General features: G+C 42.3%; 3 protein-coding genes across 3 annotated transcripts in view; all 3 read right to left on the bottom strand.

Annotated features, from left to right (window-relative positions):
* Positions 1-21,553: 21,553 nt before the first annotated feature.
* irf8 (interferon regulatory factor 8) lies at positions 21,554-29,045 on the bottom strand. The gene is made up of 9 exons (XM_083759449.1): positions 28,949-29,045; positions 28,309-28,485; positions 27,492-27,681; positions 26,094-26,179; positions 25,688-25,796; positions 23,854-23,901; positions 23,007-23,411; positions 22,065-22,180; positions 21,554-21,805 (listed from the first exon to the last, which is right to left on the bottom strand). The coding sequence occupies exons 1-9, from the start codon at positions 28,949-28,951 to the stop codon at positions 21,605-21,607; spliced, it is 1,335 nt and encodes a 444-aa protein (XP_083615575.1). The 5' UTR covers positions 28,952-29,045; the 3' UTR covers positions 21,554-21,604.
* A 2,206-nt stretch (positions 29,046-31,251) lies between these two features.
* Positions 31,252-51,323, bottom strand: dusp22a (dual specificity phosphatase 22a). The gene is made up of 7 exons (XM_083759669.1): positions 51,033-51,323; positions 48,041-48,074; positions 47,327-47,409; positions 46,238-46,287; positions 40,517-40,591; positions 39,849-40,020; positions 31,252-32,377 (listed from the first exon to the last, which is right to left on the bottom strand). The coding sequence occupies exons 1-7, from the start codon at positions 51,051-51,053 to the stop codon at positions 32,180-32,182; spliced, it is 633 nt and encodes a 210-aa protein (XP_083615795.1). The 5' UTR covers positions 51,054-51,323; the 3' UTR covers positions 31,252-32,179.
* A 6,727-nt stretch (positions 51,324-58,050) lies between these two features.
* cnsta (consortin, connexin sorting protein a) overlaps positions 58,051-72,089 on the bottom strand; it is a 16,002-nt gene continuing 1,963 nt past the window's right edge. The window contains exons 2-12 of the mRNA XM_083760068.1: positions 70,393-70,707; positions 69,372-70,069; positions 67,956-67,986; positions 67,150-67,236; positions 66,968-67,049; positions 66,532-66,553; positions 66,155-66,233; positions 62,971-63,398; positions 62,348-62,485; positions 62,073-62,223; positions 58,051-61,717 (exon numbers count right to left, since the gene is read on the bottom strand). Coding sequence (XP_083616194.1) covers positions 61,521-61,717; positions 62,073-62,223; positions 62,348-62,485; positions 62,971-63,398; positions 66,155-66,233; positions 66,532-66,553; positions 66,968-67,049; positions 67,150-67,236; positions 67,956-67,986; positions 69,372-70,069; positions 70,393-70,681 — 2,202 coding nt within the window. The 5' untranslated portion in view covers positions 70,682-70,707 and the 3' untranslated portion in view covers positions 58,051-61,520. The remainder of the gene's footprint in view (positions 61,718-62,072; positions 62,224-62,347; positions 62,486-62,970; positions 63,399-66,154; positions 66,234-66,531; positions 66,554-66,967; positions 67,050-67,149; positions 67,237-67,955; positions 67,987-69,371; positions 70,070-70,392; positions 70,708-72,089) is intronic.

Below are 72,089 nucleotides of genomic sequence, written 5' to 3'. Positions count from 1 at the left end.
TTACTAATGTTGCTATAGAGGGAAGTCTGGAGCTCTCTGGTGGCTGTTGCCCCCGTGACCCGACTACGGATAAGCGGTTGAAGATGCATGGACATGCATGCACAATGTAAAGCCTCTGAGATGTATAGTGGAGTAGAAGTAAAAGTAGGAAATTGGAAACACTCAAGTAAAGTACCAAAAACTTTGGAACGAGTATTAACGGAGTAAAACTAACAAACAAACAGAAGAATCACCATGCAAGTTTGTAGAAGTCACTTGTCACTCACCAAAATGTTTATAACGTGTTAAATTGAAATACTGCTGTCAACTCTCAAAAGTATAAAGCGTCTCCTATATGGATGTATAACTATCTCTGACAGAAAATGTCAGATAGTCTCACAAGATAGTATTGCTCAAAGTGTCAATGTAACACAGCTATGTTTACACCTTTATTGTATTGTTGTAATCTTGATTGTTTTGCTTTGGCAATGTAAACGTATGTTTTCTCATGCCAATAAAGCTCCTTTGAATTGGAGAGAGAGAGAGAGAGAGAGAGAGAGAGAGAGATCAACCAGAATGTGGGATGGTGTGGCGAGGGCGAGAGGAGAAGGCTGGGTGGAGGTTATAGGGTTGAAGGTTATAGCATACATGGAGGAGCTGACCTATACTAATGATGGATGAACAGGACAGGAGAGAAGATGGAGGGAATGAATGGGGTGGGGGGTCTTCCGCTTTAAAGTGGTCTTAATAAGTCCTCCAACCTTCTCCTTATTGAGGAGGGAGTCCCTCCCTACTAGGCACACACAAACACATGCATGGGAACATGTGCGTGAGGAACGAATATACCTAAATATGCAAGACAGAGCTTTATTTTATTTCCACCGCTCAAATATGTACGACTCATGGACTGGGTTAACCCATTCTGACCGGGCACCCATTTTGGTGTTGGCATCATGTTATGCTTTTAAAAATAGCAGATCTACAAGCTCATATCGCGCCACCGAGTGGCGCGATACGAGCTTGTAGGTCTGCTATTTTTTGAAAAATCGAAGAACGACTGACATTTTTTTAATCTGATCTCAGGTCAGAATGGGTTCATCAGACCACTGTGGTCCTGCATCCATGCACGCGGGGTCAAGACAGAGTGGGCCGACGTTCCCCGGGGGTCCAGGTATCACGGGCTGGCATCAGCCACAGCCCAAAAAGCTCATCCCCTGAAACTGCTGTTTTTTTTATCACCGGAAATGGTGTGTGCTGGTGGAATGAGCGCCATGCCTATACACAGGATCCCACAACACAGCTGTATACTGAGATGCTCTCGCTGATGCCGAGCAGGTCACATTAGTGGTCGTAAAAAAAAAAAAAGCTTCGTCGGAAAGACGTGTTTGAGCGACTTGTTGTAACTCATGGGTGACTTTGTGGGTATGTGCCTGTCTGTCAGTGTATAGTGTACATGTGCGTCCATACGTACGTACATGTGTGTGTGTGTGTGTGTGTGTGTGTGCGTGCGTGCGTGCGTGCGTGTGTGTGTGTGTGTGTGTGTGTGCGTGCGTGTGGTCTTGCAGAAAATGATAGATGTGTGGAGGGAAGAGAGGGGCCAGTAAACAGTGAGCTGTGTGTGTAGGGGGTCCGGGTATACAGACTAAAGCCAGAGCTGTCAGGATCCCAGACAGAGATACAGAGATAGATCCCATACCCTCCCCAATCCATCCCCCCCCCCCACTGACACACTATACTGTCTGTGTATAGACCTTAACGCGTCACCCACCTTCCCAGGGACGTCGTGCACACAAGGGGGGCTTCAGCCCCCATGCCCTTTTACCCGTCTGTAAAACAACTGCCCTCTCCAGACCACACACACATTAATGCAGCATTTACTATGGTGGAAGAAATGCAACAAAAATGCCACTCCTTTTCCACTCCTTTCCTGAAGGAACTTGGAAAACGCAGCATTTTGCGTTGATCAAATTTGTATAGAAATCCAATGTCGTATATATACGCCACATCTCCACTAGCTAAAGAGTGCCGGGTTGCGCCCCGAAGATAGCTGATCTACAAGCTCTCACGCGTCGCAGCGCGACGCGTTGAGAGCTTGTAGATCTGCTATCTTCGTCCAAAAGTGTGCCCTCTTACACTCTCTGCACGTCCCTGCACGTTCCCACCTATACCTACACCAGCCTGACTTTACAATGCAGGCCAACCAAGATGTGCTATACGTGGAAGGCTCGGCCAAACTGTCTTATATATATAGCTTGAGTTTCCGCACCGTATCAATGAGGGAATTAAGACACGTTTATTACAGCCTCCATGACGTGAAATGAACTCCTCTGTAACTTTAGTTTCGGTTTCAGCCCGAGGCGATTTACTGTATATATACCAGACAGACTGGGTTCCATAGCACTCTGAGGAGGAAGGTCTTCCCGTTTTGTTGTGTGGCGTGAGTGCGTGCGTTGGCGTATACGTGCGTGCATGCGTGTGTGCGTGGTGCTTGTGTGTGTGTGTGTGTGTGCGTGCGTGCCTGTGTGTGTGTGTGTGTGTGTGTGTGTGTGTGTGTGCGTGTGTGAAGGTGGAAGTCACCTCTCGGCTGACCCTCTCCGTGCCCAGGGGTCAATCATTGTTCAGGAGGATGCAGACACCCTGGGCTGATGGATGGCCATTCAGGCCAGTTTCCCTGAGGTTTCAGTTAGAACTCGGGAAGCCGTAACTCACCCCCTGGGAGAGAGTCTGAGCGCGGCCCCAGGTCGGTCCTCCTCCTCCTCCTCCTCCCTCCTCCTTCATGCCGCTCTCCTCCTCTCTGCACTCACTTTAAGTCATGAATCCAGGATGCGACGGCGAAGCTCTGAGAGCTCAAGCTGCCTTTGGCTGGGATATGGACGAGGTGGAGTAAATCTTACCATGGCTACAGCTGTCCCCTCTCCAACTGCTATACAGTCAGTGTTAGTGCGGTGTGTCGAGGGCTTGTGTTGTTTACAGTACACCCATAAACCAAGGTTTTACTGTTGCACGGACACACGCACGCACATGCGCACGCGCGCACACACTTAGCAAAGTGATTGATTAAAAAAATATATATATATATCAATCATCTCAGACTGAGGTTATCATGAGGTGCACATTACAAATTGTCCCCACTTGATCCGAAATGTATCTGTATGATATGATATGATATGATATAGTACTTATTGTCAGTTCACACTGAAATTTGTCTTGCGACACAGCAGCCAAGTATGCAGAAACACATATACAAAACACAAATAACAAGACAATTTACATACATAAAGACATGAGCAATATCCACCGCTTAGAATCTAGATTATCCTGTGGCTACTACATCTCCTGATTAAGCCTCAAGGGTCGACTGGTAGACAAAGGACCTCTTTATCGAGAGAGAGAGAGAGAGAGAGAGAGAGAGAGAGAGAGAGAGAGAGACACTAAATGCTACATCATCATGTTTAGGTTAATTGGTGAACACACCTTCAAGGTCAGGCTTGCAGGAGTCTCTGTTTGTTCCTGTTTGGAAGGGGGTATAGCTATTATCCTCGGTTTTCAAGATTAAGTTATTACTGTATTTAGGCACACTCCTGCTCAGTGTGTATAATCTGTGTGTTTAAAACTTGTGTTTCTCGACATCTTGTAACTGAAAACCCCATGACATTACAGTACGTGACATGAGCATAAAATCCCCACAACCACAGAGACGCACTATAGTCTCACATCCCCTAAAGTTTGAGGGGAAACTCTCACATCAAAAACCTCAAAACAAATGCTCGGAAAATAAAGTTCACTGCTGAATTCGTCGCAGTGCAGTCTGCAGTGGACATCGTGCGGTCCCGTATAGCGCTGTAAACAGTGGCGTGCACAGATAGACACTAGGGGGTGCTAGAGCACCCCTGCCCTTTTGGCAATTTTGCTCTTCAAAAAAAACGTTTTTTTTTTTTTTTCTTAATTTGTAGTGTGTGACCATGTGATATTGATCAAATCTTGATAAAAAAACGCGTCTACTATATTATTTAGGCCCCCACAATCTAAAGCTATGTTTCTATGTCAAGTGGTTCTTCGATAAAAAAATAAATAGCAGACCTACAAGCTCGTAGCGCGCCACTCGGTGGCGCGCTATGAGCTTGTAGATCTGCTATTTTTCAATAGCTAAAGCACCCCAAAATGCGCTGCACAAGGTGCCCTTTTTTCACTTGAGCACCTGCCCCTCTAAATGTCTGTGCACGCCACTGCTGTAAAGCAAGCAGGCCGCACACGTTGGGTACTCCGCCGGGCGCTATATACACTTCGACATCGGATATACCGACGGCGAGCGGTGTGTGCATTATTAGTCTCATCCGCAAACGGCTACATTGTGACATCATAGGTCACTTGGTAACCTAAATGGGACCAGTGACCAAGACTGATGATTCCTTTGCTCACTGCATGCCATCACCCCCCCCCCCCCCCCCCCCCCCCCCCCCTCTCTCTCTCTCTCTGTCTGCCAAGTATTCAATTAGAGTCCGTGAGTAATTGGGTGTAGATGAGGTATAGAGATCATCTTAGGCTGGATGTGGAAAGTCTTAGAAATGTACATGTAGTGACTGTGTGTGCGTGCGTGCGTGCGTGCGTCCATGAGAGAGAGAGAGAGTGAGTTCCCTGTCGTGTCTGTGACTTAGTCTGAAAGAGAGTTTCTAAACACACGCCGCGTAAACAGAGAGAGAGAGAGAGAGAGAGAGACACGCAGACATCTCTGGATCTCTCTGAGGTTCCTCCGCCATCTGGCTCTGTGGCTCATTAATTATACCAATGTTAATACAAAAAAAAAGAAGCACAGCAAGAAGAAAGCCAGGGGTCTCAGGGCCCATAAAACCTTGCATGTTTAGTGACTATATAGTAAGCAAAGAAATAAAGACATATATTTCTTTGTGAAGGATTGCATTCCCAAAATGCTCTGACTACAGTACAGTACATCCATGTTGGGGGGAAGGAATTCTTCTTGCGAGCTGAACTTCATCATCAGTCAATATTTCAAAGACACACATGCGGTCACACAGATGATTCTGTCGTTGTGCAACCATTTTGTAACCGGAGGTCTTTATACTGTAGGTGACTCACAGTGTGCTTCAGGCTCCGGCCACGCGTCATTTCCTTAGAGCAGGTGTATTTTGTCAAATTAACAGTCATCTAAGTGTTGTTTTCGTCGACTAAAACGAAGACGGAGAATGTTCGTCGACTACCTTTTTCTACTGACGAACACAAAATGGAAACTAAATGAAGACTAAGCTATGATGACTAAAACTAAGACTAAATATACTGACAATTTCGTCAAACAAATAAAAAGTAGACTAAAATGTTAGGAAGGGACTATAGTAGAAAATAGACGATTTACAAGCTCACAACGTGTCGCAGCGCAACGCATTGTGGGCTTGTAGATCGTCTATTTTCAGCAAGTGAATAAAACGGTCGACGGCATCAAGGCCCGCCAAAATGCATTTTGTTCGACTAAATCAACTGTAGATGTAACTAAATCTAAAATTGACTAACTAAAATCTAAAATCTTATGATTTTGTCGATTAAAACTAGACTAACACTAAAAGATTCCAGGTGACTAAAATGTGACTAAAACTAATTTAAAACTATTCAAGAGTCTATGACTAAAACTAAAATCAAAATTTGCTGCCAAAAACAACACTGCAGTCATCACATTTTGAAATGAAGCATTTATCTTGTCTTTACACTTATCTATACCAACAGGCTCCATCACAGAAGTGATGATAAGTCATTTTACACTTGGTTGCATGCTGAAAATAGCAGATCTACAAGCTCACAACTTGTGAGCTTGTGCATCGGCTATATTTTCAGCAAGTAAATTACGTCATTACGATGGCATCAAGGCCCGCCAAAATACATTTTAGTCGACTAAATCAACTGTAGATGTAGTCGACTAAAATCTTATGATATTTAGTCGACTACAACTATAGACTAACACTAAAAGATTCCATGTGACTGAAACTAAATGAAAGCTGTTCAAGAGACTTATGACTAAAACTGAATTATAAATTTGCTGCCAAAAACAACACTGACACCAACAACCTCTAATTCTTCCTGTTTGTGCTTCCTGTGTGATTACTGTTAATTGTTGGAATAACAGTGAGGCTGACTAACACTGTACTACTACATAAGAGCTGTATGTATGCAATACCGACAAATTAATTGTAGACACACGTGCCCTTTTGCAGGAGCCTACTGTACGTCCCAACGGGTAGTTTTCCTTTAGTCATTTCTACATACAGTATGAATCATATAGTGCCATTAAACTGATAAGAACTCCATCAGGGCGCCTGATGGAGGGGAAAGGAACTGGTCGGAATAACGTGTCCCTTCCACGCGCTACGTCCGGCCGGGGAAAAGAAAAGAAGCAGCTTGGACTCCTCATGCATAGAAGGAGGCATGAGGTCAGTCCGCTGCCCCCCCAGGTTGGCAGAGGAAGTGTAGCGCCCAGGATTACATTAGATAATTGGCACTGGGTGAAAAAGAAAAACTGGGTTACAAAATCGTGGGATAAAATTTAAAGAGAAAAAAAAGAAGATATTTGTAATTGTAGCAGTGACGTGTGGAATTGAACTGTCGGGGGCTCCTATCCTATCTGGGTTTTAAATGTAGCAGAAACAGCAAACAAACAATTTAGTCACATATAGATCTGGAGGAGATATAGCATCCGTTTGGCCTGAAGGAATCGTTTTGGAAAATGAGGGAAAGGAATGGTTTGTAGCATGCGTCAAGAAGATGTACCAAAGATATCACATAGAGCAAAAGGAGGATCATTTCTGACAAAGGTACAGTAGAGTATAGAGATACCATGTACTGTATGCCATCCAGTATTTATCATGGAACTACAACATGAAGTATGCCTAGGTTTTACAGATTAGAAAGTAATTAAATTCAAAGAAAAATAAAACATTCAAATGGAAATGTTTTATTCCCACTTTTTTGTAATGGATTTCTAAACGAAATATTTGTTCAACACAAAATACTGTGTTCAAGGTTCAGTAGACTTCGGAAAAAAATGGCATTTGCATTTCTTTCACCGTGGTAAAATGCTGCGTCTGTGGTCTGGAGAGGTGCAGTTGTTTTACAGACGGATAAAAGGGCAGGGGCTGAAGCCCCCTTTGATGTCTAATCCCTGAGGCCTATCCACACTTTTCCTGGGCTGCAGTGTGTGTGCTCCAGTTCCTGTCGATTTGATCCAATGAAAGCCAATGAAACTGGTCAGATGACCAATGATATCCAATGAAATCAACAGGAACTAGAGCACACACAGCCCAGGGAAAGTGTGGATACCGGGTCACATGTAGGTGCAGTATTTGGGTGGGAGGACACAGCAGGTATAGTCGAGAGCCCAAGACGTTCTTACCAGACAGAGACAGAACCAAGTACTTCAGAGAATCACAGCTATACAGAAATGACACTGGAAATGTCAAACTGCAACTTCCGTAAATTCAACCAAAACAGCAATATCGACTGGACTTATACTTTACTTCTTGTTGTGTTATTGCTCTTCCTATGCCTTGTTTTAACTTGATTGTTTATATTGTTGTCCATTGTACGTACGTCACCTTACTTACATCCATCCCCATAGGGCAGTGGTTCCCAAAGTGGGGTCCGGGGACCCCCGCAGGGGTCCCTGAGTGAGTTCCAGAGGGTCCCCAGCTAAATGATAGTTTGGAACAAATTTGTGTATTTCCATTTGTATACACTCTCAGAGTTAAATTAACATTGATTTTACAATATTAATTGGGGGTCCCAGAGATAGAAATGCCATTAAATGGGGGTCCGTAGACTAATGCATGTCAAACTGGGGGTCCCTGAAATTAAACGGGTTGAGAATCACTGCTAGAGCCGTAAACATATTCTCTTATGGGATGGCATATCTTTTCAAATGGGGGTGTGCAGGCTAATTAGTGTCAATTTGGGGGTCCTTGACATGAAAAGGTTAGAGAACCATCTCCGTAGGATCACTCCCTTCTTACCCTATACCTATGAATTATACAATGTACCAAAAATTGACGTTACAATAACAATATCGCATACTTCTCATGATGTCATCATTTATTAGCTCTGTATTGATTTGATTGATTGATTGATTGATTGAAGTATTTATTAACAGTTTGCATGCAGAATTACAGTGCATTTCAAGCACAACTCAATACAAAAAACTGTTAACTGTGAGTGGATGACCCAATAAAGCATTACACTTAAGAGGGTCCACCTTGTTCAATTCATCATAACATTTACAGACATACAAAATATATAGTTCAGTCACTTCAGTGGTTTTGAACCCTTTTCATAGGTCCATTATTTATTCTTCATTTGAGCCACGGACCACCCTTTGATGACATTTAACCTCGCAGACCCAAAAATAAAAAAAATATTTTGTTGACTTTGGTACCATATAGGAGAGATAGGCAAACGATCAAAATAACAATGCTCTAATTGTGTAGACAGTAAACTTCTTGTACATTAAGTAATGCAGATGTTTAAAAATCATTTTACCATTTATCCGTCAATTAGCTGCACGGGGACCATCTGGAACGCACTCAAGGACCACCCTGGTGGTCCACGGACCACTGGTTGAAAACCACTATAATAGTTGATTATCTTTGGCTGGCTATGTTGAGTGAGCCACTCAGCCACTAGAGGGCAATATAGTAGCATAAATCAGTGGTTTTCAAACCTTCCTTGTATCAAGGCCCATTTGATGAGATTCAGCCTCTCGGACCCAAAACTTTGAATATTTTGTTGTTGAATAAGATTCTGTCCACAATTACATGTATGTATTGATGTTGGTACAATAGGAGATAACACAATTCTTCTACATTCTCGTACTCTAATTAAGTAATGGAGTAATTCCATTTGGTTTCATATTTACACTGTCAACAGTTAGAGATCTCTAGGGGTCCATTTGGTTACCATCTCTCCATCATCATTTAGCTGCATGGGGACCATTGGAACCCCCTCAAGGACCACTGGTTGAGAACCATGTGGCATAAATAGATGCTGAGTCTCTTGGCTTGCCCAATAGGCCTAATAGTACAGTATCCAGTATAGTACAGTATACTGTACTATTACAGTATACTGTAATAGTACAGTATACTGTAATAGTACAGTATACAGAGGCCTGCTTTTCACTGACTATTATGACCAGTATCAGTAGTAGAGGCAGATTCTATACTGCAGCAGACTGCAACTGAAGTCAGAGTATGTCTTTCATCATTGAGAGTTATTTTTCTCTTTATAAGTCTTTGATTGATTGATTGATTGATTGATTGATTGATTGATTGATTGATTGATTGATTGATTGATTGATTGATTGATTGAAGTATGTATTAACAGTTTGCAGAATTACAGTAGCCTACATTTCAAGCACAACTCAATACAAAAAAAACTGTTAACTGTGAGTGGACAACCCAATAAAGCACTAGACTTGTTTACAAGAGGGTCCACCTTGTTCAATTCATCATAACATTTAGAGACATACAAATATACATGTTCTATATACTGTAGCAAAAAAACAGGAAATTATCATGATAAAGGAGGTAAAAAAGGGGAAAGATTCCGATTTTACGGGGGCCAGTTTCAAATTGCAGCGGTCCGTATAGGTGCCCTTTGAGAGCGGTTTTGAAGGAGTCGAGGGATTCGCATGTCTTAATGACCGTTGGTAGGGCGTTCCACATTTTGGTGGCATCAGATCGTCAGGTAGTTTCCATTCCGTGGCTTTGAACAGTCTCGTAACCTTTTATACTGCCCTCAATTACATAAGCAGGATTTTCCCCTATTCACGCTCTGCTGCCAATAATGCACCGATCTACCGTGTTCACCATCGTGGTTAGCCAGCCATAGGCGATGTGCTCCACTGCCTTTCCTTTCCCTCTACGCTGTGGTACAACGCTGCATGCAAATGAGCCCACAGAAATACACCGACTAGTATGGGTCCCCTCCAGTGTTGTTTTTGGCAGCACATTTTTATTTTAGTTTTAGTCATATAGTCTTTTGAATAGTTTTCACTTAGTTTTAGTCACATTTTAGTCGCCTAAAATGTTTTAGTGTTAGTCTAGTTTTAGTCGACTAAATATCATACGATTTTAGTCGACTAAATCTACAGTTGATTTAGTCGAACAAAATGTGTTTTGGCGGGCCTTGATGCCGTCGTAATGACAGTTTTTTTCACTTGCTGAAAATAGCTGATATACAAGCCCACAACGCGTCACAGCGTGACGCGTTGTGGGCTTGTAGATCAGCTATTTTCAGCATCCAACCAAGTATAAAACTAGAACTGCACTCTGTCGAGTGCATACTTGCTTGTTGCACACTAGTAGGCCAGTTATGGCCTACTAGTGCGCAAGCAGAGCACGCAAGTACTTTCGACCGCTACAAACTGTCAAATCTCAGTAATGACTACTTGTGCCTGATACGGCAGTGGTGCCAGAATGAAACAATGGTAATTGTTTTTTATACACTTCAGAAACATAATGTTGTAATGAATACGTAAGTGACGACTTTGGATGGTGACGTATATGTCAATCAGTGCCTCCCAAGACTAAAACATATCGGCATTACGTCACCATCGAAAACCAATTACACTCTGGCATTGGGTCCTTTAATCCACATATTTCTTACGTCATCATTGAGAGCTATACATATATACTATGTATATACAGTATATATGTCATTTGTAAGTTGATTAGCGGTATTCTGTGGTTACTTTGCGCCGTACGCAGTCCCAGCCAACCCGCCACTTTTGATGCGTATGCACCGTCCCAGCAAACTGTGCCTGATATGGCAGGGGTGCCAGATTACATACATGTATACACAGGAGCATTACCTTTAATCCTCCCAACACTAAAACATATCGTCATTACGTCACCATCAAAAACCAATTACACTCTGGCATTGGGTCCTTTAATCCACATATTTCTTGCGTCATCATTGAGAGCTAGTTATACACACCATGTAATCTGGTCCCAGCAAATCAGGCACAATTTGCTGGGACGGTGCATACGCATCAAAAGTGGCGGGTTGGCTGGGACAGTGCATGCGAGCCGGGCGAAACTATTACTCTACTTGCGCAAGTAATGACTTATACGGATCTCTTGTCCACTAGTCCCTTCCTAACATTTTCGTCTAGTTTTTATTTGTTGACGAAATTGTCAATATATTTTGTCTTAGTTTTAGTCATGTGGCTTAGTTTTCATTTTGTTTCCATTTAGTTTTCGTCAGTGAAAAAAGGTAGTCGACGAACATTCTTCGATCAACACACTGCATGGTCCCCTCAAGCTCATTGCTGTTTTTAAGCATCTGCACATCAACCAAAAACATTATCAAAATATAATATGGTATTTTCTATTCTGAAATACAATACAATAAAATAAATGTCCTCCTGGAGAACATTATATCAGTGGTTCACAAAACCTGCACTCTTAACCCATTCTGACCGGGCACCCATTTTGGTGTCAGCATCATGTTATGCTTTAGCTATTTAAAAATAGCAGATCTACAAGCTCATATCGCGCCACCGAGTGGCGCGATACGAGCTTGTAGGTCTGCTATTTTTGAAAAATCGAAGAGCGACTGACATTTCTAGAATCTGATCTCAGGTCAGAATGGGTTAATAAAACTCCCCACCATAAAAGGACACACATGATCAGACACACAGGTCTCAATTAGCACTTTAACCACACTTTAAGCACATTTTAACCAACAGTAACCACACAAAACCGAGCATCAATATTCTGGGGTGGAAAAAAACGTTGCAGATGTTGTTGACAGCTTTAATTATTTAAGTTGTTAAGTAGAAAAATGTCTCTTAAAGTTTTACTGTACCACACATTTGAAAATGTTCAGTAGTTTTGAAAATGGAAAACTGTAATGCATTTGTTTTGTATGTGTATTGCAAATTAGTAGCCTGGCTAATAAGCCAGACTCGAATCACACTGGCAATTTTTCTTTTTCCAACGGCTGATTCGCGTCTGGCTTAGCCAGGCTAGCAAATTAGTACTTTCAGTTTCAGATACATATTTCAGGACATATACAGGACATGTATCAGAAATACTGGCCATCCCTGGCCATCCGATTCTGTATAGTAAACCCAAGATGAAGTCTCACAAAACAAGACTCCAGGATGATTTCAATTGCATATACAGAATATTCCATCCCAGTCATGTGAAGGGATGTTGACTATAGTGTGTACTATACTACCAGTACCAGAGCACTTTCTACAACAAGTGTGTACTATTACTATATACTATACTGCCAGAGTACTTTCTACAACCAGCATGTGGCCGTCAGACAGCTGAGGACATGCATGCTGGTCTCCTTCAGCCAGCAGCACGAACCATTTTCTTAGACCGCAGCTTTAAATATTCTCCATCATCCTCCGCAGGCAGCACCTGCAGTGTTCTGGACAAACGTGTGCCTTAATTCTCCTCAGAAAGAGGTTGTGTAATGAAGGTGTGGGCCCGTCGCCCGTGGATGGAGAAACAGTGGTTTTTTAACCGCAGAGCAGCTCTTCCTCAATCATAAATAAACCAACGGATTCGTATGAAAATCAACCGATAGATCTAAATCACCTGTAGGCTAACATAACGGGGGGGGGGGGGGGTGTCAGTTGTAGTGTCAGTGGTGGGGGAAAAAGTACTCCATTGTTTTTTCTAAGTAAAAGTATTAACCCATTCTGACCTGAGATCAGATTCTAAAAATGTCGTTCTTTGATTTTTTTCAAAAATAGCAGACCTACAAGCTCGTATCGCGCCACTCGGTGGCGCGATATGAGCTTGTAGATCTGCTATTTTTCAATAGCTAAAGCATAACATGATGCCAACACCAAAATGGGTGCCCAGTCAGAATGGGTTAATGCTGCAGTGTAGATGTACTCTGTTACAAGTAAACGTCCCGGAATTCAAAATGTACTTGAGTAAAAGTACAAAATGATCAGGGGGGGGGGGGGCACTGGCCTATAGTGGTCCAGGTGCATTATGCCACATTATTGAGACTGAGTTGTGTTCTGGACTCCAATTCAACCACTCAGGAGACAGGAAGACAGGATAATGACAATGTATAGATTAGATATATAATATAAATACATATAAATACATAAATACTCTTATCGTATAAATAGGTAGATATGTATCTATGAGGATATATATAATATAAACTATACTTCGATCGGCAGCCAAACAAACAGTCCAGAACAAAGTGGTGACGAGATCCAGGCAGATATAGCCAGGTCTGGAGGATGAGAGGAACAAATTAGCAAAACAGCTAACACTGCAGCTAAAACACACAAAAAGCTGTACTTGCCAGGCGTTTCTATGGGGAGATCTGGCGAGGAGTGGAGGGAAGGCAGGGTTCTTGAAGACTCTGGTGATCATGGTAGAATGGAAACAGGTGTGCAGTGCCACACCCAGGCAGCTCGTCAGAGGGGGAGGGGAACACAGAGGTAGACCTGACTATAGGTGGAAGAGTGGTGATGGCGCAGTGGGTTGTGCCCAGGACCACCAGAAGTGGAAGGTTGGGGTGGAGGGTTCGAACCTGGGTTTGAAACCGTAACATGCATAACATTGCTGTCGGGAGGAATCCTCCTAACTCCATTTTTGGCATAAATCAGTGCTATTGAACACCCTTTAACGGTAGCTGGAGTGGAGGAGGGTAAGACAGACAGGTGGTAGCTGGGGTGGAGGGTGAGACAGGTGGTAGCTGGGGTGGAGGAGGGTAAGACAGACAGGTGGTAGCTGGGGTGGAGGGTGAGACACGTGGTAGCTGGGGTGGAGGAGGGAGAGACAGACAGGTGGTCGCTGGGGTGGAGGAGGGTTAGACAGACAGGTGGTAGCTGGGGTGGAGGGTGAGACACGTGGTAGCTGGGATGGAGGAGGGAGAGACAGACAGGTGGTAGCTGGGGTGGAGGAGGGTGAGACAGACAGGTGGTAGCTGGGGTGGAGGAGGGTGAGACAGACAGGTGGTAGCTGGGGTGGAGGAGGGTGAGACAGACAGGTGGTAGCTGGGGTGGAGGAGGGTGAGACAGACAGGTGGTAGCTGGGGTGGAGGAGGGTGAGACAGACCAGAGCACAGCAGTATATCAGAGTACAGCAGCAAGCAAGCAGGATGAGCAGTGTAAACTTCCAGTTTAACACACACACACACACACACACACACACACACACACACACACACACACACACACACATACAGCAACAGCAATGAGCATTAAACTGTGTGAGTGCGATCCCCTGATATCAGTCTTGGTGTGTGTGGGTCATGGTCTAATAATTAAGTCATCACCGTAGCCCCCTGGGACAAGCACCCCACCTCCATCCACCCCTCCACCCGTTGGCACGCATCCCCTCTATGCATAAGTTTTGCTTTCACCAGAATACGAAACAGAACAAGAGGCACACTATATATATAGTTGACCTCTATCTCTATAGTATTCAGCAGCTAGTCTAGCTGGACTGACCTGCACCGTCTAAGATATTACACCTTGTTAATCCTCAGAGTACCTCATGGATATTGTCGTCTTACTGACGCAAGATGTTGTTTCACGTGAGAACTCACGTGACTCTCTTCTCACACGATGCCGATTGTGTTTATTTAGCTGTGTTTACAAATAATCTTGAAGCCCCCAAAACCCACAGTACACGCATCTTTTCCACAGTATATAGAGTTGTATGTCGCCTTGTTCCTCTTTTCAGTTGTTTTGGAGAAGTGGCACGCTGTGTTGGATCATCTTCCTGCGCTCCTTCCTGTGTGCGAGCTGTCCAGAGAGCCAGATCTGGCAGTCAGCGATCGGGTCACTATAAGGATGACCTGAGTGACCCGAGTCGGGTCGGTTTGGGCTCCTCTAAGTCTGTGGTTTTCAACCCTTTTCATATCAAGGTCTATTATTTATTGGGTATTTGAGCCACGGACCAACATTTGGTGAGATTTAGCCTCGCAGACCCATTTGAGCCACGGACAACCATTTGATTTAGCCTCTCAGACCCATTTGAGCCACGTCGGACAACCATTTGATTTAGCCTCTCAGACCCTAAACTAAAGAATATTTTGTTGTCGGATAAGATTTTGTCCACTAAGGCGCTGGCCTTATAGTGGTCCAGGTGCCACATAACATTGCTGTTGGGAGGAATCCTCCTACGTAACTCAATTTTTGAGGTTTTTGAATTTTTTTTGCATAAATCAGTGCTATTGAACACCCTTTAACGTGTGTTGTTTCAAAGTATTCAATAGTAGGCCTACATGCTTTTAGTAAATTACAGAAATATCAATTTTAGTGAAAATAATACAAGCTTGTATAGATTCACTATTCCCATGATACCGGCAGTTGAAAAGTAGGCCTACAACATTTTGTCGTTGAGTTGTAGGTCAGTGAAAGTCATAATTATAAAAGATTAAAGACAAACTCAAGTAAGTACCCTACCTGCAAACATATACAGTAAATCTACTTCGTTACTGTCAACCACTGGGCTATTTTCCCGAAAAATCTTTGGGAACTATTCTTTGGGAATATTTTTGAAACATTTTAACAACACAAATCTTGTATTTTCAGATACAAAATAATATAAATTAATTTGGGGGTCCTTGACATAATCTTTTGTAATAAATATCAGGAAGGAAGCCCAAACAAGAAACATTTGAGAAACAATTAGCCCTATGTGTGTGTGTGTGTGTGTGTGTGTGTGTGTGTGTGTGTGTGTGTGTGTGTGTGTGTGTGTGTGTGTGTGTGTGTGCGTGCGTGCGTGCGTGCGTGCGTGCGTGCGTGCGTGCGTGCGTGCGTGCGTGCGTGCGTGCGTGCGTGCGTGCGTGCGTGCGTGTGTGTGTGTGTGTGTGTGTCTGATTTTGAAATCCCATTGAGATACAATCTGATCTCTTTTACAAGGGAGCCCTCTTGTAACATACACAAATAAAACATAAACCCACAACATAAACTTCAAATCAGTTTAAAGTTTATGAAATGATACGACGTAAAACTCTCGTCTGACTGAAGACGACACTTCCACAGACGGGGGTGCGTGGGTGGGGTCGTGTGGGGTGGGGGGGGGAGCTTCGGCTTTCACATCCACACAGGTATGGTGGAGGAGGGGGCTTTGACAGGAGGGCCACCAACTGATACTAATTAGAGGATATGATCCTTGATCACTGGCTAGTGGCGTGCGTGCGTGGGTGCGTGCGTGGGTGCGTGCGTGCGTGCGTGCGTGCGTGCGTGCGTGCGTGCGTGGGTGCGTGCGTGGGTGCGTGCGTACGTACATACGTGCGTGCGTGCGTGCATGCCTGCGTGCATGTACTTCCAGTGTATATTTGTAGTGGTGGTTAGGTGGCTATTGGCCCTGGGTCAGAGGATGTGGGTTCCCTGTCCACCTGTCTTTCCACCGAAAGTGTTCTCAGTCGTCTGCCAGTTCCTCTCCGGGGGCCTATTCTCAGCTCACCCATATGTCACTTCTAAAACCGGCTCCTCCCCAGAGACACCAACAACAACCAATGCATGGTTTTGCACAACATCAAACCTTTAAGGTAAATCACAACCTTTCACCCTATATGTTATATCCGTGTATGTGCATTGGCCTCCATGTGATGCTCCATATGATGCTCAACATGAAGATGAATTGGTTGTATGTATCCGATTCCACAGCAATAAGCATCCTTGACCTTGGGTGCCCCGGCAGCAAAGTATAGGTGGCTGTGAACAGGGAAGAGGGGAACTTATCCATACTATTATATCTATGCCTTCACAAGCTTCATGGTTATCGCCCCCGGCCATCATTAATACTCTGAAACTCATGTTTCATCAGGCCACTGAGGAAAGCCGACCTGAGTGAGGCTTTCACCATGAGGCCTACAGAGGTCTAGTGGAGACCATTTCGCTCCTATGCCACCAAAATGTGGAACGCCCTACCAACAGTCATTAAGACATGCAAATCACTTGACTCCATCAAAACTGCTCCCAAAGGGCACCTATCTTTTGAAAATAGCAGATCTACAAGCTCACTGACACATCACAACGCATTGTGAGCTTGTAGATCTGCTATTTTCAAATGGCTGAAATGTATATAGGGCTGAAGTTGTGTAATGTTTTGTAATAATAATCCAAATCTATACACTGTAACTATAGTAACTAAAGCTTTCAAATGTAATAAACGTAGTGCAGGATAAAAGTACAACATTTGGATCCGACGATGTAGTGGAGTAGAACTTAAGTAAAAGTATTGTATGAAGTTGGAAATACTCAAGTAAAGTAGCCTACAAATGACTCAACATTGTACTTAAGTAAATGCTAGTTAGTTACTTTACAGTTTACACCACTGTAGCTTAGATAGATATCATTGAGAGAGCATCAGAAGAAACAGGAAGCACTTTCCCAAGACTTTCTGCCCATCAGCTGATCTCAGACTACTGGCTAGAGACGCTCAGTCTGGAATGAAACGGCCTTCCTCCTGTTAATCCTCTCTGACACACTGTGACAACACGGTGACAGCACATACCCCCGCCACGCACGCACGCACGCACGCACGCACGCACGCACGCACGCACGCACGCACCATGTATTTATGTCGACACAAAGGAGATGCAGATAAGGACACAAATATTATAGGTGCAGTAGAGTTACATTTACAAAAATCATGTCAAGTAACAGCGTCTCTGCCATATAATAAACTTTATTTATATAGCACCTTTCAGAACAAAGTTCCAAAGTGCTGTACAGTACAAGGTAAAAAATAAAAAAATAAAACAACATAATAATAGCAAGTCACAATCAAGAGCAGTTTAAAAACGAGAAACACAAAGGGAAAAGAAGACAAAATAGCAGCAGTTGAAAATTTACAATCTCCTATAGAAATGGTAAAAAAACATTCTGTGTAGAGGTGAGTTTTTAAAAGTGACTTAAACACAGTCTACAGATGGTGCTAACCTTACATGCACCGGTAGAGCATTCCATAGTCTGGTGACAAGGTTCGTCCTAGGGACCTCAAGTAGGGCCTTATCCGATGGCTGCGTTCAGATTTAGGTGGGGACAGCATTTCGAGGATGTAGGTAGGGGCCAGTCCATTTAGGGCTTTATGTAAAGAGTAAAATGTTGAAGTCGCATCTGGCGCTCACAGGCAGCCAGTGCAGATATATATATATATATATATATATATATGACGGCTGCTAATTATAGCGGAGACACCACAATACTTTGCCAGCATTTTTGCCTCCTTTTTGGGACACGAGCTCTTATACTGTACAGTACAGGCACCGGGAATGTCTTCTTCTGAACACTGGAACCGCCCGTCTGGTAAATCACAAAGCAAAATCAGTCTGGATTCCAGGATAGCTTTGTACTGAAGACTTCTCATGAACTATACTTTTGTTAGGTCCTAATGTATAAGACCAAAATGCAAATATTATAAATAGGCCTCCATATGACAAGGGACATGGAATGTCAGTGCATGAGTTTGCAGCAAACTTCAGAAAGTATGTGTCTTGAGTTGTATTGACAACAGAAGAGTCAGCAAACACAGAACATCAAACCTTTAACCTCAATCTTCAACTGAATCCTTCAACGCTTTTGATTTACATGTTACTCTTGTTATTTCCTCTTTATCAGAGGTGGGTATAGTAGCCTATAAACTGTACTCAAGTGAATGTTACTTGAAAATAATATAGTAACTCAAGTAAGTCTCTTTGAAACTAAAATATCTTGCATTTAATAACATCCATCCATCCATCATCAACCGCTTATCCGTAGTCGGGTCGTGGGGGCAACAGCTCCACTGGGGGATCCCGAGGCGTTCCAAGGCCAGTGAGTGGATGTAATCCCTCCATCTCATCCTTGGTCTGACCAGGGATCTCCTCCCAAATGGGACGTGCCTCGAGGACCTCTCCATAGGCATCCTAACCAGGTGCCCGAACCACCTAAGCTGGCTCCTTTCCAGGCGAAGAAGCAGCGACTGAACTTCTCACCCTTATATCTCTAAGGGAGATGCCATGCCACCCGTCGAAGAAAACTCATTTCCGCCCTCTTGTATTAGCACCTTATTCTTTCAGTCATGACCCACATGTTATGACCATACAGTAGGTGAGAGTAGGAACTAAGATTGCTCGGTAGACAGAGAGCTTTGCCTTAATAACACTTGGGGAAAATAAAAGTTATGTGGAATGTAGCTAAATCATTTGAAAGTTTTACATTTACTCCTTTTTATTTGTTCCCAAATATAAAGGAGTAAAGTAAAATTTTCCTTAAATATACTTTGGTGAAAGTAAAAAGCATGTTGCATTAAAACCAACTTCTTGCGAGCACTATTATTCAAAAGTTACGCAAGTAAATGTAACTGAGTAAATGTACCATATTATATACTCCTTTACAACCCACCTCTGCCCTTCATTTTAATTTCCTTGAAGTGATGGCATTTCTGCAAAAGGGGAAATAAAATGGCTTGGAAACAATGCGGCAGGCATGTGGAACAGCTCTGTGTGATGGTGCAAGCAGCAGTGTCTGTCGCCATGTCTCTGATGGTTTGTCGTGTGGGTAGCCCCAGACGCCACAGAGTTGCGACATGCTGGCGGCCACACTCACTCCAGACACAGGGGACTGACTCGCATGCACAGCCCGTCTCCCCCTTCTCCATACACAGATAAAAAATAGCAGATCTACAAGCTCATATCGCGCCACCGAGTGGCGCGATACGAGCTTGTAGGTCTGCTATTTTTGAAAAATCGAAGAGCAACTGACATTTTTAGAATCTGATCTCAGGTCAGGTGCTAATGCAACTCTGAAGGTGGGGAAATGTACCCGTAAGGGTATATTAGAACAAAGTGGAAACGTACAGCTGTATCGGTGACAGCAATCATTTTTATGATTTTATGATGCACACACACACACACACACACACACACACACACACACACACACACACACACACACACACACACACACACACACACACTAAAGTGTGTGTATATGTTTATGTACTCTTTGATGAATTGAACAATGTGGACCCTGTTGTAAACAAGTGTAATGCTTAATTGGGTCGTCCACTCACAGTTGACAGTCTTTGTATTGAGTTTGTGCTTAAAATGTACTGTAAATTCTACAAACTGTTAATAAATATTTCAATCAATCAATCAAAACGTTACGTACGTACATAAACATATACACTGTACTGTACACTCAGTATGTAGGCTACAACATTATGCATACAACACAGCAATGAAAGTAGACAACTACTGTCTTCACTATTGGAGGAAGTGAGTGTTTCTCTGTGTGTGTGTGTGTGTGTGTGTGTGTGTGTGTGTGTGTGTGTGTGTGTGTGTGTGCGTGCGTGCGTGCGTGCGTGCGTGTGTGTGTGTGTGTGTGTGTGTGTGTGTGTGTGTGTGTGTATATATAATCATGTGATTTTACAGATGTGGAATGAGTGACAGGGTGAATTCTCCCTCTCAATGTGTGTGTGTGTGTGTGTGTGTGTGTGTGTGTGTGTGTGTGTGTGTGTGTGTGTGTGTGTGCGCGTGCGCGGGCGTGCGCCTCTTAATTTCCAAGAGTCTTTGTTCTTCCCCATTTCTGTGCTTTCTCTGTTAATATCGTACTCATGAACGCCAGGGATGTCCAGGAGTTTCCCTGCAATTAAAGGTTCCAAGGATCCTTCTTTTGGTTTCATAGAATAGTTTCATTATTGCCACCGAACTCAATAACTCACATTCATTGTTAACGTCAACAGTGAGAGTTCCTCCGAAAGTGACTTTAAAGACATGAGCACATTTGCACTTTGTACTATTTTAGATTACACTTGTTTGCTTTAGTTTGCATTGACAAGTACACCCTCAACTGTGAAGTTTGAAGCCACTGTGTGCTTTTTATAAAGATTATATGGATTGCTTGTGGTTCAATCGTAAAAAAGTGTGTTGATTATGATATTCTTAAACTACATTTCTGTCCAAATATTCTGTGCATTGACTCCATTGACTGGAGTACAGTGGAGTTGCAAATCGTAATTTTGCTGCAATGGCAATGAAATAATTGAATTGAAATGAAATGAAGAAATACATTTACGAGACCGCTAGAAATCTAGAAGATTTATTTAATCCAGATAGTCAAAAAGAAGCAAAGTAAGATGAAGTGAAACAGTGGCAGTTCATCCCAGATAGTAAAACCTATCTGGTAATGTTTATAACCATGTGAATGATACCATTTTTAAAAACACATCCGTCAAAGACGAAAACAGAATGTAAATATTCACAATTAATTCCCCTTTGCCTAAATCTAAAAAAAACAAACAACAACTGTACATGTACATGTCCTATTCTTTGTGCTACATTTTACTCTGGAGCTTTAACCCATTCTGAACGGGCACCCATTTTGGTGTCAGCATCATGTTATGCTTTAGCTATTGAAAAATAGCAGATCTACAAGCTCATATCGCGCCACCGAGTGGCGCGATACGAGCTTGTAGGTCTGCTATTTTTGAAAAATCGAAGAGCGACTGACATTTCTAGAATCTGATCTCAGGTCAGAATGGGTTAATAAAACTCCCCACCATAAAAGGACACACATGATCAGACACACAAGTCTCAATTTAGCACTACAGTATATATATATACACGTTCCTGTCCCGTTCTGGCAGACTCAGGCAGTGATGGGCATGTTGTCTCTGTAGCAGCCCGTCCTCTGGGGGGCGCTGTAGCTACACAGGTCCTGGTAGATGTGGGCCATCTGGTCGTTCACCATCTCATCGGAGATGTCCATGGTGGGGCTGTTGTTGCAGTAGGGCTGAGACCGCTGCAGGTTCACCGTCTCCAGCAGCTGCTGACAGTTCACGGCGGTGATCTGGATCACGTTGGCCAAAAAAGCTTTGCGGTGAGTTAGGGCATTAAGCAACTAGTCGACTAGTTTACTAGGCAACTAGTCAACTAGTAAAAATTGACTAGGAGTGAATGCCCTATGGCGAGTTAGTTCAGGAAGAAAAGTGTCACAGCAGACAGCATTCATAGCAACGCATTGAAAACACATTAGATCATGATATTGTGGCAGGAAACTTATTGTGACAGTAGTACTGACAATGATCATCAATATAGGCCGGTGTTACCTGGACGATGATTAGTTTGGTCTTGGCAGAGGTGACGTCATGGAGTTCCTCTCCGAAACACAGCGTGACAGTGGGGTCAGGGGCAGCGAACTGGCCCTCCTGGTACAGCTGCAGAGCTGGGGGGGGGAAAAGAAATGTGCATCCAAAGCTGTTTACTCTGCTCAGCTGCACAGGCACGAATGTTTGTTCTTATCGTGAACTCTCAAAAGCCTCAAATTAATCTAGAGCACTGATTCTCAAAGTGGGGTCTGCGGTTATACCCGCAGGGGTCCTTGAGGGGGATCCAGAGGGTCCCCCAGCAAAAAATGAAAAGAACAGTCCACTGGCAAACACATCAATTTGCCATCTTGGCCATGTTTGATACATCTATTCTAGAGGGTATTTTGACAAGAAAATATGTGGGACATCAATAGCTCTGGTCCATAGCCATCTGAAAAAAGAAAATCCCTTTCTGGCCAAAAAGTACCGTTTATACGTGTGGGAAAGTAGGCTTTCTAATGACACAACCCACCTTTGTTTTGGTGAGTAGTAGCAAAAACGTTCTTTTTATTTACGCTAAAAAGAGGAGAGGCCGGTCTGATTTCGATTTAAGATTTAACCTATTCTGAACGGGCACCCATTTTGGTGTCAGCATCATGTCGTGCTTTAGCTATTTAAAAATAGCAGATCTACAAGCTCATATCGTGCCACCGAGTGGCGCGATACGAGCTTGTAGGTCTGCTATTTTTGAAAAATCGAAGAGCGACTGACAGTTTTAGAATCTGATCTCAGGTCAGAATGGGTTCATCAGACCAGTGTGTGTCCGGCAGAAACCTCGTATGAATCTGATCTCAGGTCAGAATGGGTTAAAACCGAAAGTCCCATAGCCTTATACCGCAGGGCAGAACCGTAGAAGCATTAGAAGGCTATGGACCAGAGCTATAGGACATCAAGAGGCCTCACCATGAAGGAACCTGCGCGTGTCGAAGATCTGGACGACGGCGTCCCTCTCCAGTTTGCTGGGCACGTTGCTGTAATGGGTGCCTGCTGCTGGCGCTTCGCCCAGGCCGCTCCAGAACACGCGGCTCTGGCACAGCCTCTTGATGAAGATGCCCTCCTGGTTGGCGCGGACCAGCACGCCCCTCTCCAGGTGTCCCAGGAGCTTGCGCGTGACGTGCCGCTGGCGCTCGTACTCGATGAGCTCGGCGGCGGGGAAGTGGACACTCTGCATGCTGTCCGAGCTGTAGGGGGCGCTGCCGCGCATGTAATGGGAGGCCGGGGAGATCCGGCACCCGTCCGGGTGCGAGGCCATCGCAGTGTGCATGAGCTTTCCACTGTAGTAAAAACTGATCATCATCTGGGAGAAGGCTGGAATATAAACAGAATGTACTGCAGTTATTTTAATGTATTTTTTATTGTATTGTTCTCACACTGTTATTAGTCTCTAACTACAAGTCTTCCACTGTTTCACTACGATGTTGCCACAGCTGTATTGTAAATGCGACAAACAACAAAAAACAATTTGTATGCATCATTATTAACCCATTCTGACCTGAGATCAGATTCTAGAAATGTCAGTCGCTCTTCGATTTTTCAAAAATAGCAGACCTACAAGCTCGTATCGCGCCACTCGGTGGCGCGATATGAGCTTGTAGATCTGCTATTTTTCAATAGCTAAAGCATAACATGATGCTGACACCAAAATGGGTGCCCGTTCAGAATGGGTTAATGCTAAATAAGGATATACGGCAGATATCGATGAAGATATTAATGTGAATGTTCTACTATACGGCACAATATGGGTGAATACCTGAATTCAATGAGGTCACCGGTGAAGGGTCGTGATGGACTGGGAAAGCTGTGAAACACAGAGAAAATAGATAAGAGTATAATCCGGAGCTGCTCTCTTCATGTAAAGTGTCATGAGACGTCCTATTGTGATTAGTCACTAAATATAATTGACTTGACACAGTCCATTAAGACCTGAGGCCGGTGCTACAAATACAACAAAATACAAATTCACTTTCAAGATTTTTCAAAAGAATTGTCAATTCAAAAATATTTTATTTTATAATATACATGGTCTTTAGTTCAATGTTTGTTTTGTAAACGCCGTTGACAATGAAGGGAAAATGTATCGTCTCTTTATTGTTAATGGCGTTTAATGTTTGTGTTGGCACCGTTTGTTTAACATTACCATAACATTAACATTACCATTACATAATATATTAGCGGCCCTCACTTCACACGGTGTGATTTTTAGATTTGTGTTTGGCTTTTCTGCCTTTAGTATCAAGTGACGATGGACAGGAAAGAGGGAGAGACATGCAGAAAAGGTCGTCGTAAATGGGACTCGAACACGCGACGCCCTGTCAGGCCAGAGCCTATATATGTGGCATGCATGCACCTGGACCGCTAGGCCAGCGGGCGCCCCGCTTTCCTGGTTTTAACCCATTCTGACCTGAGATCAGATTCATACGAGGTTTCCGCCGGACACACACTGGTCTGATGAACCCATTCTGACCTGAGATCAGATTCTAAAAATGTCAGTCGCTCTTCGATTTTTCAAAAATAGCAGACCTACAAGCTCGTATCGCGCCACTCGGTGGCGCGATATGAGCTTGTAGATCTGCTATTTTTAAATAGCTAAAGCATAACATGATGTTATGAAGTAGGCTAGCCATTCAAATGATCCTGCGTGATCAAGAGAAACCTCCAACCACATTGTCACATCATTATTGTGCTACATCATCAGAAAATGAACGTCTTGGCCAAGAAATAATTCTCATAGTCAGCAAAGTGCTACAGGATATTAGGCAATTCCTCCTTTTCGGAAATTCAGTAAACAACCTGTATTTAGCAGCCACAGCTGCAGGGTCATCTCATTGAGCCATATTGCTGTTATTTTTAACCACTTTAAACTCTATACACTATAGCCGGTCCTTTCTCCCTCTTCACCAAATCTCGTCTCAGAGAAATAGCCGATCTACAAACTCAACGCATCGCAACGCGATTCGTTATGATCCGTTACTGCAATTGCTATTTCTTGTAGATGGTCGGCAAATTTCACTGAACATTCGCCACCAGAATAGGAGACATCTAGGAGTAGGATTTAAAGTTCAGTTTGTTCACACAAAAAAAGGAACCAACATTGTCTTATCTGAGAACAGGGACGGTGATGAAGTCCCCACATCAGAGGGCAACAATACACAAGCTTTAATGTTAACAGCAGTGGTGAAAAGTAACTAAGTACATTTACTGTACTTAGTCAAAGTAAAATGTTGTGGTATTTGTACTTTACTGGAGTATTTCCAATTTCCAGTACTTTTACTTCTACTCCACTACATCTCAGAGGCAAATATTGTACTTTTACTCCACTCCACTACTGTATTTGAAAGTTTTAGTATAGTTGTAGATTTTGATTATTTAGAAAACATACTTCAGCCCTATATACATTTTGACCATTTGAAAATAGTCGATCTGCAAGTTCACAATGCGTTGTGAGCTTATAGAAAACATGAAATGGGATGAGTAGTTCTGTATTGCATTGACATTTTTTACGTAACAAGTACTTTTCCCACCACTGCTTAATGTTAACAGCTAAGTGGAATCAGAGGTGAGAGAAGAGGCAGCTGCTTCCTTACCGCCAACGGTGTTCTGGGGCCAGTACTCTGGACTGGGTTGGATGCCACAACCTTCCTCCTGTGGCGACTGACTTCTCTTCATCATGGGTATATAATCATCACTGGATGTCTGCATTGGAAAGCAACATTATGTATTAGTATAATTCTACAAGAACAAAAAGGCATGTTCAATCGGTGATACGTTGAAAATGAAAATAAGACAATAATAACTATAATAATAGTTTATAATAATATATGTGTGTGTGTGTGTGTGTGTGTGTGTGTGTGTGTGTGTGTGTGTGTGTGTGTGTGTGTGTGTGTGTGTGTGTGTGTGTGTGTGTGTGTGTGTGTGTGTGTGTGTGTGTGTGTGTGTGTGTGTGTGTGTGTTTTATTAATTAACAAGGTCAAAGGGAAGCAACAATCTCACCTCCACCATCCCTTCAGAGCTGCAGCAGTCCATGTCAGTGGTGTCCCCACAGCTGGCTGCCATGGTCATGCCTGTACCTTTACCAGCTAAACACCAGAGAAAAGCTATTTAGTTTAGTCAATGTGGAGACCAAAAAACAATGTTCCACTATTTAGTTGTCAATGTGGAGACCAAAAAACGATGTTCCACTATTTAGTTGTCAATGTGGAGACCAAAAAACAATGTTCCACTATTTAGTTGTCAATGTGGAGACCAATTGGTTCCAATATACGCACGGCTGGAATGCCAGTGCTGATGGCAGCCAGGTGATGGCAGAACACTTCGTGCCACTTGATGTCTTTTTCTTTTTTTTTATGAATACTTTTATTGAGATTTTCACTGAAAGACATCCCAGGATCAGGTAGACACAGTAATAGTCATGATCACAGATCATATTCCTTGGTTAATATGACAGATTTAAAGTATAAGTACAACATAAGATCTGAGGTCTTTTGTTTGCATGTAATACTGTAGGTACAGAGATAAATAATAAAGTGACTATGTGACTGAACACCCAGAGCCCCTCCCAAAAAGTAAAGGAAATATATATTTTCTCCGCTTCATTTTTTATCATAATCCTATATCGTCTGTCGGGTGGAAACCTCAAATGTCCAAAACTGCTACTTTTCAGGATTCAAATGCAAAAGTGTCCGATCTACGAGCGTCGAGCTCCAAACGCGGATGTGGATCTGCTAAGGTTGATGCTTTTGTGTGACGCTGTGATCAAGAATAGGGAGTTAATTTATGAAGAAAAAAAACACACAAAAAGTTCAAATATGGAGAATATGTTTCTGCCCAAAATGCTCAAATAGAATTTTGTATTTGTAAGTTGTAACTCTGAAAGTGTAACACATGTAAACAAATCTGTAAGTGTATGTAGACCACTTATGCCCAAAAAGAGCCACAGTGTTGTTTTCGTCGACTAAAACTAAGACGAAGAATGTTCGTCGGCTACAGTTTTCCACTGAGGAAAACGAAATAAAAATGAAGCTATGATGACTAAAACTAAGACTAAATATGCTGACAATTTCGTCAACAAATAAAAACTAGACTAAAATGTTAGGAAGGGACTAGTGGTTGCATGCTGAAAATAGCAGATCTACCAGCTCACAACGCGTCGCGAGCTTGTAGATCGGCTATTTTCAGCAAGTGTAAAATCAGCAATTACGACGGCCTCAAGGTGCGCAAAAATAAATAAATAAATCAACTGTAGATTTAGTCGACTAAAATCTAATGACATTTAGTCGACTAAAACTTAACAACTAAAACATTCCGGGTGACTAAAATCGTAAAATGTGACTAAAACTGAATGAAAACCGTAAATTTGCTGCCAAAAAAAAACCAACACTGAAAACTCACACAGGATTTTCTGCTCCTCCTCGGGAACGATCCGGTAAACCTTGTAGGGCTCAGAGATGTCCAGCTGGGACCTCTCCGTCACCTCCTCGAAGTCCGGGCTTTTATTGAGCGCACAGCGTAGCCTGGTCTTCCATGTTGCCGGCTCGGCCTTGTCCCCCTCCTTAAACTTGCCTTTAAACACAGCCCACGCCTGTTGAAGAAGGACAAATCCGACGTTTAGCAAACCGGTTCATAAAAGTAAAGAGTGTATAGGCCCAGCTAGTGGCCCAGGGCCTAGCGGTCCGGGCACCATAGGCTCCTAATGCAGCCTGGACTGACGTGGGTTCGAGTCCAGATTCCTGACGAATCTCACTGTAAGTCACTCCCCGTGTCTCTCTCTCTCTCTCTCTCTCTCGTTTCCTGTCTGTCTCCACTTACTCTATCTATCAAGGAAGGCAAAAGACCCCCACCCCAAAAAAAAGAGTAATGGGTGTAGTTGAGGTTAGAGCCGCGACCACTGCATTCGATTTGTGGAAAGGCCATTGAGGGGAATAGTATGGAAAATAATGTTGCATTTAGTTTGAAAGAGAAAAGAAAGAATCATGCAAATGAAGCAATATGAGAGAAAAAAAGGCTCAGTATTTAAAAAAATGGAATGAAAACATGTCTCAGGTCCTATACAGTAGTTATTGTAAAACGGTGTCAATATCAGTGACAATAGTATAGGATACAAAATAACTAATAAAATGAGGTGAGCCTTTGGCTCTAGTCTATATGAATGATCATAGAATAACAGCTGCTTTATGACCTGCTCTGTTTGGCATCCACACAGCCCTACCTTAAAGATGGACGCGTCAACTTCTTGGTTGTAGTCCTGCTTCCCGGCGTGTTTCCACGGGATGCGGAACATGGTGAGGGTGTCATCCTCCCACGTGAGCCCCGAGTACCCCCCGCTGTGGATCTGCTCGATCAGCCACTGCTTCAGCCGCCGACCTCCCGTGTTCGACATGGACATCTTTGACATTATAAAAAAGGTTATAGAATCATTAGGTCACAGGTAAAACGGTGGATCCCTCTTGTAAACAAGTAGCCTATAGGCTATAATGCTTTATGGTGTCGTCCACTCACAGTTAACAGTTTTTGTATTGAGTTATTGTGCTTGAAATGTACTGTAATTCTGCAAAGTATAAACTGTTAATAAATACTTCAATCAATCCATAAAAACCTCTAGCCTAAATAAACTCATAAAATGAACTTAATAATAGGCTATAAATCATCACATGACACGGCATTGTATTATTTTTTAAGACTCGTGAGTTTCAATCAAAGCAATCGTATAATAAATCAAATTTAACCACAACCAATTGCTAGTTGCGACATGATGAGCGTTAAATTAAGATTCGTTTTATTCTTATTGTTATAACATCAAGCAGACACATCATCAGACAGATATCAAAACAAATACATTTAATACTAACCATAATAGCCTATGTATGATGAGCAGGTCTTGAGCCGGTATCCGCGGTGTTTATATCCTTAAAGACAGACAGATAATAAACACTGCACTTCTTTACTTGTCATAAAGTGACTTTTACAACAACTCTCCTCTCCATTGATGAAGCATGGCTGGAAGGTGATTGGGCAAACGTCTGGCCAATCAGGTAAACGCCCAGATTGACAGGCCAGCCCCCTTCCGGGGTGTCGTTCCATAGTTTAAGCATAGGCATTTACAAGAAATCACGTTTTAGGTTAATTGAATGAACTGAAGGTGTGTGCGTCACAGTGTGGGTGTGTGTGTGTGTGTGTGTGTGTGTGTGTGTGTGTGTGTGTGTGTGTGTGTGTGTGTGTGTGTGTGTGTGTGTGTGTGTGTGTGTGTGTGTGTGTCTGTGTGTGTGTGTCTGTGTGTGTGTGTGTGTGTGTGTTCCTAAAAACTTACGCAATCACACATACTCTGCCACTGGCCCTAACCCTTATTATATCTTTGATATCTCACTTTAATTTTCAGCATTTGAACCGCATGTCTCATATTAATCATTATTAATTTCTGACTGTTTTGGTAGAGTGCCCCTTTTCCAATTTAGATGTCCTGAAAGACCTGACCTGACCTTAACAAAATGGGTCAAAGTGTTGTACATTAATTGTTGTAATAGAGCTCATTTTTGTCAATAGAAATCATCCTAAATAAATCAGGGGTATTTTATTTATTTGAGAGAGACATGTTGAAGAATGGAGACATCTTCATATGACAGCATTATATGGAGATTTATATTCTAATCTAGGCCTATTATTCTTAAATAAAAAAGACAAATAATACATATACTCAATTGCATATTGCCATTGTAGTTAGCTACAAGTAAACATGGCAGAAAATAAAACATTTGCAGTACTATTTGGAGAGACACATTTTTATATGAACATAATAGATAGTCACCTGCAATTGATATTATGGAAATAAATTATGTAAGATATATTTCCATAAATTAAATTTCAGTCACCTGAAATTGAAATTATGGAAATAAATAATGTAGAATATATTACAAATAAGTATATTTTCAAAAGAAAGTGTATATTCAAAAGCATGGCCACCATAAAGCAGTGAAAAGGCATTGATAACTATACGCTGAGTATCCTAAATGTGCTGTGAGAAGGATGGGCACTTATAAGCTTTTAGCTTATATCCTAGATGCCTTTTGATCACCTTCCCGTGGCCGTTTCTTTCTCTGCTGATGTAAAATTTGTACTGTATTGATTCTGTGAAGATGTTCAAATATAACTAAACTAAACTATACGTCTTCACGGGGACCAGGTATATTTTCTCCCAGAATTCCTGCCACCAACCCAATTTAATCATTTCCATTAAATACTTTTTTTTTGTGAACTACAAAATATTTAAATTTATTCAGGTTGCATTATAGTTGCGAATTCTGTTGCTCCTCGGAAATGTCTTGTTCTGTGACAAAAATCCAAGTTACATCACTGTCTTATATCTAAAATATTGTCTCCTGTACTGCAACAGAATCAGTGGTCAGACTAAAATAATGATGTCAAAAAGAAAATGATAAAATAAATCCTTAATTTTTTACAAAATGTAGATTATTAATTTTTCTATTATGAATACATTACATTATTTATTACATCAGAATCTGGTCATCACAAGGGAACATTATAGACATTAATGAGACAAAATAACCATATAAGGCCATTACAGTTGTGCGGTTATATGAGCAGAACAAAGTCAGTGGAGAATGTTAAGAACTCCCTCCTTCCATTGTCATGATGTAGTAGGTCATGTCTGTGGTCATTTCTACAAGTAAAGCTATGCAACAGTGGACACCTTTTACAGACCACAGATCCACTGACAACACAGGCTTTGCTGTTGCACCATATCAGCCCTTGTGAAATCTCACAAATCTGAGTGGCGCTCAAATGACGTGCTGGGATTCTGTCCCTGTGCCAATTTCTCTTTAACTTGATTAATGTTTTAATTAATTGGTGCTCAAGCAATGTTCAAGTTGTGGAAAAAAAGGTATATATACTGTATATTCCACACTGGCGCCTTCTCCTCTGACATATGTTTCAGAGAAAAGTGGGCACTGTGAAGTCACATGCGCTCTTCTGTCTGTATAAGATTTGAAGTAAATCTGTGTCTATGCTTACTTGTGTGTGATGATGATAGGGATTTGGCACGAAGCCAGTCAGCTTTTCATGATTTATTTACAGTAGGCCTTACACATAGCAGTAAAAAAAAAATCTCCTAATGACACAATGAATCTTTGGTTATATGAATGTATTTATTAGCATTCACATCTTTTTGGCAATCAAAAGTGTGCAATTTCTTCAGAAAAGCAAATACATATATATACTGTGAGATGAAAACATCTATATATAAAATAATTGTACCAGTGAATTTAACGCAATTTACCAACAGGTGTTTCAGTGAAATCAGGAAGACTTTAGACTTTGAACTGCAGAGATGCATCATGTGGGATACATCTGTTAATGACACGTGTATTATTTATCATGTATAAAATGTGTGAAAAAAAGTAAGGCATAAGTGAGCACATTGTTCCTACTGTGGATGTGATCAGACCAGTAGGGAGACATTGGACATAATACTTCTGGAGCCCAATTCTAACTCTACACATACCGTACACACGGTTAAATACACTGACGTTTCTACTGTGCAAGAAAGCTCTGAACAGAAGCAAATAACCTTAAAGAAGGATTTAAAGTGAATCTCGCCAATTCAGACCTTTTACAAAAGGTTTTAATTAAACCATTCTGGGCGGGATCCCTTTTTGGTGTTTTAGGCATTATGTTACACTTTAGCTATTGAAAAATAGCAGATCTACAAGCTCGCTACGAGCTTGTAGATCTTGCTATTTTTGAAAAACCGTGAAAATGTGTCACAAATCTCTGAATATATATTCTCTCAGAGCGAACTCTCTCTCTCTTTGCTTCTGGGGGGGGTCCCTGGAACAACATGTTCAGATGGGGGTCAGTGGCCAATTTCATATACATTTTGGAGTACTTGATATGAAATAGTTTGAGCACCACTGATATACTGTGGAAACATAGGTTTTTCAGAAAACTGTCATGATTTCAGAAGACATTTTCTTAAATTTCGACGTCAGGCCCTATTATGGGTTAATTAATTAGGACCTATTTGAAATACAGAATAATGTTGGCAGGACTAATGAACCTGTAGCTCAACTCTCGCCCTCAGGCTCATCGGGTAAGGTATCTTCAAGGCTCTTGGGTCTGGACCAGGACCGGACCTCTCTCCTGAGGCTCTCCTGTTGCAGCTGCTCTGCGTACAGGCTCAGTAGGGCTGCTACCTGCTCCTGGTCCTTACATGTGAGGGTAAGTGTCCCGTGAGGGTACGTGTCCCGTAGCCATGCTCTGTACTGAGGACAAGAACATAACACAGAAATAAATCCATTATCCAGTTTATTTTTAAGATTATTTTTTTTTGCGGCTTACGCCTTTATTGATTTTTTAAGGGATAGAAAGTAGGCTGACAGGAAACGGGAGAGAGATGGGGGGATGACATGCGGTAAAGGCCGTGTCGGGTCCGGGAGTCGAACCCGCGGCACACTGCGACTGGATTACCAGTCCGGTGCCCAGACCGTTACGCTACGGCCTGGGCCCATTATCCAGTTTATTGAGCTTTTTTTTTAACTAAATAAAACATTTTTGCCAATGGATACTTCGGAATGTTTCATCCATCCCCACATTATACAGAAAAAAAACAACATGTATGTGAAAATGTAAATGAGTTGAACACAGACTCCAAATCTTAGCTACTTGTTTATCATTCACCTAAAAGTTAGAGCTGAAATCAGTGTGTAAATATGAAAAGAGTGCATGCAATACTAAGTAGTCCTACGTTTAGTTCTTCCTCAGTTACCACTGTTAAATCACATGGGCTGATCGTGTAAGGCCCGGTACTCGTTCAGTTAACATTTCGAGATTAATCCCTTGCTTCATTTGTCATGTTAAATCCAAAGAAAAATTAATTAACCACAACAGTTAAAATTGCTTTATGTACCGGGTACCTAGTTTTAAGGTGTTTCTTCTTCGGGTCAGTGAAAAAAAGATCCAGGAAGTGAGATGTTATGCAACACATCAGAAAACAATGCAGATATTTCTCAACTCTTAAGATTAGATTAGATTAGATTTTTTTTTTTTTTTATCTCAGAGGGATGTTAGTTTCCACAGCCTGTTCAAACAAACAAACAAACACAGTAAAAGACAAAAGATAAAGATAGGATAATCTCCAAAAGAACCTAACCTTTAATGCTGCTATGGCCACCGCAGAGTGGACAAAACACTTGCTAAAGCGACATTTTTCAGATCTCAAAGTTCTATATCTCTGCCCAGATGGCATCATTGTGAAGTGTTGATTCATTATGTGTATATGGCGAATAAGAACTTAGTTTAGAGGCAGTACAGTATGTGCGATACTGCCGGTAAGTTTGGTTTTGTTGGAGAACTGATGAGTTACTTTGATTTTGCCATTTTGTAGACGTGCGTGTACAGTATGCTGTTCTGAAAGATCATCAGAGGAATTGATGTGTGCCTGCTTGCAGCAAGTTTGTTTACATCAGTGGTTTTCAAGCATTCCTTTTGAGGACCCCTAGTTTGATACATTAGGAACCCCCATTTGTTACAATTTGTAACAATATGGGACCCAAATGTACCTGTAAAAGAGAGAGAACAAATGGAACCAAATGGACACGCATTTGCTTATTTGTAAACTCATTTATAGACCCATAAGGGTCTATATTTGGTTCCTAACTATCAATCATTTAGCTGGTAGAGGGGAATCCCTGAAACCTTGAAGGACCCCTGGGGAGAAACACTGGTTTACATTATGTTACTATGCCGCTAACTAAAGTTCGAGGAAACCAGTGATAATCTATTCTGTCCAGGCACGCTTGTCGACACACAAGGCCATCAGTTCAGTGCTTTAATGAATTGCATAATGGTTGGCTTCAGAATAGCTGTATAAACAGAATAAACTGTATATGCCCCTGAAGCTCACGGTATTCGAATCATGCAATGAACTCTGGGTTGGGCCTCTGGCCAGAGGTTGAACACAAAATAACAAAATAATTCCAAATAAAAGTAAAAAACGGGCATGTGAACTAAACTAAATTGAAAACAAATATATCAAACCAGAGCTTACATTCCAAGTAGGTATTATGTTTTATCTTTTTAATATTAAATATAGATGCAGGTGGAGTAAATGCTAGTATTAAAGTAAGTCTAAGTTAAATTAAAGGTAGTGAATTTGTTAAAAGGTTAAAGGTGTATATTCTGATAGTCGCTAAAGAGTGTTTGTTCAGGAACAGGGGCCTCCCCATCTAAAGAGTGTTTGTTCAGGAACAGCCCCCCCCCATCTAAAGAGTGTTTGTTCAGGAACACCCCCCCCCCCATCTAAAGAGTGTTTGTTCAGGAACAGGGGCCTCCCCATCTAAAGAGTGTTTGTTCAGGAACAGCCCCCCCCCCATCTAAAGAGTGTTTGTTCAGGAACAGGGGCCTCCCCATCTAAAGAGTGTTTGTTCAGGAAGAGGGGCCTCCCCATCTAAAGAGTGTTTGTTCAGGAACAGGGGCCTCCCCATCTAAAGAGTGTTTGTTCAGGAACAGGGGCCTCCCCATCTAAAGAGTGTTTGTTCAGGAACAGGGGCCTCCCCATCTAAAGAGTGTTTGTTCAGGAACAGGGCCCCCCCCCATCTAAAGAGTGTTTGTTCAGGAACAGGGGCCTCCCCATCTAAAGAGTGTTTGTTCAGGAACAGGGGCCTCCCCATCTAAAGAGTGTTTGTTCAGGAACAGCCCCCCCCCCATCTAAAGAGTGTTTGTTCAGGAACAGGGCCCCCCCCATCTAAAGAGTGTTTGTTCAGGAAGAGGGGCCTCCCCATCTAAAGAGTGTTTGTTCAGGAACAGGGGCCTCCCCATCTAAAGAGTGTTTGTTCAGGAACAGGGGCCTCCCCATCTAAAGAGTGTTTGTTCAGGAACAGGGGCCTCCCCATCTAAAGAGTGTTTGTTCAGGAACAGGGGCCTCCCCATCTAAAGAGTGTTTGTTCAGGAACAGGGGCCTCCCCATCTAAAGAGTGTTTGTTCAGGAACAGGGGCCTCCCCATCTAAAGAGTGTTTGTTCAGGAACAGGGGCCTCCCCATCTAAAGAGTGTTTGTTCAGGAACAGCCCCCCCCATCTAAAGAGTGTTTGTTCAGGAACAGCCCCCCCCCCATCTAAAGAGTGTTTGTTCAGGAACAGGGGCCTCCCCATCTAAAGAGTGTTTGTTCAGGAACAGGGGCCTCCCCATCTAAAGAGTGTTTGTTCAGGAACAGGGCCCCCCCATCTAAAGAGTGTTTGTTCAGGAACAGGGGCCTCCCCATCTAAAGAGTGTTTGTTCAAGAACAGGGCCCCCCCATCTAAAGAGTGTTTGTTCAGGAACAGGGCCCCCCCCCCCATCTAAAGAGTGTTTGTTCAGGAACAGGGGCCTCCCCATCAGGAACAGGGGCCTCCCCATCTCACTTACTTTAGTGAACAGAAAACATTTTTTTTGTTGGTACGCGGTAATTTCATGGAGAGAATACATTTATCAGCTTTAATATTAGCGTTCCACTTCAATTTTGTCTGCACATTTATTTGGGCTGAGCTTCAAACAAAGGGAAAGCTCGCCCAGATGTCTCTCAGGCCAATTGCCAGAGATGTGGCCTGTGAGTCTTATGAACAGCCTACACATCCTCCGTTCCGAAGAAATTCGTGCTCGCAGGAATTTCTCCTCCCCTGCCTTATTTACGGGAAAGGTCCACATGTGTTTGGTATGTGGACATTTCCACATTCCACATGGAGAATCTGTAATTGTACTGGTGACGAGATGTAGCTAGCTGCAGGGTGCATACCACATGGGCTCTAATGCCCGACAGTGAGTCCCGCCTTGTTTTCAGGTTGTCAATTTCATCCAATCGGGAGAGAGAACTCGTACAAGATACAGCATAAACAAGTGAAATTGTAAGTGAACGGAAAAAGAGCAGACAAAATTGGAACTGGAACACTATACAATTTTAAGATGAAACTATTATTGAAACTATTTTTAGTATTAAACGAAAATGATATTAACTAATTAACAAAAGAGCTGATAAATTATCTTTCATGTTCGTTTGTTCGTACGTCTAAAGCTGAAATGAGCTAAAGAGCTGGAGAGTGGGTCACACCTGTTCCTGAACAAACACTCAGGTGTCTGACATGCTGTGTATGTGTGCACAATATATCAGTGATCACTGATTATTCTTATGAGAATATAGAGCGTAACAAAACAAAATCACTAACACTTAAGCACAACACTCACTCATGTGCCAGTATCACTATTTCTATCATCACTATTATCACTATTTCAGCTGACATTCAAAGTGGGTTTGTACAGTATTACGTTCTTACTTCTTATCTTCTTATTCTTTGGGATCTGTACATGAGGGGTTCATATGACTATTATGTCATATCACTGTGTATCCTTAGCCTTCAGCTTCAGGGGGGGGTTGTGAGCTCAGTGTCAAATCTGTGTCATGCCTGCACAACATTGTTCTGGAGCATTACGTGAGCAAAGCCGCACTGCAAAATGCAATACGATATCGTTGCAATAAATGCTATTCTTTTTCATTACAGCTGTATTTACTATAGAAGCCACTGATTTTGTTTGTTCTGTTGATGATTATGATGATTATCATCATGATTGTTGTTATTATTTGGCATTAGTTGTGTTAGTTTAATAGATTATTGGTTCATTAGATTAGATTATTTGTGGGCCTCTCAACGGCCTAATTGATTGTGAGCATAGGGTATACAGTACGTAGGCCTGGGTGGACTAGCGGATTCTAATGCCATCAATGCATTGAAAGGGAGTAAGGGACAAAATCACACTTAATCAAGAGCATTCAATGCTTCAGTAGACGGCTAGACGCATGCATGTACTGTACTGACCTACCGCAACCGTCTCCAGTGCGAAACATCATATTGTGACGTGTTGGAGAATTTCAGTATAGGCTGCAATCTGCAAATCTAACCCTAATCTCAGTCATTCATTCCTCCGTTCTAAATAGTAGCCTACATTTACTCTCCGATTAATATTAACGAGCTTCGGTTAACGGTAATGAAACACATTCAAAATGGTCATCCAATAATCAACCAATAACCAACCATCCAATAATGTTTGACATTTACTTTTTTACTTTGGAATATCTAATGTGTTCCACTGGAAGGCTCCGGAAGGACCACTAATATTGTCTAGCAGCTAGACAATTAGTTGGTAGACACTTATTTCTAACACTCAAAATAATGTAATAAGAACAGCAAACGCTTATCTAAGTTTGTATTATAATATATACAATATTGAAAAGTTACAAAGCACAACAAATGAATCCAGACCTTGAATAGCCCACACTTTCAGACTAAGGCAGGTATGGGAAAAGTATAACTAAAAGAAACCGCACTTCCACTTAAATCCTCGAAATCAGTACCAGATCACCAACAGATCTTGTGTCGCAAGGTGCTGACAGTAGAGTTAAACACGTGATGTCCATTACCAAGCTGATGCAATCCCAGCAAACCCCTAGAGTTCCCCATTCTCCGCTCAGACATGCTGGAGACCGCTCTACAGGCCTTCCTGCCCTAACAGACTGCTTCAGCCCATTAGCCTGAGGCCGTTTCTACTAATGATTTCTAAATCAGCGCTGTGAGCTTGTATATCTGCTATTTTTGAGCAGCCATCTCTTTTTCATGTTATGTGTATATGTATATGTATCTATGTGTTTATGTGAGTGCAATACTTCTGATAACTCAAAGACATTTCATTACCCTGAACTACTTGAACTTTTACAGTATTTCTAAAACGAGGTAGACAAACCTTCATGCCCAGATTTTCCAAGTGAAATCTGGGCAACCTGTGGTCTTGCAGGAGTCCACAATCAAATGAGCAGCATGTCGTATAATTCAGTTATTACAATTATGATATAATATGACATGAATGACTATTTTCTATCTATCAATCTATCCAGCTCAAATCCAATTATATGATATTTATAAATGTTTATATAAACCAAAACATATTTCTATATCAGTGTCCCTAGGACAGAACATTTAAAAATGTGTTTCCAAATCGGGTATTTTTTTTTATTTCATACAGAAGGATGGTCTTCCTGATGTCTTTGTCACACCTCCAACGGTGCCATGGAGGACTATGCATGGCAGGGGCTAAGCCTGACCGCATACCAGAAAGGTAAGTTTTGCTGCATCAGCCGGGGACCACCATTCATGGATGTTTCGCCCCTTACCCAGAACATCTCCTGGTAGCGGGGCAGTGAACAGGGACGTCTCCCTGACACCCCCTGCAGCGCAACTTATTTTGATGCCCCCCCCCCCCCCCCCCCCCACGTCCTTGAGCAGGCGTGACGTGGAGTTACCAACAAAGCCTCTAGCTCCCACCTCCACCGGGTACGTCCTTGCACTCCATCAAACAAATTGTAGATATACAGGTACTGTACCGAGGTTTGTGTCTGAGAAAAACGCCTTGAGCTAAAAACCTGTTCTGACATGGGTACCATACCATTCCACAAGCAATTACTGTAAATGACAACATATGCCTGCTCTACAAAAAATGAAAATGAAAGTAGACAAAGCAAAAGTATGCGAGTATGACCGGAAACAAATAAATATCTCCCTGGAATATTAACTCACAATGATGAGGAAGGGAGCTGTCTGACTCACAATGATGTTATGTTTGAGAATATCTGATGAAAATCACACAGTCTGCAAACACTTCCGTGGCCCAGGGGGATTTAAGGACAAATGTGGACTTGTGTTTGAGAATATCAACCACAAAAACGAATATTGGAAGAAAGGGACAATTCAAGTTTTGTTGAACATAACCCGATTACTTATGATCATAAAATTACTCTACACAGAAAAATGCTGATTCCTGTACTGATTACATTTCTGTTTGACTGTACCCTGTACCGATTACATTTCTGCCAATACAGTAGTCAAACAATCAATCAAAACAAGTGTGGGCTCGAGTGGCTCTCTTCTCGATGATGTATTGAATTTGACCCACCTGACATCACAGCCCCCCCCCCCCCCCTCCCTCTGTCTTCCTATTGGTTAACCCACATGAGGGTCACAGCCAAGAGGGCAAACAGACCCTGGAATAAATAAAGAACATTAACGATAATAACAATAGTGGACTGGCTACTCGAGCCCACAATTAACATTCATTCTAGGGATTGGATCAGATTAATTGGCCATTAACTACCTAGCTAGGTATATGTGTATTTTATGTGCATGATGCATCGTGAGTGTACCTCTTTGAGACTTTTTTTTTATGTTTTTTTATGGCTTTCGCCTTTTGATATGTTTTAACCCATTCTGAACGGGCACCCATTTTGGTGTCGGCATCATGTTATGCTTTAGCTATTTAAAAATAGCAGATCTACAAGCTCATATCGCGCCACCGAGTGGCGCGATACGAGCTTGTAGGTCTGCTATTTTTTGAAAAATCGAAGAGCGACTGACATTTTTTAGAATCTGATCTCGGGTCAGAATGGGTTAATCAGACCAGTGTGTGTCCGGCGGAAACCTCGTATGAATCTGATCTCAGGTCAGAATGGGTTAACTACCTAGCTAGGTGTATGTGTATTTTATGTGCATGATGCATCGTGAGTGTACCTCTTGAGACTTTTTTTTATGTTTTTTTATGGCTTTATGGCCTTTTGATATGTTTTATAGAGGGACAGTCAGTCAGTAGGCTGACAGGAAATGGGGAGAGATGGTGCAGTGCAGCTCTCCAAAGGTGAGGTGTCCAAATCGAATCGGTGTACCTCTGAGACTTGTGCCGTCTGGTACTCCTGCAGCTGCTGTTGGAAGCCGTAGTTTGGGCCGACGAATGAGCGGACAGCTTTGACGGCACCCAGACACTCGTCCCAGCTGTGGTGGGTGACGGTCATCAGGTAGGCCACCACCATGGTGGTGCTGCGGGACACGCCTGCAAGACTAGAACAATGGTGTTGTTGCTTGTTGATTAGCTCCATTCTACAAGTGCCTTCTAAATCGTGACAGTTTTCTGAAAAACCTCATGTTTTTTAGTGTCAGTGGTGCTAATCATATGTGGTAATCATATGTATTTGGCCGCCGACCCCCATCTCAAAATATGTAGTTCCAGGGACCTACCCCAGAAGCAAAGATTTTAGTTAAAAACATTCGCTCTGAAAGAATGTATATTCAAAGATTTGCACCACATTTGCACCGATTTTTCAAAAATAGCATAGGTCTGCTATTTTTCAACAGCGAAAGCATAACATAATGCTCAAAACACCAAAAGGGGTTCCCGCCGAGAATGGGTTAGACAAAAAAAGTTATTCCTGGACGGCGAAAACCGGCACTACCTTCCTTCCCGCTGCACCAAATCTCTTTGCCAAAGATAGTCGATATGCCTAGCAGGGATACTATGTGCATATAACTGACGTTCAGAGTAATAATAAACACTTACCAGTGCACCAGACACGATCCACCATTGAGACGACATTCATGGATAAAACTGATGCACTCTTTAAAATGTTGTGACCTTTAAAAAAAACAACAGCACAGATACAAACTGATTAACATGTTGACTATAATAAAGATTAATTCTAAAAACTACAGCATATAGCAGTGGATTTTATTGTTTTCAATTACTGTATTGATACTAAACACAAACAGACTTATAGCATGTTATGTAGACAGCCCTAGAATTGCATTTTATGTAGTCATAGCACTTTATAGTATACAGTATATGTATAGTATAGTATAGTATAGTATAGTATAAGTATAGTATAGATGTATAGTTTTATTATATAGATATCCCACTGATACGTTCTTAGCTTACGCATGTTTCATGAAAACTACTTTTTTATGTATGTGATGTATTGCTATGCTTTTGTTCTTGCTTAATGTAAGTCGCTCTGGATTAAGAGCGTCGGCTAAATGCCTAAATTGTAAATTGTACAGTACAGTATACTATGTAAAGAAGTTGTCACGTTGGCCACCACTGGCTTACTGTACATCAAGAAACTAACTTTCAACTCTTGTCAGGCTAAGGTACGAGGCTACGAATAGGTTTCAGGTTACACACATTATGGGATATGAGAAAGGACAACATGAACTGAAACCTTGTGTTTAAAGACCTCAATGGACACCACCCTCTACAAAATGCACAGCCATACTGTCAGTTTTAGTCAAGTCAAATCTCTGGGTAGATTCAGTGGGACGTCTCAGTCGAGAAGGGGGTAACTGTGTTTGAGATTCTAATTGAGACTAATGTTTGTTCCTTGACACCTCATCTACACAGACAAGGAGCGAGCATGTATGTGTCTGTCTGTCTGTCTGTCTGTCTGTCCGTCCGTCCGTCCGTTTGAGCACGGAATGTGCTCGGCTGATTGGCTGAGCACGGAATGTGATGTATGATGATAAGAGCGCCCCTCACTTCACACGAGTGTGATATCTTACATCGGCACCGTGCGCGTGCATAAACCATATATTTGTAGGCTATATAGGCCTATTTTGACAGAATTAGGCAATTTGTCATCAATTGTTAGAGATACATTTGTCTGAGGGTTTGTTAAGATTTGCGAGGTCTAAAAAAGATTGCAGACAAGCTCATGACTTTAACTATGTTGGACGGCTATTTTCCCACCACAGGTCCAATTAGCGTCTTTTATTATTATTTGCTGTAGCTGACATCGAGTGCTGTGGGTTTTTTTCCCTCCCCAACAACACAGTCAGACAGCAGCTCAAACAAGCTATAAGACTCCCAGTGTGCGTTGTGTCACTGTGTGCGCCAATCTACGCCTGCATCTTCACTTCCTAAACACACCGTGCTTGGAAGGGTGCATTTGATTTATTGTTCTCGTACTTTCAATTGCTACATGTCCAAACCACACACTTTATTGACGTCGTTTGTACCGGGCAAGGACAAATGACATTCCACCAAGAGTGTCTGTGATTTGTTTTCCTACCAAATACTGTACATACTGTACGTTGATGTCAAATATTTATCATTTACCACACAGGTGCTAAAGTATGTGTGTTCGTTTGGATGCTTGAAGCTGGGCTAAATCTATTTAGCTGCTCGTCAAAACATTCTGCCAAAATAAAGCGATCGCTAAAATAAACTGACTCAAGTCAATTCCATAGGAGTTATTCTACCCTTTTGCTCAAACTAAACGCGATGTGGATCATGTCAAAATCCTATCCAACCACCTGAACCCTAGCATCCCTATTACTGAACATGTCATAATAGGCAACACTTGGCGAGAATAGCAAATCTACAAGCTTGTAGTGAGGATAGACCCCATGGGACCACGGCCAACAAAGTATATATTTTTTAAAGCTCAGCTCAAGACCCACCTCTACAACATTGCTTTTAAGTGATTTTTTATTTTTATTTTTGTTATTCATGTCCTCACTGTATTGTATTACTGCTTGTTTTTTATTGTCGTTTTTTAATGTCGTTGCCTTAGTTTATCTGTTCTTATCTTTGTACCACTGCCCTCTCCTGATTTGACACTGCGCTATTGTCCTATTGTTTTAAACTGCATGCCTGTTTTAATGCTGTTTTGTTTAGCTTTTGTTTTTATTTATTTTTCTGCTCTGTAAAGCACTTTGAGCTACATTTATGTATGAAAGGTGCTATATAAATAAAGTTTATTATTATTATTATTATTATTATTATATAGGGTTTAAGTGGTTAAATAATGCCAGGAAACACTGGTGGTTGAGTTGCACAATGAAGAAGCGTATGGTTGATAACACTGTCTCCTGAGGAGCAGAGGATGGTTACTCAATAGCCTCAACAGACTGTGGCTAAAATAGATGGACTGACACTTTTCGTCTTTCCTTCTTCCTGTGATCCAAGCTCGTCTTTAAAAGATGTCCCCTCAGCACTTCACTCTGTCTCTCCTAGCCCGAGAGGTTTCCGGCAAACTTGTTCAATGTGCAGAAATGCATCTTGTGGTGATGAGTTTAACCAGCGGAACAAGGAGAATGGGGTTTGTTCACAAACACAAACACGTGACTCAGGTTGTATTATTCACACATTTTGTAAACAGTCTCCCAAAATAGTTACCCCTAAATTTACAAGATACAGTATGCATCGCACGCTGTACGTATTACCACCAACTTCAGAGCAACTGCACTGCACTGCACTACAAACTCATTATCACAAACTCTCCACAAAGTTATCGACAATGCAAGTCAATAAGACTATTTCCACAAAGTGCCCATATTATAAGTTATTGAGTCCCAGGAAGATGGAGGTCCCTAAAAGCAGTAGTAGGCAGAGGCATTACTCTTGGCCCCATGGGCCCCCAACTGTGGTGGAGGCGACAGTTGGCCCGTCTGTTCCAGAGGGATTGTGACAGAGGAGGGCTTATAAAAGCTCTGGGTGGTCGAGGCTAACAGCCGGATCTCACAGTACGGTTTCCTTCCTTTGCAGCCTGAGGGAAGGACGCTTGATTGCGACAGGAGAGGTCAGGCACCCCCCCCCCCCCCCCCACCTCTCAACCCAATCAGCAACGTCCAACAAAATAGCAAGCTTCAATCCTCATTAACTCCAATTTGACCCCACTCTGTTCTCTTCTCTCTACAGACAGAAGCAGAAGCTCTGTAGCCTCGACACATCTTTTAGAAGTGGAGGAGAGCTCAAATCCAAGACTTGAATCTCTAGGCAGCCAATTGAATACAGACCGTCATCCTTCATCAACTTTTCTCGCTCTAAACCTAAACCCACGTTTCTCTTAGTGCCATTATTAACCAGCCTATCGGGCTGTTTACACACGACGTGGACAGGTGGCAAAATTGCTGCGCTGCAAAATCATAAATATTGTTGGCCAATCTCTGTTAATAGTATCGTGACCGTCCTGAGCGATGACAACACAGACATCACGTACAGTATGTCAAAATAACTCACCAAATGAACACCATGACATAACGCTACACCTAAATTCCCATAACATAATCAAAGTCCCAATTTCCCATATTCCAATAACGCCTATATAAACACAATAAACCACCCTTCCTGCACCTCACGGCATGCTGGGAAATCCCATTCGTCTAGCCAGCGTCATACCAAAGCCTCCACGGGTTGTGCAAGGATGCGCTGTGATTGGCCAGTCACTGTGATTGACAGCCTAAACCTAACCCTAACCTTAACCTCAGTAAAACTATACCTAAGCCTAACCCTAACCCTAACCTTAAACTCAGTTTACTCAGGTTATAAGCACAACCCATGATGGATTTAGTATGTCGCGTCTAGCCAAAGGCTAGGTCAGCAGCTGGAGGGGGTCAAAGTTCAATTTGGTTGAACTTTGAGCGGAGTGGCAGACAGTGAAAGCGTGGCGGAAAGCCACTGCATTCACCGACACCCCAGAGCGTAGGTTTGACGAGCTTTTCAATGAAGTCAAAGAAAGCACTTGCCGCCTGTCCATGTCAGCCAATAATAACCAGCAAGACATATTTGTGATGAGATTTTAAGAATCTAGATAGCTGCTGCCTGATCTGATGTAACCTAATTCACGGTTCAGTGTACACTGCAAAAGTGTTCATTTCACTCCAAGAGTGTATTGACCCATAAGGGTATAAGAAGACATCATTTGGATGAGATCCAAATCTATAGAGGGTATGCGCATGGCGCATGCATTAACCCATTCTGACCGGGCACCCATTTTGGTGTTGGCATCATGTCGTGCTTTAGCTATTGAAAAATAGCAGATCTACAAGCTCATATCGCGCCACCGAGTGGCGCGATACGAGCTTGTAGGTCTGCTATTTTTGAAAAAAAAGAACGACTGACATTTTTAGAATCTGATCTCAGGTCAGAATGGGTTCATCAGACCAGCGTGTGTCCAGTGGAAACCTCGTATGAATCTGATTAAGTGAATGGCAAATCGAGTGGCAAATTGAGTGGCACAGTGAGTGCCACTAAACGTTGCATTAAACGTTGTTTAATGCAATCAAATAGGCCTTTTCCGTTTGGATGTATGGGCTGTCAAGGCTTTTTTTCCACTCAGTAGGTGTTCCCGCATGACTTATGATGATGTCACGTGCATACCCTCTGTACTGGAACCTGCCGTAGCTGCTGTGACTGATCTAATGGCTAATTTGATTGTGGCGTTAGTTTGGAGTGTGGGTCTGTGTCTGGGGTTTTGGAGGAGAGATATGGTAGTAGAAAAGCAACTTAGTAGGGACTGTCACTGCACTGTACTGCACCTTATATCAGGAGATACAAATATACATACTGTGTATATATATTGGCCAATGAAACCTATGCAATACTGTAGCTCTTTTAAAAACTGTCACAAAAGCTATGAGTAACAACAAGCGTTAAGACTACCGGACGGTATTTCATGGGTTGAAGGACAGCTCATGGGTCTTTCAACAGTGTGTGACTACAAATTAACATGACACATTGTGTAGTCACACACACACACAACCCCCTCCCTGTTGCACTACTATGATGGCAGTGTAACAGTACAACTATACAACAGTTTTTTTTACACTCATGGTGTATTGCATGCACGCATGAGAATTTAATTGTGCAGGACAAAAATAGCCGATTTGCTCGTCTACATACGACGTAAATTCTCCATTCATTGTCAATGGCATTTCATATTTGTGTTAGGACAAAAATCTACACTATAGCTGACTATAGGAGGGGCTAGCACCCCTCAAAATATGAAGGTAAAGTACCTTAAAGGGACATTTATAAAGACATCTCTGTGAGTGCTGGCATTATTATTATTATTATTAATTATTTCTTTGGCCTGCTAGCAGATTAATAGATCATCAGACCTGAACTCATCATTCAAAAGAACTACCTAACCTTCATTTCTCGTGCTCATGGTAATGAAATGGAGTTCAAAACTAAACAAGCAGATCAATGGTCCATCGTTGTAGTCTACTGACTTGGCCCACTAAGGCCTCGACAGAGTCCGACAGAGTGACTCTGTAAAGCACTTTAGTCGTTTTTTCTTTTTTACCCAAGCTAAAAATCTAAAAGTTTCTCAACTGTGTGACTAACATAACTGTAACTGCTTTGTCACATCCTAGCACCACAATCTGGAGGTTAAAGGCTGGACACGTGTTGCACTGTTGTTGAAACCACACTGGGTGACTCATGATGGCTTCACAGACAGATGTTCAGATTGACAGTGAAATCTCTGTGTGTTAAACTCACAGGTTCTGGCTGGAAGCATCAGCTGCATGGATACATAGGTAGGTCTTGTCCTGTAACAGATAAATACATTAACAATATATATTTAAATGGTAAATGGACTGCATTTATATAGCACTTTTTCTAGTCTTTCAGAGTCGGACTACTCTAGGAAAAAGCTTTCGCACTGCGTAGGCCAGTGGACATCAATGAAAGGAATGAAAATACACCCGCACACTTTATCTGCTCGGTGCATGAGTATTTTCCTTTAATAATGCAACGTTTCGGTCCCTCCGGACCTTCTTTAGAAGAAGACCTTCTTCTGAAGACCTTCAGACCCTCAGACTACTCAAAGGCAATGTACTTCAGGGGGAGGTGGTTAGAGACCAGAATTACTGCACTGTTTTTAGGGTACTAAAAAAGGGTACCCCAGGCCTAGCTCTGGTCCATAGCTCTAATGCCATTGCATTTAGAGCTATGTTACCGATGACTTCCAGGGCTCGCAAAAATGCAGACCAGCCTCTCATCTTTAGCGTAAATAAAAATAATGTTTTTGCTTCTCGCCAATACAAAGGCGGGTTGTGTCATTAGAAAAACTACTTTCCTTAGTGGAAGCACTCTGAGCCCCCCCACCACATGTATAAAAGGTACTTTTTGGCCAAAAGGGGATTATTTGTTTTGTTACTCCACTGCACCCTCAACCGATATAGCCAAGAGAAAACCTTCATATAGAGAATATTTTTCCTACGGTGAAATTATACTACTACTACTGCTACTACTAGTACTAAGTATTAAAAGTATTAAAAGCTGTAAAACAGTTCAAACAAGAGTTGAGATCTCGGGAAAGCTATTTCAAACGAACAGGTGGGTTTTCAGGGCAGATCTACTGTATCTAAGCCTAAGTAACAGTTCTAACAATGAGTCATGACTGCCCCTATGTGGCCACAGGGACACATTACACATGAATGAGCTGCTGTGGTGGTACTAAAGCATTGCGCACTAAAGGATGTATACACAATCTTGTGCTTCTAATAACCAATAGTTTGACATACAGTATTGTGCTCTGGCATAAGGACATGAAGCAATGCTAGCTGACCTTACTTTACCACTTACCTCAAACACAGGCTTTGCATTGTTATACACCGATACGATGTGGGTGATGCCATTACTAGACAGACTTTCTCTGTTCTCTGCATCTGGGGAAAAGAGAGGGACGGATCACACTAGATTCTTCTCACTGAATTTCAATCCCCCGACCATATCTTGTTCCACCTACATACAGTCATTCCATTCACATTTCCATTGATAGGTCATTATCTAGTAATCTCATATGTTTTTTTTTGTGCTAAATGTCACTTGAGTTATTTCAAGCTAAGCAGTAAAAATCCATGGTTATTCATTTGTGATTCACACTGAGGATGACAGCACCAACAGCTGAAAAGTGGAAATCACCAAAAATGTCCAGATTATGTACTGTAACATTAATGTGATAAAACTGCATTCATTGATTTTGTATGATGTGACTAAGTAATGGCATAATCACAATTACTACAAGATCCAATCCAGAGACTTTACAGATAATCCAATTGTGTCCCATTTCAAACAACAAATTATATAATACAAATTCATTAAATGTGGCCTTTGGTTTATTACTTTTAATTGCAAATACTAATTCAATATTTGGCTTAAACATAGAATATACAATATAAAAGCCATTGCTATTCCACAACTGGGATTGGTTTCAGAGCATTATTCTGACTCTCTGGCAAAAGGCCTCCAGGTTCTCCTGTGTATTAAAGCTTAAATAACATATTGTCTGTTTCTCACCGCTTATATTCCCAAGGTAGAGCCCATCAACAACCTGTGAAGCAGCAGACATGTTGCATTCAGTAAATAAACATTACAGTACAAATGTACAAACAGAACAACTACTGTGAAATATAACTCCGGGTAGAGTCAGAACGGGGATTTAAAGCTCAAGTGATAAGCTTCATCACTTGAGCTTTAAATCTGTTCTGACTCTGTAACGTTCATGTCCTTCCCGGGATTTGAACCCAGGTCTCATGCGCAAGTGCTGATTTTTCTTCTCTCATTGTTTTTGTATTGATTTATTTAATGTTTTTAGTCAATAGATGCCTGAGAGTGTGCATTAATAGGTTACATTTGTACACTGTGAGTTAAAGATTTTACAGAGCAAGAAAGAAGTCATCCCAACACACCAAATAGTTGAGGAGTTTAGGGATATTTCACGCTAATTCGTCTAAAAGCGTCAAATCTTGCACAGAAGTAGTCCAGGACATGCTCTCATGATTTAGCTATAGGGCGCCCGAGCTGGCGACCTTTGGGATCGCCACAGCGGCAAAATCCATATGGCCACCTTTTAACAGCCTATAGATATAAGGCAAAATAAATCTACATTTCATTATGTCTTTAAGCAGCATGTGACGTGTCAAACTAGGGGGTTTTCATCATTCTGAATCCATTCCAAGCATTAGTTTTGCACTCCTTGGGCTAAAAACGGGATCACAAATGTGGCTATGGGCTATGGCTATGGGTGAATTTAGACCAAGGAGCGTTTTATGTGCAAAACTAATGCTTGGAATGGATTCAGAATCATGCAATTTACAATTTACAATTTAGGCATTTAGCAGACGCTCTTAATCCAGAGCGACTTACATTTAGGCAAGAACAAAAGCATGGGAATACATCACATAAAAGCATTTATCATGAAACATGCGTAAGATAAGAAGGTAACAGTGGAATATCTATATGATGAAACTATACATACACTATACATAATAAACTATACATATTCACTACTATGCTATACATATGTACTATGGCGTGCTATGACTATATACAATACAATTATAGTGCTGTCTACATAACATGCTATAAGTCTGTGTCAAATGCTATCTAAGCCAACAGAAATGCTATGTAAGGGGTTAGGGTAAGTGCTATGGGCCATGATGGAGTCTGAAAAGGTGGGTTTTCAGGCTACGGCGGAAGATTGGGAGTGATGCTGCAGTTCTGACTGCAATGGGAAGTGCATTCCACAGTTTTGGAGCCAGAAGGGAGAAGAGTTTGGGACGTGTGGAGCGTTGTCCCGGCGTTTTTAGTGAGGGTACTTCCAGTTTCCCTGCGTTGGCTGATCTGAGTGCGCGGGAGGGTTTGTAGGGTTCAATCATACTTGTAAGATATGGGGGAGCCATACCTTTGGTTGCTTTGAATGCCAGCATCAGAGTTTTGTATTCTGTGCGGGCAGCGACCGGGAGCCAGTGGAGGGAGCGGAGCAGGGGGGAGACATGTGAGAATTTTGGCTGGTTGAAGACCAAGCGAGCTGCTGCATTTTGGATCAGCTGGAGAGGCTTAAGTGCACATGCTGGTAGGCCAGTAAGGAGGGAGTTACAATAGTCGAGTTTTGACAAGACTGTTGTCTGGATTAGGAGCTGGGCTGATTCCTGGGTGAGGAACGGTCTAATTCGTCGTATGTTATAGAGTGTGAACCTACATGATCGAGTGACAGCTGTGATGTGAGCTTTGAACGAGAGCTGACTGTCCAGGACAACACCAAGATTCCTGGCTGTTGGGACAGACGTTACCAGGGCGTTGTCTACGGAAATAGTTAGCTCCCGCATAGGGCAGGACTTAGCTGGGAAGAAGAGAAGCTCAGTCTTGTCATGAAATCATGTCACATGGTAAATGGTAAATGGTTCATATAGCGCCTTTATCCAAGGCGCTTTACATAGTGCATTACATTCACCCATTCACACACACATTCATACACCGATTGCGGCGGAAACCATGCAAGGTACCAACCAGCACATCAGGAGCAATTTGGGGTTCAGTGTCTTGCCCAAGGACACTTCGACATGTAGACAGGAGGAGCCGGGATTCGAACCGCCGACCCATGGATCATTGGACGACCTGCTCTGCACAGTCGCCCCTCTTACTTAAAGCATGATGAAATCTTTGCCTTATATACTGTAGGCTGTTAATGGTGGCCATATGGATTGGCCGCTGTGGCAACCCCAAAAGGTCGACGGCTCGGGCGCCAGAGCTAAATCAATCGAGCATGCTCTGGGCTACATCTGTGTAAAATGTGGTTCTTTTAGACGAATTAGCACAAAAATATCCCTTATCTCTCCCTAAGCTCCTCCACTAAATACACAGCCAAAATAAATCATGCATGGTGTTCAGGACATGTTGTTGAGAAGAGAGACTAGCCACAGCTCTGTGTTGTTGACTGATCTTGATGATCTTTTACCAGATTTATGATTGCATTGTGAGTTATTATAAATAGTGTTATAAATATAGTGTTATAAGCCAGTTAGGCATACATATTTGCTTTTATACGTGACCTTATAAATCCTAAAATGCTTTATAATGGGTTATGATTATTTTATTTTATAAAGAATTATCGGTTATTTATTTATATTTGCATTAGCCCTGGACCATAGCTCTAATGGACCAGAGCTATATTTTCATTGAACTTAGAAACAGGTTAATAAATGCTGTGCTGCCTTTGGCGACTGAATTTCCCTCGTGGATTCAATAAAGTTCTCTCAAAACAGAGAGATACAGTAGGTAGCCTGCAGGGCCTAAAGCCTAAAATATCATTTCGCCTATTTAGATCGATATATTAGGCTATAATAACACAGGGGTTAAATAAACAAAACACTTCGACCAACTGCCCACACAGACTGTCAATGATATTTAATGTGTGTAGGCTACAGTAGTACAGTAGTCTTTTCATGCAACTTGATCATTCACAATAAAAACCCGTTGCATCAGCCTGCTGTAAAGTGTACATTATTACCTTGTTCATTCCATTCCCCATGGTGATCAATCAGAGCTGCTGCTGTGCTGCCGGGGACTGTATCAGACTCTATAGAGGTTGTCAATCATCAACTGTTCATAATATCACGTCCAGGGCTGTTCTCAATCTCACATACAGTATGGCACTACGCCACCACATTCGCTGTGGTTGTCATTTAATGATAATACTAATTCTGTTTGACTAGAATGCTGTCAGTCTGAGAACAGACGCCTGAGGTTGAATACAATGGTTGATTATACCGAGTGTTTCCTGATAAAGTTGACAACAGGGATACGCGACGTCAAACGTGCGACACGTTTAGCGCTTGATAATGACGTCACACTCACTTCCATAATACAAGTTTATTTTTTTCATTCAACCCTTTTCATATCAAGGTATATTATTGATTGATTTATTAACAGTTTGCAGAATTACAGTACATTTCAAGTAGGCCTACAACTCAATACAAAAATCTATTCTTATCTATTCTTGTAACTTCTAAAGCGTCAATTTGGGTATAATAAAAGCACTATATAAGTCCCAGATGTTATTTATTATTATTCTGCATTTGAGCCACGTACGGACGACGGACCACCCAAAACTAAAGAATATTTTCCAATTCCATGCTGTTTTGATGTGAATTTATATATCCAAATATTTTGTATGCAAGACATGCATGTTTTGTTTTTGCTGAAATAAACAGAGGTCACTCAATGTTAATTGCTGCTCTGTCGAGTGCATACTTGCTTGTTGCACACTAGGCCATAAATGGCCTAGTAGTGCACAAGCAGAGCGCACAAGTACTTTCGACCGCTACAAACTGTCAAATCTCAGTTTCTCTGTGAAGGAACGTTTGAAATGTTGAATTATTAGGTTTAACTATTTGCTACCTACTTCATGCATGTAACGTAATGACTACTTGTGCGTGATATGGCAGTGGTGCTAGTCTAGATTACATACATAGGAGCATTACCTTTAATCCTCCCGACACTAAAACATATCGTCATTACATCACCATCGAAAACCAATTACACTCTGGCATTGGGTCCTTTAATCCACATCTTTATTACGTCATCATTGAGAGCTAGTTATACATACTATGTATATATGTAATTTGTAAGTTGATTTGCGGTATACTGTGGTTACTTTGCGCCGTCCCGCCAATTTTGATGCGTATGCACCGTCCCAGCATTTTTGATGTGTATGCACCGTCCCAGCAAATGACGTAATGACCAATTGTGCCTGATTACATACATGTATACATAGGAGCATACCTTTAATCCTCCCGACACTAAAACATATAGTCATTACGTCACCACCATCGGAAACCATTGATTTTATACATAGTATATGTATAACATCAATGGTGGTGACGTAATTGGCGGGACGGTGCATACGAGTCCCGGGCGAAACTAGTACTTGCACGCTCTGTTTGCGCAAGTAATAATAATAAGCCTTTCCTCTTCTAGCCCAGATTTGAATGTGGTTTCCTTTGCAATGCTGACACTTTTTACCATCGACTCCAGTGGATAAATTGAATCAGGTCAACATTTGCGTCTATAGGTGAGACATGACCTTTGACAATGTAAATATCTAAATAATAGAGCAGGGAGACAAAATACAAGCGCATCAATTGTTACTATATACATTTATATTCAACCAATACAAATTGGACAAAAATAAAATGGACACAGGAAACAGGGCACTCAAGGTGCTTAGGGATCAAGAGCCATGTATCCTAGTGATGTGTCGGTCATGAGCTGCTCGATCATAAGAGCCGATTCATTGCCATGTCCGTGAATCGGATGGCTCACGTCTTGCAATGAGTCGGTTCACGGTCAAGCCCCCCGGGCCCCAAGCCCCGGCACCCACAGTCGCAATCACACCAGTGAGAGGGGCAATCACACCAGTGAGAGGGACTCTCACTGGACAACAGCTGGGCCAGTTGTATATAAAGCCACGCCTTCTGCCGCCAGACTGGTTGGTGGTGTTGGTCACATCACTCTTGTCCGTGGTGTTGAGCCCGCCTCTCACCATGCTGCTGGTGTTGGTCATGGGGTTGTCCAAGGGGTTGTCAGGTGGACCCCTGCTGGGTGTGACTGGGGGGAAACAGCATCCTGTAGACAGGTTGGCACAAGACATGGTGAGTTCTAATACAGCTATGACTTGAAGCTCATTTCTTCACAGGGGAATATTATAGCCTCATTAAGTTAGAGCCTGTGTTGATTTTGTCGACTAAAACGAAAAATGTTCGTCGACTAGCTTTTTCCACCGACGAAAACTAAATGGAAACTAAATTAAAACTAAGCCATGATGACTAAAACTATGACCAAATATACTGACAATTGCCAACAAATAAAAACTAGACTAAAATGTTAGGAAGGGACTAGTGGACAAGCGAACCAGTACAAGTCATTTTACACTTGGTTGCATGCTGGAAATAGCAGATCTACAAGCTCAAAACGCGTCACAGCATGACGCGTTGTGAGCTTGTAGATCGGCTATTTTCAGCAAGTGTAAAATCAATCATTATGACTGCATCAAAGCCCACCAAAATACATTTTAGTCGACTAAATCAACTGTAGAAGTAGTCGACTAAAAAACTAGACTAAACACTAAAACATTCCAGATTCCAAATGTGACTGAAACTAAATGAAAGCCATTCGAGACTATGACTAAAACTGCCAAAAACACTGGTTAGAGCCATCCAATATTTGTCGATAGCAGATAGCACTGACTTAAAGCTTGTAAACTAGAGAAGCGGGTGATTAGCTTCAATGTAAAGGGATGGTTAGGTTTACCTAAAGTTTGTTGTTTAGGTCCTAAACAACAAAGGAAGACTATTTGTGTCTTAATAGGGAACCACTCCTAGTCATCAAATTATTGGTTTAGGAATGAAAAAAAAAACACTCCATGAATTAATGTTTCCATGGGGTGAGTAATCTATAGTCTATAGAGACGAAAAAGTCATTTTGGGGGTGAACTATCTGTGCTGTACTGCATACTATAGGCTCCATGCACAGCACTGACAGCAGCCACATTCCCATTTTGGCCTGACATTGAAATTAAAAAAGTCTTCTAAATCCTGACAGTTTTCTGAAAAAACTCATGTTTCTATATCAGTGGTGCTCAATATTTCATGTCAAGGAGTCCAAGGACCCCAAAAATGTTATGTAAATAACCACCGACCCCCATCTGAAAATGATGTTCCAGGCATATATTCTTTCAGAGCGAACGTTTTTAACTCAAATCTTTGCTTCTGGGGGGGTCCCTGGAACTTCATATCTTCAGATGGGGGTCGGCAGCCAATTAGATATTTCTGGGGGTCCTTGACATGAAAATGTTTGAGAACCACTGACATAGAAACATTTTTTTTTTCTTCAGAAAACCGTCAGGATTTAGAAGACATTAGAATTGTTCCCAGGTCTAAATGGGTTAATGCACATTGGAAACAAAAAAAGCTTTTACCTTGGGCATACCAATGAAGCACCAGCGACACCAGAACAAGTTTGCAAAACGTGGCCATCTCTACAATCATAAGGAAGGAAGAAGTTAGTGGCTGCCCTGCTGCCCTCAGCAGAGGTTTTAAGGCTTGCTGCTGGTCCCACAGCTGTTCATCATCAGCCCTAATGAGTGGAAGAGTTGCTCACCTGTCTGTCACAAGGCCCCAGTGAGGCTCTCCAACTTTGAGGCGCTTGGCCCTAGTGGTAAGAGGAGGGACTGCAGACCAGAGTCTGTTTCACTACGCCTTTAAAGGTATATTCAGTGATTTCACTTAATTCAAATATCACTTATTTTTTTGTTTTGTTGTGATAATCCACCCTACTATAGAGTGTGCTGACCATATAAGGAGTTCCTCCCTGTCCCCAGTTAACCCCTGGCCTGGGGGGTCAAAAAACCTTAGCTTTCGTTTTTGACTCTCTATCCTGATTGGACGAAAGGCTGGGTCCCACAGCCAAAAACGAAACCTAAGGTTTTTTGAGTGAAATCACTGAATATACCTTTAAGGAAGTCCATTATCCTATAATGTAGCTTTCAAGCTATGACCCATCCATCAAGTATTTATTAACCTCATGGAATCCTATAGCATCCCTTTTCTGGGAAGAACAATCTGTCAAAATAGCAGATTAACAAGCTCAAAAAAAAAAACGTAGGCCTAGCAAGCAATGTGAGATTGTAGACTGGCTATTGGTGAAGAGATTTGAGGGGGGAAAAGGAGAGTGCCTAATAATAATAATAACTAGAACTGCACTCTGTCGAGTGCATACTTGCTTGTTGCACACTAGTAGGCCATAAATGGCCAACTAGTGCGCAAGCAGAGCACGCAAGTACTTTCGACCGCTGTAAACTGTCAAATCTCAGTATCTCTGTGAAGGAACGTTTGAAATGTCTAATTATTAGGTGTAACTATTTGCTATCTACCTACTTTATGCATATAAACACCTAGTAGGCCTATTATTCAAGTTCAAGTTTCTATCTATATAAGAAATACAGTTTTATCGATTTAGATATATTCTGGATCCCTTTTTAGTTTTTTAAAGAAAAATAAATAATTGATATGTGATGAAATAAAGGTATATAAACTGAATTAAAATATGTTATACAGTATAATTATTATATTATTTATTCTAAATTGTCAATTGTTTTAAATGTATTTAATCTTGGAATATAGTGATATTAATACTAAATCATGATCAGAGTAATAGGTGTCTCTAACTTCAATTTCTGTAATAATACTTTCACATTTGTTAAAATATACATGATCTAAAAACCGTCCCAGCCAACCCGCCACTTTTGATGCGTATGAAAATAAAATAGCAAATTGTGCCTGATTTGCTGGGACCAGAGTACATGGTGTGTATATGTATGACTAGCTCTCAATGATGACATAAGACATATGGTCATGTATGTAATCTGGTCCCAGCAAATCAGGCACAGATTACATACATGACCATATGTCTTACGTCATCATTGAGAGCTAGTCATACATATATATATGTAATTTGTAAGTTGATTAGCGGAATACTGTGGTTACTTTGCGCCAAAAACCGTCCCAGCCAACCCGCCACTTTTGATGCGTATGCAAATAAAGCAGCAAAATTGTGCCTGATTTTTTGGGACCAGATTACATAAATGACCATATGTCTTACGTCATCATTGAGAGCTAGTCATACACACCGTGTACTCTGGTCCCAGCAAATCAGGCACAATTTGCTATTTTAATTTACAAATTACATATATATGTATATGTATGACTATAGCTCTCAATGATGACGTAAGACATATGGTCATTTATGTAATCTGGTCCCAGCAAATCAGGCACAATTTTGCTGTTTTATTTGCATATGTATCAAAAGTGGCGGGTTGGCTGGGACGGTGCATATGGACCGGGCGAAAATATTACTTGCGCGCTCTGCTTGCGCAGGTAATTAACCATGCATTTCCCATCAGTCAGTCAGTCAGTCAGTCAGTCAGTCAGTAAGTAAGTAGGTCACACCCCATATAGGATGTCATGAATATTAAGCCCATATGTGGAGATCCCTGATGTCATCAATAACGGCCAGCAACTCTACATCTCACCTCAAACCCTTAGATCTCCATATATGGAGCTGACCTGTTCTGACTTTCCATATGTTGATCCTTCGGGGTGCATACAGTATGGCTACTTAGTTTAGGTTGTAGTTGTAGGACTATAATGACTGGTCTAACAAATGACTAGTCTAAACCAAAAACTGTCTAAACTAAGTACTGCACACCGATCCTTCCTCTTCAATGTCTCCTTTTGATACCTGTCCATTTAAACTCTAGAAGGGCCTGCCCCAAAGTTATTTGTGAACTATAGCCCGGCAGCCGGCGAAAACTAGAGTTCTCAACAGGCCCGAAAAGTAAGGCCCGGCCAGGGGCCCTCATCAATCCCTGTACACTCAAGACACTGCCCCCGATGCCACCCATATAGATCTTCATATATGGAGCTGACCTGTTCTGACATTCCATATGTTGATCTGACCTCATAAAACCCTGTACACTCAAGACACGCTACATATATGGCCAGTACAGAATTGATTATGTTGATCTGACCCCCGGCCCCCATCATGCCCATGCCAAAGCGCCATAACTTGCTGCTCGCCCAGCAGTCTGCAGTCACCCTGGCGGATGTGTGCACGCAACCTCGCCCCTTTGTTACGAGGTCGCTTCTCGCCCGTCTTACTGGTATTGTTGTAAATAATGTACTTTATTTATGCCAGTATATTTAATCACAAGGGTTTACACCTTTAAAGTAACTTGTAAATCATAGGTAAATGGCTGGTTTAGGAAGGTCAGTGTGATTAGGAATAGTGTTAAGTAAACCAGTGGTTCCCAAACTTTTTCATGTCAAGGAATTGACACCAAAATTTGGTGGTCAAATGCGGAAGTAGACGGTTCTTCCGGGTGCTTCAAAACGCCACTGAGCAGCGACATACCAAAGCCTACACCATAGAGTATTAAAAGGAGGGCCTACACGGGTTGAGCAGTCGAAGCGCTGTGATTGACAGCCTAAACCTAACCCTAACCTTAACCTCAGTAAAACTATACCTAACCCTAACCTTAACCTCAGTAAACTTAACTTGCCCGGGGGCGTAGTTATAAACACAACCCGTGTAGGAATTAGTATATGTAGCCACTGAGCAACTTCCACCGACATGAATAGCGGGGGAGGGGGGGGGGGGGGGGCTATCCTTTTATTACTTTATGGGCGGTGCCCGCAGAGGCAAATTCAAATTGGTTTACCTACCGTTGGGTTCCCAGATCGGCTTCCGACTGACATATAATATAAGAACAGAACAGAACTTGATGAGTCAGCATATAATATCATATAATATAAGAACAGAACAGAACTTGATGAGTCAGCATATAATATAAGAACAGAACTTGATGAGTCAGCATATAATATAAGAACAGAACTTGACGAGTCAGCATATAATATAAGAACAGAACAGAACTTCATGAGTCAGCATTCTTAAATAATGGAGTGACGCAATTGTTTGTTGACGGCTTTAACAACAGATTATCAGAATACATCACATCCTTGTCAAATGCTTTCAAAACAAAGTGAAAGTATTCATGAAAATATTAAATATAAGATGGAATTGCCAAAATATGGATTCACAAAATAACTGAGTCTTTGCATACATTCATTTCAGTTGATTTACGATGAAAAATCAAAATGAATGAAATTATATTAAGCTTGATGATGTCAGAGGGGTTAACTTACAAATGCCTTATCTTGATGTTGATGAGAATACGGTAATAGTACAGATTCATCATTTGCACGTTTCTAATCATTATTAAGAAGAATGGCAGGGAATTCATGAAAATATCCACAACCTATATATGTGACAGAGAAAATCACATTTCAAAATAAATCACCTTAATAAGAATACAGGATGAGAAAATAAAATCCTACGATGACAAACATTGTCCAATAATCTTCATATTTTTAAACCCTATCGTTATCATTATCTGAACCAGTCAGAGAACAAGTGCAAATAAAAAGGATAAAAAGAGGAATAGACCAGAAACAATGTTTACCTTTCTTTACCAGGTGTTCATCCAGTTTCATAATTAAATGTAAAGGTGAGCCCAACCTTTTTCACTCACTCAAAATGTCTTAGAAATAAAAGATTTTCCAATAAACTACTGTAGTTTCTACTGTAAACTTTGTACACAAAAAATATATTAGATTGAGATCTGCTTTAAATGTAGGTTGAGATTAAAATTAAGGGGTAAAGATCAGTGAAACATTTCTTCCTATGCTACAGTTCTTAAGACAAGTACTCAAATTGTGCAGTTAAGTCAATTAACAGCCTACATAAGACTACAGGACAAACAGTCACAGATATAAACACAATGAACACTAGTATTGATAAAAATACACTAAAAGTTTGAATAAAGACTTTTGTATCCGAAGGTCAAATAAAAGAACATTTCTTTTTGTGTTTTGTCTTAAAGTACAGTATTTACAGTATACGTGTAGTCCGCCGTTGTGCGACAACTTCCTGCTAATATTCAAAGTGTCTGAAATCACTGACTACTCTCTACTCCCTACACAGGGAGTCCTATGGGTGTAAGCACACTTGGGATTCCATGCGCGGCCAAAAGCCGCTCGTTGCAGGCGTCTCTTCCGGGTTTTTAGACAGCTGGTGGATGGAAATGAAGCTCCACCCACGCGGCAGAATACCGCGTCGGCCAGATTCCCGGAAGGTGCTTGCCGCCGCGGCCTTCTGCTGCGAGGGCGGAGCTTAATTTCCATCCACCAGCTGTCTAAAAACCCGGAAGAGACGCCTGCAGCTCGCGGCTTTTGGCATCTTGGTGACGCTGAAGTGTGTCTGCCCTGTATGTATGACACTATATTGAGCTCATCATCAGAAAACCACTCGGAGGGTCATCGTAAATGACCTCATTGCTGTCGCACAGTTAAAACGTGCCAGATCAACATTTCTTTCACAACGTAATGCATGATGTATGTAGGTTTTGTGATGGTGCCCATCGGCTGTGCCATACTTTTCAGGATGCGTTGTGGGATAAAATGAGTCCACTATGTGTATAACAATGATCACTAACAAATACAGTATACAGTGAGTAGGGACTCAGAGTGATTTCAGACACAGTCCATATCTCAACATGATATACAGATGCATATTGCGCCATTGCATATTGTGGCAGTGGGTGTGGGGTTTTTTGGCGGCAAGGTTTTGGTTCAGCATAAACACCTGTAGTCAATTGAACCGATTGTCTGTCAATCAGCCCTATACTATACATGGTTGGTCTTGTATCCGTCTCATGAACTCATGTTGAACTGGCAGCCGCTTCTACTTTCCATGCTACTATTACTATTCCTGAGAACTGCAGCCAAGTAAGAGGTTACCAATGGGAAACCATCACTGGCCAACTTCTATTGGTTTCCTATGTCTGTGTGAGGTGCCATGCCACACCATTCAACAAATGGGGCAGGGAGGTGAGGGGAGGCAACCACGCCCACTTAGGAGACCATTTTGTGTACCATTTCGAACTAGTGGCGTGGTGTGGGATTGGCTTATCTTGGTATATTAAGGATCTTTGATGTCACACGCACGCACACAGAATCAGAAATATAAGCAAAAATTATAATAATGAAAAAAACATCCTGCATTGAGTTTCCCGGTGGAAGGAAGTACCATGATATTGTTTTCTTTCTTTTGCTACTCACCAAAACAAAGGCGGGTTGTGTCATTAGAAAGCCTACTTTCCTTAGTGGTATAGCACACACACGTGTACTTTTTGGCTAGAAAGGGATTTTTCTTTTTCACTGGACGAAAAATATTGTCTATGAGGGTTTTCTCTGGGCAATATCGGTAGAGGGTGCAGCGGAGTAACTAAAAGTATTTTTTTCCCCCGGTGGAAAAACAATCCCCTTTTGGCCAAAAAGTACCGTTTATACGTGTGGTGGCGGGCCCAGAGTGCTTCCACTAGTAGACTTTCTAATGACACAACCCGCCTTTGTTTTGGTGAGTTATTTTTATTTACGCTAAAGACGAGAGGCTGGTCTGCATTCACGCGAGCGGCGGAAGTCATCGGTAACATAGCTCTAAATGCAACGCATTAGAGCTATGGACCAGAGCTATAGGTCTCTGCAGTGGTGGGTGAGTGTTTGACCAGTCTTTGCCCCCCAGATGCCCCAGAAGATACATTTTATCATATGACAGAGTCACTATTTGATTTGATTATTACAAAAATGTAAGCAACATTTAAGACATGATTTGTTCCTTCTAAAAAACACACATTAAGATTTAAAAATATCAATGATAAAATCACCCGCGCTTGCAGTGCTGACTGACTGCTGTATACTATATATATATATATATATATATATATATATAAATATAAATAGCCTCTGAATGTAGTGACTGATGATGATGATGATGATGATGAAGATGATGCTCAGTTCAGTCATGATTGCCCCCAAACCAGTGTGAAATATCTTCCTTGTTCGGGAGTGTGTGATTGTGCGCGTTTCTGGGTCAGACAATAACAGCCCTTCTCTCCTCTTCTTGAGGGAGAGGTCAGCTAGACGGAGGTCTGGGCCCCTACTGACCGAAGACCAGTAAGAAACAGTAAGAATAACAAATCATCAGCATCGCCTCTCATTAAAACCTCTGTACCGTTGACTTATTTAGGCAGCATGTCAGCCAATCAAGACTTCTAAATTCCCTATAGTCCAAGCAGGCAGAAATAGGTATTTAGAGACCGGAGGCCTTCCAGTGGCTCCCCAAGTCTAAACTGACCCTGAGCCAGTTGTGAAGTAGATTTAAACTGACCCTGAGCCCCGTTGTGAACCAGTGCTGCAACTGGCTGAAGTAGATCTAAACTGACCCTGAGCCAGTTGTGAACCAGTGCCGCAACTGGCTGAAGTGGATCTAAACTGACCCTGAGCCAGTTGTGAACCAGTGCTTGCAACTGGCCGAAGTAGATCTAAACTGACCCTGAGCCAGTTGTGAACCAGTGCTGCAACTGGCTGAAGTAGAAGTCCGTGTTTCTGGAGAAGTCCTGGCAGACTGAAGAGTGGGTGTCGCCCAGAGCGCAGTAGAGGGCGGTGCCTCCCACACTGATCACCACGGTAACAAAGCACAGCAGGAAGAGCAACAGACACGAGTCTCCGCCCCCAACATCTGGAGAGAACCAGGGAAAGAAATTATTAATAATAATACGGTACAGTATGTGGATGGACTGAATACAACAGTTAGTTTCCGGTCAATTAATTTGATTGGACAAGAGGAATTGCATGGGTGCTGATGTACTGTACAAAAGCAATGGCATTTATTTATTTATAACTCCACTAGCTGGCGGTCATTAGCCCGAGTATAGAGCGTCGCAGTCAAGGCCCGTTTCATGACGACGTGAGACCCAGAAGTGAAGTAAATATTAAATGTGATGTGATCATCTCCCTTTCCTTTCCCAGACTGGTACTCGGAATACATAAACGTGGAAAAATACAATAAATATAAATGGTTTTGTAGGACATACTGTACTCGCCATGCTCAAAGCAATCGTCGGGGACATTAAAGTGGACTCTTCTCTTGGCGGGTGTGGGGTGTGACTGTGTGGACACGCAGACGTCTTCTACACGCACAATCCTTTTCTTCAAGATGGAGATCAGTCCAGAGGCAGGAGACATCTGGAGGGAAAGACATACACCACATGAGCATGTGCTGTACCTACTACCTACCGCACGCACGCACACACATACACACACACACACACACACACACACACACACACACGCACGCACGCACACACACCTGTTCTATAGTGATGAGTTTAGCCATGTCGTCTAAGGAGGAAGATTCTCTGATGAGGTTCATGTTCTCTACTCCGTTGCACTCCTCCTCCTCCTCCTCCTCCTCCTCCTCACCACCACCACAGTCCTCTTCATCACGCTGTTCAATGAGGTGACAGTTCAATCAGTCACCTCAACATTCTGTTCATACAAAGTGGAATCTAATGATTGTGTTGTGGGCCAGGTGATGTTCTCAGGCTAGCTGTGTCGATACCCTCTGGGTTTTTTACTACTGCGTGCTACAAGTGCATACTAGCGCCCGCTCAGGACATGTATGCAAACGTACCGCTAGTATACCACCCCCCCCCCCCCCTTCCCAATCCCCTTGCCGATTGATTTCTCCCACCCATTCTCACTCTCCCACCCTACCTGCCCCCACCCCCCCCCCCCCACACACAAACTCCCTCTCCTCTCTCTTGCTGTCTAGCTCTGGTCTGATATCAAAGACAACAGAAACCCCTGCCATCGGGCTTGACCAGTCCATATATTATATAAAATCTGCGTGGCCACCACGGACAAAATACAGACCCCTCCCACCAAAAACCAAAAACCTGAACTTTATAGTAAACACCACATCAGATGTACCTGGGTCTGCCCGCGGTGGTCATCCACAGGCAGGACATTCTCGGAGACCGTCGTTTGTTGGGTGGGGGCAGATCCGAGATCAGCGGAGGAGTCCAACCCGGCCTTCTGCTTCTCCTCATAGTCCACCTCCACGGCCTCCTCTAGTCTCTCTCCGTCGACCTCCGTCGTTCCCCCTTCTCCACTCTGCGGTTCTTCTTCTTTGCGTGTGGACGGGTCCATTTCCCCGCGGGCGGGGTGGTCTTCTACAGAGGTGGTGGCGGCGTGCCCCCCCGCCGCGCCCACTTGTTGGCTCTCCAGCACGCGGGTCAACTGGTTCCCATGTTCCTCTGTGTCCCTGTTCGTGTCCTCCTCTGTGAAGGATCCGACCGCTCGGCTGCTCTCGGAGTCCGAGTCTGTGTGTGTCTCCGCCGGTTCTACCGCTCCTCTAGCTGGACCGGGAGAGAGAAGCAGGGAGACAGAGACACACATTAGATAGACCTGAGGAAGATTCTATAAATGTCTTCTAAATCGTTTTCTGAAAAATCATATTTATATGTTTCTACGTCAGTGGTGCTCAACGACCCCCAGAATTATCTGTATTTGGCCTGCGGACCTCCATCTGATAATATGTTGTTCCAGGGACCCCACAGAAGCAAAAAACGTTCGCTCTGAAAGAATACACATTTTCACGATTAATTGCTCGTAGTGTAGCACTCAGTGCCATGCTATGAGCTTGTAGATCTGCTATTTTTCAATAGCTAAAGTATAACATAATGCTTTAAACACCAACAGGGGTTCCCGTCCAGAATGGGTTAATGCCAACTCACCACCTCTGAGCTTACTGTACACCACTCTAACATGATGCCATGAGAACTTTAACCACTAGATGGTGCCGTGCGAGTGAAATGTTTGTGGCTGCAAGAGTCAATACACTGACACGAAACAAGACAGGAACGCCCAAAAACGTCACATCCGGTTTTTTACCCTGGGCAGAATTTTCTATGGCTGCCTTTCCAATCCTTAATCACATACGGACAAACATCTATGCCGATAATATCTAACTTGCGGAGGTAACGTGCCTTGTCCACGGGCAACAGATCTTTCAACGTATGGCGTTGCAAATACGTTTGATAATCACTACTCTGAGCAATATTGTTTTGGAAATGCCGCAAATTGCATTGCAGTGCACGAGAGCAAATCACAACTTACCCTGGGGGTGGTGACTCCGCCCTGAATACGCGTTTTCGTGTCAGTGTATACGTTTATTTTTATTTTTTATAACTTTGTTTATTGGTTTTTTTCACAGAAGCATTATTTAAATACAGAGTAATAAATGGTGGCCAAGAGTCAATACTTTTCAAGCTGTTCTCCGGAACTTAATGCATAGATCAGAGGCGGCCTTATATATGTTTCAATCAAAAAATAGAAGTAGTAGTAGTAGTAATATTGCATTGCATCGCAGCCTTCCAATCAGCCTTGTCAATTATTCAGCCTCATCCTGTACGTCCACTTATCACTAGTTGGCAGCAGCTAATAATCACTGCAGGTACTCCACCTGTCATGTCACGTTGACCTGTGTTGTTGTAATTGTTGTTGTAATTGTTCCCACACCCAGTGTGTGCACTCACTGCACTAGCAGCGCTGACAGTTGCGATTGCATCATTGTATAGCCTTAGCCTATGCTGCCTTCCAGTTATACCTTAAAGTAAAACATTGTTTAATCAAGCTGCTTTTGTGTATTTTTCTACTTGGCTGTGTATGCTGTTTTTATTTATTTATATTAATTATTAAAATGATGACGTCATGAACGGGGCCTCCCGATCCTTAAGGCCGCCCCTGGCATAGATTTGTCGCTTGGATGAGTCTGTGAATAGCATCGTCGCCAGTATAAGTAACCCTGTGAAGAGTTGCACTAGAAACTCCTCTAGCCTTAGGAGACATTGGCTTACAAGCCTGTCACAAATGCCTGTCATACATGTTATTGCATGTGTATATATGTAAATGTGTTTTTTTGTTGTTTTTCTATGGACCCTGAATCTGGAATAAAGGCATTCATTCGTTCATTCATTTACCAGTAATGGTAGATGACGACTGAAGAGAACATACAGGTGTTTCTTCTGGAGGTCAGATGCACCTTTTACTACAGCCAGGAGGAGCTGCCAAGATATCAACTTCTGATAAATTAATAATTAATGTAGGCTACTACATTAATTAGTAGTAGTCTAGCTAGTAGACTAGGGCATTAGCTAGTAGTCTAGGGCATATCTACTAGTCTTAATATTAGTAGTCTAGGGCATATCTACCAGTCTTAATATTAGTAGTCTAGGGCAGTGGTTCCCAAACTGTGGTGCGTGCACCCCTTGTGGTGCGTGGGCGCCTTCTAAAGGGTGCGTGACATGAAAAGGCTAATGGTGGTGGTGTTTTATTTTAAATATATTAACATATTATGCCAATATATGGCAAGTATATGCAGAATATAGCCTATGCTGCATATTATGCCATATTCAGGTTCATATTAGGTGCATATACAGTATGTGGAAAAAGGAAATAAATCTCTATATAGTTTATGCAATTTATATTTCCATGTGGGGGCACCGTCAGCTAGGTCGGGAGGTAACAGGGGGTGCATGGCCAAAAAGGTTTGGGAACCGCTGGTCTAGGGCATATCTACTAGACTTTATATTTGGTAGTTAGGATATGTTTACTTGTCTTTATATTTAGTAGTCATTCTAGGCCAACAAGAACCTGCTTGAAATATTCCAGTCACAGATAGACCTGAAGACATGATCTGAACTTTACATACAGTGTGCATACAGTGGGCCCTCTCTCAGTGTACTGGATGATATCACTAACTTACTGTATATAAACGGTATATATTATATAACATTATGACACAACATAACACACACTAGGGCTTTCACTTCTAGTGATTTTTACTAGTTGACTAGTCGACTAGTTGTTCAACTACTTTTCACTATTTGTACATTTAAAAACTGTGTACATTGGTGACTAAAATCTAGCATTCTAGCTGATCTTGAGGCCTAGAAAAACAGTCAACTAGTAGTAGTACCAACAAGGTCAAGGTAGTGGATTTACTAGTGAATCCACTAGTAACTTACTAGCGACTAGTTGAACAGTCGACTAGTTGCTTAAAGCCCTAACACACACACTCATATACCCATGAGTCATCCACACATCCAGTCACCTGGTATCCACGTAGACGACAGACCACAGAGTCGATCCTGCTCAGCTGTAGACAGATTTCTGAAGTCCAAAGATGCACACTGCGCACACACACACACACACACACACACACACACGCACACACTTCACTTTTCTGCCCTCACATTTTACATAGTATTTGAATGCATTTGTGTGTTTTATGTATTGTTTTATTGTTATTGTTTATTGTTGACTGCCGGTGTGCCGAAGACAAATTTCAATTTTATGTAAATGTAAGGACAATATCGCCATACAGAGTACAGACAGACTATACAGAGTACACACGCATACATGCATATTATCAACAGATGAACCCTGACTCTAGTCTATACCAGGGTTCAGAACAGAGGGATGACTTACCAAAATGTGTCCTGCAGAAGGTCTGTGAGACAGAGAGAGAGAGAGGAAGGAAGTCAGTCAGACAGACAGACAGACAGACGGGAGAGACAGAAAGACGAGTGTCTTCAGTAAATGAAGGTGAAGGCTTGGTGTCAGAGGCTGAGCTACAATCTAATATTAGACAGAACAGATTTCCCTGGCTATTACACTGTCTAAGAGAGTGTCAGCGCATGTGTGTGTGTGTTCTTAGCAGTATCATGTCTCAGATGTCTGAAAGTGCAGCAGTAAGGAGACATATGTTTACACTATTATGCACGCACACACACACACACACACACACACACACACACACACACACTCACTCACTCACACACACACTCACACACTCACACACTCACACACTCACACACACACACACACACACACACACACACACACACACACACACACGACTGACCGTTCGTGTGTCTGACAGATGTGTGTGAGGACGTTCAACTGCTGGGAAGACTGGTCTGAAACCAGTGTTCTACAACGACTCTCTGAGACAGACAGACAAGAGGGAAAGAGAGAAAAAAATAATTAATGTGACACCTGCAGTGTGTGTGATTGTGTGTGTGTGTGTGTGCATGTGCGTCTTACCCCAGTGTCCCTGCAGTGTGTTAATGTTGTCTATTATCCTCTGGTGATAGAGTCTCTCCAGGTGAATACAACACGACGCACTCTGGTCTGAAGGTCAAAGTTAAGGAACATGTATGCTATTAGGGTTGGGCGGCGGGCCAGTGAAATGCACAAACCAGTTTACTGAATCATACTGGTGATAAACATTTGTTCCCGCTAGGTGGCGCACAAACACAATGCAGTTTCTCCTGAAGGTTCAAGGTTCAGCTTGAACCTTGAACCTGGACGCTGCTTTGAGAAGGTAAATCACATCTAGCCCATCGATCATGCAGAGGTGTCGCTTGACAAAAATAACAGAAAGGTCAGGAGGACGGATGAGTGATTTTCTTGCCCTGGTCCGTCCTCCGTCGTACAGTATAAACAACCTAGGCTGAATATATACGGGGAAGCTTTACATGAATCCGCAATAACCTATACATCATCATCATCAGGTATTTGTTTTGTTACCGTCATGTTTAGTTCAAGATGGCAACAACGGTAGTCAACTTGCCTGCAACGTGTCACCAAGTTATACCACCACTTTACTCCACTGCTCGCTCCATTTGCAGTCACTGTGCTTTCTTGTATAATATCCACGGCCCATAAGAGTTCGGGTCCCCGTTTTATTATCGTCTGTTTATCATGTGTATAATACCCTGGAGTGAACCCTTGAGTACTCAGTGCTGATCAGGAGCAGAGAAACGCTTTGACATGTACGTTCTGTGTGCATGGCCCTGATTTTTGCCAACACAAATGCTGTATAACTGGTTTGCACAATTAAAGGATACAATCTTCCTGGAGGGCAAAGGCCTCAGCAATCTGTGGAGAAGGCCAAATAAAAGGGAAAGAGTGAGAGGGAGAAAAAACTTGATTCAAACAAACAGAATAGCAGAGTAACAAAGCCTCAAGCAGAACTCACCCTACCTCTCTTTCCAGCACCTGACTGTATCGTCATTCAGCTAACTACAAACTCTAACAACCCTGAGTACAAGAGAGAGAGGAGAGCAGAAGTGCTCATTTTCTCTCTCTCTCTCTCTCTCCTCTTTTCCTTCCAACAATTCACATTGTAAGAATGTTTGTAAATTAAGGTCTATTCCGTCTGTCTGTCTCTCTGTCTAACTTCAATCATTGAGGAACTTTCATGTTAAACGTACCTGTTCTCTCATGTAGCAACAAGACAGAAATGGAGACAGAGAGGGCAACAGAGAGAAAGAGAGAGATAGATAGAGAGAGAGCACCCTAGCCTTAGGAGACATGATTTCCCCCCCCCCATTTAATGAGCCGAGTAAATAAGAGGGAGTTGATTATGGTGAAACTATACAAGGAAGTAGGTCAGAGGCTTAACATGCTTATCAGTATCATATCATTAACAACATTGAACGTTCAAACACTTATATGAACGCTTGTAATATGAAAGTCTTGTTGGTCAGCTGGTCAACTTAGCTATCTTTAATAATGTCGAGTCGGACTTGTGGTGTCGAAAATGCATATAACACTATGGTATTGATACATTTACTGAAGCCTACTAGTAAGTAGATGATACTTAACACTCTAATTACCACCTGTTCCTCATTGACAAACTCATTAGAGACTGCCGACTCATGTAAACCTATTTAAAACTGTGTTAGTGTGTGAGTTAACTATAGAATAGAGTCCATTTAAGGAATGACCATCTCTTGTTACTCCTGAAACTCTGTACACTCCTGAAAGTATAAAAGATGTGTGTGACGTGTGTGTGTGTGTGTGTGTGTGTGTGTGTTCTCTCTCCGGTTTGATGACATATACAATAAAGGAATGGAGTTTGAATCCTGCATCTTCTTAATTTGTTTACTTACTTATAGTAACATCGAAAGCTGCCATCACAGACTCGTTATTATGGTGAGAATTTAAATGACAATGGTTGAAAATTTATCTGGGCTTCTCTCCCTGAGAGAAGCCGCTATCGTTAGCTAGTAATGTTACACTAAACTAACTTATGATTGCTAACCAACTTAGCCTATGCTAAATATAAACATACATTATGTGGCAGTATGCTCAGCTACCGTAGCATGACACTAACTATCTGACTGACTGGCTGAATGACCTTTTGGTTGACTGACTGACCTTTTGACTGACTGACTGAAGCCCTGAATATGACTCTTGACACCCCCCTGCTGCAACATGGCAACAACACCAATGTAAAAGACAACTATTTGAGTGTCCACCTGGTGAAGGTATTGAGGAAGATGGATGTCATCTCCTATCTGTCCCAGCCGCTGCAGAGAGGCCAGTAGAGCAGAGCTGGGGATGGTCCCTGTAGTGGCGGTGGGGACAGTGATAGAGATGGGCCCAGAGGTGGAGGTAGTGTCCCGTCTGCTAATAGGAGCACTGAGCCCTGTGGTGCAGTCGGCTGTTTTCGATGAACCCGGCCCCATGGCCGAAGTGCAGGAGCTTCCAGAACCACAGGGAACGTCTGTAGAAAAGTTGACGGCGGAGCCGATGGTTCCGATGCACGCAGGCCCACTCATGCAGGCCGACCCGGCAGCAGACGGCGTTGTTAATGTAGAGTTAATAGGCCCAGTGACGCAGGTGGATCCTGTAGTGGTTATAGTTAAAGTGGAGTCAATAGGCCTGGTGATGCAGGTAGGAGTATCCACCTCCAGTTCACAAGGGTTCTGTGCCACTGGACTGATGCGATATGCGGCCCCAAGAGTGACGACTGGTGTGACTGGGCATGTCGGTTCTGGACTTATCCCAGCGCTAATGGGATTTGTATGTTCAAGACTGGCTGTTGGCATGTCTTGAGAAGGAGGCTCTGGAGTGTTGCCAGAGCTGATGGGATCTGGGGTTTCCAGGCTGGCCACAGACATTGGCTCTGGACTGGTCCCTGGGCTGATGGGATATGGAGTTTCCAGCAGACTGCCTACAGTCAGGAGGCATCCGTATCATGGAGAGATAAATAGGGGGATAGGTACAGAGAAGAAGAGATAAAGACAGGTGGAGGAGGGGGGAGAGAGAGAGAGAGAGTCAGAAACTATTTAATTATGAAACACACCTGTGGGTACAAAACCATGTCTACATATCTGTGTTGTTTGATCTCTCTGTTCCAAAATGTTTTACTTTTGATATTTTTGACTCAAAAGTTAATAATCTCTTTGGGGCAGCCTACGGAGTTCTGACCATTCCCACCAAGTTCCCAGACCCAGATTATCTGGTAAATCCTGCGTGTATGTGTATGTGTTATACCATTTTCAGAGTAGGAGTCGTTTGTGCATGTGTCCAGGGACTGGCGGCTGATCAGGCTCGACTCGTCCGACGTGTCCTCCTCCTTCATCATCTCGTCATTCTCTTCATCCTCCTCTCCTTTAATGCCTCTGTATCCCTCCTCCCCGATGTCCTCCTCTTCCTCTGCATTGTTGTTGAGGGAGATGAGTTCACGTGGGCCCGGGGTCGGAGAGTGTGTGTGTGACTCATTCAGGTTCGGATCGGGCTGATTATCACGGAGTTCAGCCCCATCCCCCTGACCCTCTGACATCACTGGCCCCTCCTTCTCACACTGACCTAAAAAAGACCAGATTAAGTGGAAGCTAAGATTATAGAAAATATGCCACACACACACAACAATAAATAAGCGAAGTGCCATATGATCAATCAGTATCTCGTCTGTTTAGTGTGCCGACAACCCATCACAAAGCGACACGTCGATCAGAGCGTTCAGATGAAATCATTGATCTCGCTCTCCCTTCCTCTCTTGTCTTGTCTGACATCACAACCAAAAAAAATGTTGCCTTGCCTATCAACGGCGTTAATGCTGACGCTAGGCATGTCCATATTTGGAATCCTTTTCACATGCAAAAACAAATGTGTGACTCCCTGATGGAAGACAAACCATAACGAGGAATGAAAAGATAATGGTCAATCATGAAATTACATTTTAAATTAAAATGTAAGACTTAGAAGTAAACTCTGCAGTGACAACAAAGCTAAAGAAATAAGTAAACCAATAAAAACAAAACATTTGTTTTTATACTGGTACCAGTAGAGACGTAATACTACTGACCAAATGACCAGAACATCATTCAACATGTATGAATGAAAGGACGTATGGATCAGATACTGAGTCCTAGTACCTTGTTCCATCAGTCTCCACCCTATACCTCTGACCTCTCAGCAAATAGGTCACCCCTGCCCTGCAGACACACCTTTCTCTAAACCTGAAAACCGAAAAATTCTAAAGAAATGGGAGAAAACAAGTGCGGGAGGGAGTGAGTGATAGGGAGATATAGTGATAGGGAGATATAGTGTATATAGCAGGAACAGAGTTGAGAGTTAAAAAAGACAGAACAAGTCCCACATCATTCCTGAGTTGGGTGCAGCCCCTGAAGCTTGTTCACATTTAAAAACCAGTTTCAACATATAAAACCACGGATGCTGAATAACAGCATATCAAAATAAGAGACCTGCTCCACAACACCTGCTCAGAATTGGACAACATTGTGAATAACAGCAGCAGCATACTGGAACTGTATTTCACCAAACAATTAGGAATCAAACAGTACCAGCAGGTGGAAACCTCTACACTCCAATAGTCTCCCTATAAACACCTCCAGTACCAGCAGGTGGAAACCTCTACACTCCAATAGTCTCCCTATAAACACCTCCAGTACCAGGAGGTGGAAACCTCTACACCCCAATAGTCTCCCTAGATACAAGTACCTGTATGACAAAACAAACTGTATGAGTCACTCACAGGCTGGTCACATTAAGTCTGAGACCCTCTTGGAGCTAGGCCAATTTTATGTGCATATACTATAATATTTTATCTTGGCGTTCAGCTCTGCTACATTTTTCTCCCTGCTCGGCACAATTAAACACCATCATTAAACATTAAGAGCAGGGCGATAGATAGATAGAGCCCATCGGCGGTGACTGAACTAACTCCG

Source organism: Protomyctophum parallelum (genome assembly GCF_964188405.1).
Source record: "Protomyctophum parallelum genome assembly, chromosome: 2".
NCBI lineage: Eukaryota > Metazoa > Chordata > Actinopteri > Myctophiformes > Myctophidae > Protomyctophum > Protomyctophum parallelum.
The sequence above is the reverse complement of the archived record's forward strand: the minus strand, read 5'-3'. Positions and strand labels throughout refer to the sequence as shown.

What these genes read in the sequence shown, in the direction of transcription:
- irf8 (XM_083759449.1), bottom strand. An exon ending in TTGACGCGTCCATCTTTAAG is followed by an intron (nt 27,682 to 28,308) that starts GTAGGGCTGTGT and finishes CTTCTTCAACAG; the next exon opens with GCGTGGGCTGTGTTTAAAGG. An exon ending in GCCCCAGAACACCGTTGGCG is followed by an intron (nt 23,902 to 25,687) that starts GTAAGGAAGCAG and finishes TGTGTTTCACAG; the next exon opens with CTTTCCCAGTCCATCACGAC.
- dusp22a (XM_083759669.1), bottom strand. Translation starts at nt 51,053, where the DNA reads ATGGGGAATGGAATGAACAAG. An exon ending in ATGCAAAGCCTGTGTTTGAG is followed by an intron (nt 46,288 to 47,326) that starts GTAAGTGGTAAA and finishes TATCTGTTACAG; the next exon opens with GACAAGACCTACCTATGTAT. An exon ending in AGACGGCACAAGTCTCAGAG is followed by an intron (nt 32,378 to 39,848) that starts GTACACCGATTC and finishes TCTTGTCCTCAG; the next exon opens with TACAGAGCATGGCTACGGGA.